General features: G+C 44.4%; 1 long non-coding RNA gene across 1 annotated transcript; it reads right to left on the bottom strand.

Moving 5' to 3' along the window:
• Positions 1 to 41463: 41463 nt before the first annotated feature.
• Positions 41464 to 42552, bottom strand: LOC134911705 (uncharacterized). The gene is made up of 3 exons (XR_010176781.1): positions 42505 to 42552; positions 42219 to 42431; positions 41464 to 41621 (listed from the first exon to the last, which is right to left on the bottom strand). It is a non-coding gene; the product is annotated as an uncharacterized LOC134911705 (long non-coding RNA).
• Positions 42553 to 72089: the final 29537 nt, after the last annotated feature.

Raw genomic sequence — 72089 nt, 5'->3', positions numbered from 1 at the left:
TAAATGCCGTGCAGCTGCCTTGCTGCACGGCCAGGAAACAGGTGCCCAATTAATTTAAATGGACCCAGCAACGGGGAACGCGGTCTGCCAGTGGCGTCCCCGTTGCTAGGGTCCGTGCGGCTCCGTGCGCCCGGCGTCTAGCGTTGCCAGGGAGCCGGCGGCTGTACGCGCACGGCGTCCCTGGTTGCTAGGCGCCGGGCCGCACCGACGAGCGGACCCCGGCGCCTAACATTACCCCCCCCTTGAGGAGGGGTCAAGGAACCCCTAAAGCCAGGTTTCCGAGGAAATTCCCGAAAAAATGCCCTCTTGAGCCTCGGGGCATGGAGATCCTTATCCAGGACCCAAGACCTTTCCTCTGGACCATAGCCCTTCCAGTGCACCAGAAAATAAAGCCGACCCCGGGACAATTTGGAATCGAGAACCTTCTCCACCAAGAACTCCTGATGTCCCTGTACATCTACTGGTGATTTCCCCTGAGAGATCTTCGGAGGAAATCTACTGGAAGAAACGTATGGTTTCAACAGGGAGCAATGGAACGTATTTCCGATTCGGAGAGCTCTTGGTAAACGTAACCGGAAAGCAACTGGATTGATTTTTTTAATAATATGAAATGGTCCAATAAATTTGGGGCCCAATCTAGCTGAGGTTTGTCGAAGTCTAATGTTACGAGTCGACAACCATACCCTGTCTCCCACCTTAAAAGTGCAAGGACGCCGGAGCCTGTCAGAAAACTTTTTCTCTCGAAATGCCGCTTTTCTGAGAGCAAGGTGCACTTTTTTCCAAATGACTCTGAGATGAGAGGTTAAGGTTAGCGAGGAAACAGAGGAATGTTGAAAAAAAGAATTAGCTCTGGGGTGAAAACCAAAAACTGAAAAGAATGGAGACACATTAGTGGAGGAATGACAAGAATTGTTGTAAGCAAACTCCGCCAAAGGAAGAAACTCGGACCAATCATTCTGGAGTTTGGCTGAGTACAAACGCAAATACTGTTTTAATGATTGATTAACTCGCTCGGTCTGCCCGTTGGATTGGGGATGATAGCCGGATGTTAAAGACAATTTCATCTTTAATGAGGCACAAAAAGACTTCCAGAATTGTGCAATGAATTGTGGACCCCGATCAGAAACAATATCAGTGGGCAACCCATGAAGTCTGAAAACATGGCGGAGAAACAAAACAACCAATCCCTGGGCAGATGGCAGTCGGGGAAGAGCAATGAAATGGGCCATCTTGCTAAAACGGTCCACTACCACCCATATGACTCGGAATCCGGCTGACAGAGGGAGGTCTACCACAAAATCCATGGAAATATGAGACCATGGCCTGAGAGGAACATTTAAGGGCATAAGTTGCCCGATAGGCAAGGAACGGGGAACCTTATGCTGTGCACAGACCTGACAAGAAAAAACAAACTCCTTAATGTCTTTAGAAAGACCAGGCCACCATACTGTGCGGGAGACTAATTCCAAAGTCTTAGAGATCCCCGGATGCCCGGCAACTTTGCTATCATGAAACTCAGTCAAAACAGTAGCTCTCAAAAACTCAGGGACGTAAAGACGACCAGCAGGAGTATTTCCAGGAGCTTGATGTTGAAGCTGCTTTAACTGGGTAAACAAATCTTGTGTGAGGCCTGCCCAAATGACTGAAGACGGAAGTATGGGAGTAACAGGACTGTTATTATGAACTGGAAGAAAACTGCGTGACAGGGCATCCGCCTTGGTATTCTTGGAACCTGGCCTAAAAGTGATAATAAACTTGAAACGAGTAAAAAATAAAGCCCAACGAGCCTGCCGGGCATTCAGCCGCTTAGCTGATTCGATGTACTGAAGATTTTTGTGGTCAGTCAATACTGAAATGGTATGTGTTGCTCCCTCAAGCCAATGCCTCCACTCCTCGAAAGCCCATTTAATAGCCAGTAACTCCCGGTTACCAACATCGTAGTTGGATTCAGCAGATGAGAATTTCCTGGATATAAAGGCACAAGGATGTAGTTCCAGAGAGTCCGGATCCTTCTGAGATAGGATAGCCCCCACTCCAACCTCCGAGGCATCAACCTCAACAATGAAGGGCAATTCTGGGTTGGGATGTCTGAGGACTGGAGCTGAGACAAAAGCTTGTTTCAAGGCCTGAAAGGATAACTCAGCTTCACGTGACCAGTTGGTAGGATCCGCTCCCTTCTTAGTCAGTGCCACAATGGGAGCAACCAGGTCGGAAAAAGAATGAATAAATCTTCTATAATAATTCGCAAACCCTAAAAAGCGCTGAATTGCTTTTAAGTTGGTGGGTTGCGCCCAACTAAGGATGGCTTGGAGCTTCTTAGGTTCCATACAGAATCCCCGAGGGGAAATAATGTACCCTAAAAAGGATACCTCCGTGACATGAAACTCACACTTCTCCAGCTTGGCATATAGGTGATTTTCACGTAATTTTTGAAGAACCTGACGCACCTGGGTAACATGTTGTTCAATTGAGTCAGAATAGATCAGGATGTCGTCTAAGTAAACGACCACGAATCTTCCTAGAAAATCACGGAGCACATCGTTAATGAGATCCTGGAAAACTGCCGGAGCGTTAGACAAGCCAAACGGCATCACCAGATACTCGTAGTGACCCGACTGAGTACTGAAAGCCGTCTTCTACTCATCTCCCGACTTGATTCGGATGAGGTTATACGCTCCCCTCAGGTCAATTTTAGAAAAAATCACAGCCGAACGCAGCTGATCAAAGAGGACAGAAATCAGCGGCAGAGGGTAAGTATTTTTAACTGAGATCTTATTCAGGGCTCTAAAGTCAATGCAAGGTCTGAGTGATCCATCTTTTTTCTCCACAAAGAAGAAGCCTGCACTTAAAGGGGATTTAGATGGCCTGATAAATCCTTTCCCTAGGCTCTCCTTAACATACTCATTCATGGCCGCAGTTTCTGGCCCGGATAATGCATATAACCTTCCCTTTGGCAATGTGGCACCAGGAATTAGCTCAATAGCACAATCATAAGGCCGATGGGGAGGCAGAATGTCCGCATTGCCCTTGGAAAACACATCAACAATGTCCTGGTATTCCACGGGAATGAGTTCGGGAATGGCAGCAGCTATTCTGACGGGAAACGTAATACATTCCTTATTACAGATGGTACCCCATTGTGAAATCTCCCCCGACTGCCAATCAATGATGGGATTATGAAAGGCCAGCCAAGGGTGACCCAGAACCACTGGAACTGCTGGGCAATGGGTAAGGAAAAACTCGATCTTTTCGGAATGAAGAGCTCCTGCCGTAAGTAGTATAGGGGGTGTACGGAGGGAAATAACCCCATTGGACAAGGGACTCCCATCTAAACCATGCATGGTGATACACCTACCCAAGGCTAACTGAGGAATACCTAAGGCTTTGGCCCACGTTAAGTCCATAAAGTTCCCTGCAGCTCCACTGTCAACAAAAGCCGACACCGAAGAACTGAGGCTGCCAAAGGAAACTTTAGCTGGGACTAAAAGGGAGTTATTCGAGGAGATAAGCTGCAGACCAAAGTGAACCCCCTCACAATTCACTTGGTCGAGGCGTTTCCCGACTTGTTCGGACAATTACGGGCAAAATGTCCCTTACCCCCACAGTACAAACAAAGACCAGAGTTTTGCCTTCTGGCTCTTTCTTCTGGAGACAGCCGGGAGAGACCCATCTGCATGGGCTCCTCTATGTCCTCAGGAATGGAAAATACACATGGAGTAGACCTGACAGGTGCTCCTTTTTCAGCCCTCCGCTCTCTGAGACGACGATCAATCTTAATAGAAAGCTCCATGAGTTTATCGAGAGTCTCAGGAGCGGGATACTGAAGGAGACTGTCTTTTATAGACTCAGATAAGCCGAGGCGAAACTGACTGCGCAGGGCTGGGTCATTCCAGCCACAGTCGTTCGACCAACGGCAAAATTCTGTACAATAAACCTCTGCAGGATTTCTACCCTGTCTGAGAGCGCGTAACTGACTCTCAGCGGATGCCTCTCTATCAGGGTCATCATACAAAAGCCCTAAAGACCCCAAAAAGGCGTCTACTGACAACAATGCCGGATCCTCTGCTTTTAAACCAAAAGCCCAGGTCTGAGGATCCCCCTGGAGCAAAGAAATAATAATTCCGACCCGCTGAGATTCAGTACCTGAGGAGATCGGTCTTAAACGAAAATAAAGTTTACAGGATTCTTTAAAATTAAAAAACTCCTTCCTATCACCAGAAAAACGGTCAGGCAAATGCATTTTTGGTTCAGGGACTACCCTCGGGGAAGTTCGTAAAAGATCTTCCTGCGACTTCACCCGAAGGGAAAGATCCTGAACCATCTGAGTAAGTTCTTGAATCTTGCTGACTAGGAGCTGGCCAGGATTTGGCCCTAAACCTGTGGGATTCATGAGGCCGATAACTCTTACAAAACTGAATAAGGAAAAAATCAAACCCTGTTTAATTTTTAAGTTTTGGTATGGCCGGTAATAATGTTATGATTCCAGTACTCCTGACCGGAGGAGATCTAATGACAATGGCCAGAGTACTGGAAGGGGAATGCTGGTTACGGGAGCTAGAAAGACTAGCTGCCCCTGGCGCCCTAACTCTATTGTATCACCCGTGCTATCGAAAATCCCTTGCGAGACTATGGTTTCTTGAGCCCCTGGCAGCCACGTTTGAAAGGCGGATTATGTCTGCCCAACTCCGGTGCCCCCCGGTCTTAGTGAGAGACAAAGGGAAATCCGAGGCAGGATGATGACAAGAGGACCTCTGACTGACAACAGGCCAGGGGCAACAAGCTAACTAACCAAACCAGAAGTATGCGCGGAAAAACCGCCAGATAAAAGGACAACCAAAATCCACTAGTCCATTACTCCTACCCAGCACCGCTGGATACCAGAGTGGATCTGTGGGAGCGGAATCCTCCGCAAAAGCTCCGAAACACAAATAATAAATAATAAGTAATAAAGCGGCCAAGCCGCAACACACGGCTACGCCGTGACTCACGAACACCACTGGATGTTTAAAGGTGCTCAGTCAGGACTCCAGGAACAGATGACGACTTCCGAGTACAGGACAACTGAGGACAGGAACGACCGGGTACAGCAGGACTGGAAACACTCTCAGCAAACAGATACAGCATGCAGGAAGCTATTACCGGCGTCTGTGAGAAGCCCTGGAAGTGTACTTAACAGGGAGTCCTCCAATCAGCTGTTCAGAGGCTGATTGGATTAAATGCCGTGCAGCTGCCTTGCTGCACGGCCAGGAAACAGGTGCCCAATTAATTTAAATGGACCCAGCAACGGGGAACGCGGTCCGCCAGTGGCGTCCCCGTTGCTAGGGTCCGTGCGGCTCCGTGCGCCCGGCGTCTAGCGTTGCCAGGGAGCCGGCGGCTGTACGCGCACGGCGTCCCTGGTTGCTAGGCGCACCGACGAGCGGACCCCGGCGCCTAACAAGCTGTTACTTTGGTGCTTCTATAAAAGCTTTTGGCATCATGCCCAGACTCCTTAGGATTTGGATACAAATTATGTGTCTCAATCTATAGTGATGTAATAAAATAATCCTGTGTGTCTCACGTATACTATAACCGACTCAAACGACCTATATTGGATGGATAGGTTTTAAATCTATTATATTTAATTCCAGATATAATGTTCCAAGATATCTTCCATTTTCAGTGTACAATATGATGTCTATGTGATTCACCTATCGCTGCAATATAATATATGATGCCTCCTTGAGCACAATACCCAGTACTTAACCTCTCACTTGTAGTGTCAGGTATCTAATATTATCAGAAACAATGTCAATCCACCTCTCACTTATAGTGTCAGGTGTTTAACTTATACAATAGGATCCTAAAATTACTTCCCAATATCATACAGTATCTGCACTGAACACCCGTGACATGTGGTATCGGATGTATTAGTACGTTGTCATCCACATGTAATATTTTGCTTAATTTTTAGATATCCCCAATAACCAGTATCGGGTATATAAAAATTCAACCTCTCACTTATAGTGTCAGGTTGCTGGTATATATGGGGAATGATCCTATAGTAGCTTATTTTTGCAGAATCAGATATGCTGTTTATTCACCTCTCACTTCTAGTGTCAGGTGTATGACTCCGCCACATATGTTGTTTTAATGGGCATTCCTGCAGTTGTATTTCCAATAGATAAAGTTATGTGCTCATGAGCATCTCTATATTATATGATTAATAAATCTCTCTAGTATTGGACCAATACATCTTATCTCTATCAAAGAGAGATGGATATGAATCTTAACATATGCGCTACTTCATTGGTGCATACACAGTGTAAGGTGCTAAAATATTATGGTATTAGTCTATAAGAGTATCTGAGACATACAGGATATAAATATATCATGTTATTAGTTGAGCACAATATGTCAATTGCTAGTATCCTATTATAGGCTGGTTAGGAGATCACTTTATTTAATTGAAATTTTTCTCTTATGGGAACTGTCCTGTTCAGTTCCACATCTGAATAATCTAGGTATTTGTGTATATACACTGTCAGTGGCCAGACTGACATAAATACTAGCATACACGTGCTGATATTGATAAATTCCTATTCTGGATCAACTTATATCACTATATGATCGAGTAGTGAGAAACCATCCTATACTATACTATTAATACAGGTCCTACGTACGTTTCGCATTGACCCTGACGAAGCTAATGCAAAACGTACCTGAGCGTCCTACGTGTCTGTTCCTTCTGTCATATTACAAAAAAAATTATTAATACACTGTGCTTACTATATTTAAAAACGGGCAGTTTAATGTGATACCGCTTGATTATATTACGGCTCAGAGAGAGTGTCAGCAATTTAGCCAATAAAATACTTTGTGTATAAGCTACAGCACGTAAAACCTTCTTGGCACCTGAGACGGGATGCCCGCTATAGTGTGATACAGAAGATCTATGTATATGAATATCTCTCACTATTTGACCATAGAATAGCTGTATCAGATTTGGATTAAAAGATCATTGGTATTTGCGTGCCCCTGATAGTGTCCGCATTAGTTCTACTACAGGCAATTTAATGCAATGTCTATGGGTGTTCAGTAAAATAAAATACAGCATACCCTCCAACATGACCCGCCCCACTAGGTACAAAATGCTCTGTTTCTGGACTTCCCTCTTAATTTATTATTGCCATCACCTGTGAAGAAACAGCTTTCTTATCATTTAACTAGTTCAACACAGGTGATGGAAATCATAAATTAAGAGGGAAGTCCAGAAACAGAGCATTTTGTACCTAGTGGGGCGGGTCATGTTGGAGGGTCTGATACAGACACTTTGAACAAATCATATAAATATTGATTATACGTGACACTTGAGACAGAGGGCGCAAGCGGATCCAATATAGGCAATCTGTATACACACCTGCCCTGTACAATCCGATTATAGTGCGGCTCCATTGGATTCCCAGTAAGGGATTAATAGTGAGGGTGTGTCCATATGCGGGTCTGCATAAGCGTGATCACAGGGAACCCGTGTATAGGATAGTTTCTCACTACTCGATCATATAGTGATATAAGTTGATCCCGAATAGGGATTTATCAATATCAGCACGTGTATGTTAGTATTTATGTCAGTCTGGCCACGGACAGTGTATATACACAAAGACCTAGATTATTTGGTTGTGGAACTGAACAGGACAGTTCCCATAAGAGATATAGTTTCAATTAGATAAAGTGATCTCCTGACCAGTCTATAATAGGATACTAGCAAATGACATCGTGCTCAACTAATAACATATAATATATTTATATCCTGTATGTCTAAGATACTCTTATAGGCTAATGCCATAATATTTTAGCACCTTACACTGTGTATGCACCAATGAAGTAGCGCATATGGTAAGATTCATAGCCATCTCTCTTTGATAGAGATAAGATGTATTGGGCCAATACTAGAGAGATTTATTAATCATATAATATAGAGATGCTCATGAGCACATAACTTTATCTATTGGAAATACAACTGCAGGAATGCCCATTAAAACAACATATGTGGCGGAGTCAGACACCTGACTCTAGAAGTTAGCAGTGAATAAACAGCATATCTGATTCTGCAAAAATAAGCTACTATAGGATCATTCCCCATATATACCAGCAACCTGACACTATAAGTGAGAGGTGGAATTATTATATACCTAATACTGGATATCGGGGACATCTAAAAATTAAGCAACATATTACATGTGGATGACAACGTACTAATACATCCGATACCACATGTCACGGGTGTTCTGTGCAGATACTGTGTGATATTGGGAAGTAATTTTAGGATCCTATTGTATAAGTTAAACACCTGACACTAAGTGAGAGGTGGATTGACATTGTTTCTGATAATGTTAGATACCTGACACTACAAGTGAGAGGTTAAGTATTGGGTATTGTGCTCAAGGAGGCATATATTATTTTGCAGAGATAGGTGAATCACATAGACATCATATTGTACACTGAATATGGAAGATATCTTGGAACATTATATCTGGAATTAAATATAATAGATTTAAAACCTATTCGTCCAAAATAGGTCGTTTGAGTCGGTTATTGTATATGTGAGACACACAGGATTATTTTATTACATCACTATAGATTGAGACACATAATTTGTATCCAAATCCGAAGGAGTCTGGGCATGATGCCAAAAGTTTTTATAGAAGCACCAAAGTAACAGCTCTAACTCAACTGTATCGATATACAATAGAGATTGTAACTTAACATAGAGCAACTGTTACTTATACTAAGACAGTGATTTATAAAGGACAGACACAAACAGACGCTCAGTTTTTAACCATTCTGTTTATTGTATTTTTTCTTTTTTGTACACAGTTCACAGTGTTGTTACATTTACACATATTTGTTATTTGTGTGTTTAATATTTTGCATACCAGTCTATCAGCAGGACATGCTAAAGTATAACGTGTCATTTATTTGAAACAAAATAATTAAAAGTTAAATTTTATATCTTTGTTTACCGAAGACAGATCCCTTTTTCCTTTTTTTCTTCTTCCTCCATCTTGTATCATGACATAATCTGTGGTAGCACTCCCTAACAAAATACAAACAATTAATGTTACATTCATATTAGGGGTACATCTTTTCATTTATTTTTTTTCCTGTGCAACTGAATCTCCCTTTCCCCTATTCCCTTTGCGACAGATAGTAGCATGAGCTGGAAGTCCAGCTTGTACATAAGCTTGTGCAATCACCATTCTAATCCATCTGGCCAAGGTCTGCTTATTTGCAGGCCAGCCACGTTTATGAAAAGAGAGAATCAGATCTCCTAAGAGAGAGGCGGGTTCTCTTCACATATATATGGAGAGCCCATACCACATCCAAAGACCGTTCTTTGGAGGACAAACCAGGAGAGATAAAGGCTGGAACCACAATCTCTTGGTTAAGGTGGAAGGACGACACCACCTTAGGCAGAAAACCAGGGCAAGTTCTAAGAACTGCATGGTCACGGTGAAAAATCAGAAAAGGTGATCGACAGGATAAGGCACCCAAGTCTGAAACCAGAGGCAATAGCCAGCAAAAATAAGACCTTAAGTTTTTTGCCATATAAGGACCACAGACTCAAGAGGTTCAAATGGAGACTCTTGTAGGGCATCCAGAACAACCGACAAATCCCAAGGAGCCACAGGAGGAACATAGGGAGGTTGAATCCGTAAAACACCCTGAGTGAAAGTATGAACGTCAGGCAGAGTTGCAATTTTTCTCTGAAACCATGCCGACAAGGCTGAAATATGAACCTTGAGGGAGGCCAGACGAAGGCCTAAGTCCAGGCCCTGATGCAGAAAAGCCAAAAGTTTGGCAATACTGAACTTGGACGCATCATAATTCTTAGCCGCACACTAGGTGAAGTAAGAATTCCAGGCCCTATAATAAATCCGAGCCGAAGCCGGTTTACGGGCTTTCAACATAGTTTGAATGACCGCCTCAGAAAATCCCTTGGCCCTCAGAACTGAAGCTTCAAGAGCCACGCTGTCAAAGCCAGTCGGGCCAGATCCTGGTAGACACAAGGGTCCTGAACAAGGAGGTCTGGGCATCGCGGAAGTAGAAGAGGACGCTCTATCGAGAGACCCTGCAGGTCTGAGAACCAATGCCGTCTGGGCCACGCAGGAGCCATTAGAAGTACTAATCCTCCTTCTTGCTTAAACTTCCTTATTATCCTGGGCAGGAGTGACGTTGGAGGGAACATGTATGGCAGCCGAAAGTTCCATGGAATTGCCAGTGTGTCCACGAACACTGCTTGAGTATCCTTTGTTCTTGCTCTGAAGACCGGAACCTTGTGATTGTGTCGAGACGCCATCAGGTCTACATCTTGTAGGCTCCTCTTGTCCACTAGGAGTTTAAAGACTTCCGGATGAAGGCTCCACTCTCTGGCATGTATGTCCTGATGACTGAGGAAGTCCGCTTCCCAGTTGAGGAGCCCCAGAATGAACACTGCCAATATGGCTGGCAGATGACATTCCACCCATAGAAGAATCTTAGACACTTCCTGCATCGCCATGCAGCTTCGAGTGCCACCTTGATGATTTCTGTATGCCACCATGGTGGCATTGTCCGACTGTACTTGAACAGGCCTGTTCTTTACCAGAGGCAGGGCCAGATTCAGAGCATTGAACACTGCCCGCAACTCCAGAATATTTATCGGGAGGAGAGATTCCTCCCTGGTCCACCGACCCTGGAGAGAGTGTTGCTCCAACACCGCGCCCCAATGCCACAAACCGGCATCTGTCATTAGGAGTACCCAGTTGGAAATCCAGAAGGGACGACCCGTGCTCAGTCGTTGGTCCTGGAGCCACCAGCTCAGAGACAGATGAACTTCCGAAGTCAAGGAAATCATGTGTGACCTGATCTGGTGAGCCAGGCCATCCCACTTGGAAAGGATTAACCACTGCAGAGGGCGAGAATGAAATTGAGCGTACTCTACCATGTCGAAAGCTGACACAAAGAGGCCTAGTTGATCGCCGAGTGTATCGACATATGAGGGTGAGAGAGGAAGCATGGTATCCTATCCTGAAGTTTCAGGATCTTCTCCGGAGACAAGAACAACCGTTGGTTGTGTGTGTCCACTAACGTCCCCAGGTGCACCATGCTCTGAGCAGGAACCAGTGAGGATTTCTTCCAGTTGATGAGCCACCCGTGGGCTTGCAGGAATTGGACCGTCAGTTCCAGAAAATGGAGGAGAACCTCTGGGGAGTTCACAAGGATCAACAAGTCGTCCAGATATGGCAGGATCCTGATACCCTGACAGCGGAGAAGGGCCGTCATGACCGCCATGACCTTGCTGAAGATTTGCGGAGGCATGGTCAGTCCAAAAGGCAAGGCATGGAATTAATAATGTAGATTGCCAATAGCAAATCACAGATATTGCTGATGCGACATGGCAATAGGTATATGTAGGTAAGCATCCTGTATGTCCAGGGATACCATATAGTCCTTGGGTTCCAAGGCCAGAACAATAGAGCGAAGAGTTTCCATACGGAATTTGGATACCTTCACAAACTTGTTCAAAGACTTGAAGTTGAGAATAGGCCGTGAGGATCCATTTGGTTTCAGAACTAGGAACAGCGTTGAATAGTAACCCCTGCCTCTCTGATCCAGAGGCAACGGCACTATCACTCCTGTGGGATTGTACCACCAAATATAGAGTTTTTGCTTTCAACGGATCCGAAGGGATATTTGTCGAGCAAAACTGGCGATGGCGTATCCGTGAGTGACAACTTCCCTCACCCAGGCATCTGAAGTGGTCTGTAACCATACCTGGGCAAACCGCAGAAGTCGACCTCCCACCCTGGGGTCCCCCAGGGTAAGTCCCGCCCCATCATGCAGCAGGCTTTTCTGGTTTGGAAGCAGGCTGACGGGCAGCCCAGCAACATTTAGGTTTGGGCATAGAGGTTTTTGAAGTGCGAGCCTGTTTCGGGTACGCCTGACCCTTTGCTTTACTTGGAGGTCGAAATGAACGAAAGGTGGTACTCTTAGCCTTAGGACCCGAAGGATTAGTTCTCGGCAGACATGCGGTTTTAGCAGACACTAAGTCAGCAACAATTTTCTTCAGATCTTCCCCAAAAAGGATGTTTCCCTTAAAAGGGATCACCTCCAAGGTCTTTTTAGAGTCCAGATCCACAGACCAGGACCGCAACCACAGAATCCGGTGAGCCAGATTGGACGTAGTAGATGCTTTGTCAGCCAGCTCACTGGCATCAGAGGCCGCCTCCTGAATGTAATGAGAGGCTGTGGTAATATATGAAAGACACTGTCTGGCATTATCAGAAAAATTAGAAGGTAGCTCCATTTCAACTTCTTGAACCCAGGCTTCAATAGCTTTTTGCATCGCAAGAAGCCGCTATAGTAGGTCTATGCACAGCACTCGCAAGAGTGTAAATAGACTTCAAGCAACCCTTCACACGCTTATCCGTGACGTGCGGTGGGGTGAGGCAGGTGAGGCAGAGCCTTTCCTGTCATAATAACGTTTGTGCAAGAGGTTTGACTGAATAAAGTATATGAAAAATACAAATAATCTGTTTGAAATATCTTTTTTTGCATTATTCTAATAATTTTTATAGCCGAAACTCTGGAGTAAAAAGTCTATGGCAGGTGAGGCAGTGCCTCACCTGGCTAACTTCTCCGCACATCTCTGATCAAAACGCAGCAAAATTTCCAGAAGTTTATACTGCTGCACCAGTGTATAATGCCCAGATGTACCCTTTGGCTCATATATTGCATGTAAATCTGGCTCTGGGGCTAGCCAGTGCCTCCTGAGCCATTTAGCTCACTGCACGTCCCTGCGGGTCAGTTCCTTCAGAGAGGTGAAGGTAGTGACAGGCAGAGTAGAAGACACCACCAGACGTCCAATATGTGAGTCCACCAGCGGTGGTGTTTCCCAATTTTTACTTAACTCTGCAGCGAGGTGATAATGAGCTAGCATCTTTTTAGATAGGGAGAATTTATTTACTGGAGACTCCCAGGATTCCTGACGTATGTCAACTAAATGGTCAGAATGTGGTAAAACTAATTTAGTAACCTTCTGACGTTTGAACTTATCAGGTTTCTTAGATGTATCTGGAGGTTCAGTTTCATCATCGATCTGAAGAATCAGTTTGAGGTCAGGAACATCCCCCTGTGTTGTAGATTCCCAATCAGAAGCATCTGCATCAGTGTCTGATGGGTCAGTATATACGCCATCATCATCGGATGAAGTATCCGAAACATGCATGGATTGTGAGGAAGAAATGGCCCATTTAGATGACCCTTTGGTCCTAGGAGGGCGAGGGTCAGGCTTTTGTTTAACCAAGGACTGATTTAACTACTGTAACTGAGTAGACAGAGAATCCACCCATAATGGATTAACAATAGGGACAATATGTGATTGTACAGGCACAGGAGGTCTCACTGGGGGTGCAAGTCTCATTACTTGCATAGTCAGTAAATTAGAAAAAGCAGCCCAAGGTGGGTCTTGGTGTACCACCGGTGCTGCAGGAAGATCCAAGGGGTACAGAACCCCCAATACCTAAACCCTCAGCTGGAATATTTTCCTTAGATAAATACGCGGCGTCAGCACTGCTTGACGCAGGATCAGCCACAGATCTCCCAACCTGTGACGCAGACATTATTAGATAATGTAGCCCAGGGCGTAACAGTACAATATAGCCAGACACAGTATAGGACCATGATGCACTTAGCCCCCCGTCAGGGTACAGAATATAGGGATAGCAATATGTGTGAGATACGTGGAATAGGAACCACACAGCAGCTATTGGCCCACACAGTCACATGTACAATGCAGAAATTATTACAAACAATAATAAAACTGCACTGGACTAGCAATACTAAGTAAAGCTATATATGTATACAGATATAACAATGCACAGTAAATACTGGATGTATATCACAAGATACTTGTACTAAATATCCCTGTAGTTATGCTCTTGTTCTTAACTAACACTGTCTTAACGACATGTAGAATACTTAAGTGTCCTGTAAATGCACAGCATTGATGAGACAGGTGGCTTTACAGAGGAGACAGTGCCCAGCAATCCCAGAATCAGCGCAGCTCTGTGTAATGGCGCCCAAATGATGACAGGGAGTGAGTGAGAGAGAGAGATGCAGCTCCAGGGTGGGAACATCTGCTGTAGATGGCCCCTGGGGCTGGGGGAGGGGCAACAGGTCAGAGCCTTATCCCCTCTGCTGAACTTCACCACCGGGTACTATGAAGCCTGTACTGAACGGATTTTAGTAAATCCGACTTGTGCTCCTTGTCCTGGTGTATATAGTGGGGTCCCAGCACAACCACAGTGTCCATGCTAGCGGCGCGGTCCATCTCGGGAGACCGCGACTGGATTGCGATTTCGGCGGGGCCCTCCTGGGGGACCCTCTTACCTTCTCCCTATTGTGCAGCCACGCGGTCCAGGAGAGCAGCGGCGGTATGTGTGCCTGATGAGACCGGAGCGCCTCCGCTGTAAGTACCCGGCAACCAGGGCATGGGAGTATACAGCGCCACTGGGGGAGGTGAGGGAGCCGCAGCACGATATGTCAGTATGACATATAGCACCAAGTGCTTATGCTGCAGCCCTTGAAGTCTTCTTTCTTGTCAGAAAAGCTCTTTTCAGGGCTGCCTAGCGCAGCCCTCCCTGTTAGCTGCCTGCACTGCAGGCACCAACTTACAAACTGAGCTCCAGTGCCTGGAGGTGGGGATATAGGCCCTCATTCCGAGTTGTTCGCTCGCTAGCTGCTTTTAGCAGCATTGCAAACGCTAGGCCGCCGCCCTCTGGGAGTGTATCTTAGCTTAGCAGAATAGCAAACGAAAGGTTAGCAGGACATCTACTAAATAATTCCTTGCAGTTTCTGAGTAGCTCCAGACCTACTCCTAGATTTCTATCACCTCAGTCCATTTAGTTCCTGGTGTGACGTCACAAACACGCCCTGCGTTCGGCCAGCCACTCCCCTGTTTCTTCAGCCACTCCTGCGTTTTTACCTGGCACGCCTGCGTTTTTTAGCACACTCCCTGAAAACGGCCAGTTTCCGCCCAGAAACACCCACTTCCTGTCAATCACACTACGATCACTCAAACGATGAAAAAACCTCGCTCGAGCTTGTGCAAATCTCCAAAGTTTTTTGTTAAAATACTGAACACATGCGCATGCGCATGTGCATTTTCCACCTAATTGCTCCGTTGCGAAAAACGGCAACGAGCGAACAACTCGGAAGGACCACCTTAGAGTAGGCTGTGCAGTGCATCCTGGGAACAGTCAAAGCTTTAGCCTGTTGGTGCCTCAGATAAAGATACAACTGTACACCACCAAGGTTATTCCTTATGGAATACCAGTGTACCCCGCTGCAGAAATGTGTATACAGTACAAGTAAATAAGATAATTAAAAAAAATGCTGCTAGGACAGTTAAAATTAGTGTACTTGCAAAATTATTTTTCTTTTCTTTTAACCGTTATACAAAAAACATACTGCACTGTCAGGTATATCCCAGGTGAGTATATGGGCTGGTTTCGACAATGGAAGCATAAGGCCAGAGAAAACATCTAGGTAGAGGCACAGCCAGAGACAATGACCTGCAATCATAACCCGCTTACTATACTCCTGTAAAACAGGTTTACTGCCAAAAAGTAGCTACAATGTCTCACAAACATATATTATATTCAACATTTAGTAGTGCAATGTCCCCTTTTCCAAAGATAATGACAGAAGTCTGTATCCAGTTTTTTTTCCAACCTCAATGAAAAAATGGTATCCTAAAGCTTGTATTATTACATGCTTGCACCTAAAGTTCAATCCAAAACCTCAATGAATTGATTTTGCATAGTCTGAACACACTTATTATGTTAGTATTATGTTAATATTGGATATGTTTTTGGTGCTTTGTTTTTAGTTAGTAAATACTAAATAAAAATCTACACTACTGTTTTATTTCTGAAATGTCATTAGTACATTAGTACCATAACAGTTTTATTTGAGAAGAGGCATGTTGGCACATTCACTACTAATTTTCCTTGATTAAACTATACAAGGGCGTAACTACCATAGGTGCAGGGAGTGCAGCTGCTATGGGCCCAAAAGCTGAGAGAGTCCCGCCTTCCCTGTCAAAGTTACATGTGCTGTATACATTTCATACTTGCCTACCTGACCCTCTCCATGAGGGAGAAAATGCTCTGTTCCTGGACTTTCCTGGTAATGTATGATTGCCATCACCTGTGGTGAAACACCTTTCTTATCAATTAACTAGCTCACCACAGGTGATGGCAATCATACATTACCAGGAAAGTCCAGGAACAGAGCATTTTCTCCCTCATGGAGAGGGTCAGGTAGGCAAGTATGATACATTTTCAACCATTGTGTGGTACATAGGGGCCCTTACAAACTTCTGTCTTTCATCCTACAATATATCTAGTTTCACCCCTGGACCTGCTCATTCTACTGTGGTATAAAATGAACTGGAGGGTATTATAATGTTACAAACAGTAATATGAACTGGGGCACTGCAATGTGGTCTATAAAATAAACATGGGCAGTTCTATGGGGGATAACATTAACTAAGGCACTACTATAGTTCAGTAAGTAAACAAGGGCACTATTATGGTGCACACAATGAAAACTGCTGCAGAGAGGTGTCTCTAGAAGCATTGGTACAAGGGCCCCTTCAAACTGTATATATATATATATATATATATATATATATATGAAACGAAATAGAGGAGATGGCGCCAAGGGAGTTATATCAACGCCCTACCTAAAAACGGACCCTTACAGTACTCTCCGGATAAATTACGTCAGATAACAAATACTAACATTAAAATTTATTAAAACAACATATAAACCCGACACAAATGTTCATAAGTATACAGAGTTGATACATTTACATTTGTCGCACAATTTGAACAATCAGTTTGTAGTGATGAGGAAAAAGCGTAGATATATCACTACGATTTCCTCCTTCTCCTTATTGTAGATTCGGAGGTAACATCAGATAATAGATAGATAAATAATTTCCAACGCGTTTCGTCTTGTTCCAAGACTTCATCAGGGGTAAAATTCTGGTGCGATGACTGAGCACTCAGATCCACAGACACTCACAGCAGACTTGGTAGGAATATATGGTGCCACTGGGCATGTGCAGCAGCTCAATTCCACCCTTTATACTTCACGTAGTGGCCACTAGCCAGGCTGTGGGAAGGAGGTCTTCCGGACAACCTCTTTTCTCCTATATAAATGAAATCTTATAAACATTGGTGTCCTACATAAGCTATTTTCAGCTTCCCCAGTGGTGTTAAATCAGTTCTCAACAGTGTAAACCAAAGGGAAGACTTTGTTCTGCGAAAGTGGGCAGTGAGAGTATGGCGCCACAGGTGAGTGTGGATAGAAATAGTTAAATAAATAAAATAAATTATTACTATACAGACACTCCCTTGTTCATATAGGGTGTCAGCTACCCCTAAGTTTTCAGCACGGGTAAGGTGCTTTTAATAACTTAAATGGGATGGGGGGGGATAGGGGTACCAGCGACTGACAGTGTCTGTTCAATTATATACAATTTATGAAGATAGGCAGGATACGAGGAGGTGGGATAAAAAGTAATACATTTATTTTACATAAAGATAAAAAATAGACTAAACATGAAAGGTAAAAGTACTCAAAAATACTTGGTAAAAATTAGCTAGAACCATAAAACATGAAAAGTATATAAATATGAATAAAAAATCTGAGACAAGAAAATGCTGCTTATCTTAATGTGGGGAGTCATATGGGACACACCCAACGCGTTTCGTCACTCTGACTTCATCAAGGAGTGAATGTGTACTGAGCAGTTCTCATTTATATAGCAAGTGTAGATAAGGGTCATGAGTTATGACATCATATCCTGTTGCAGCTACATACTAATTTTGGTATGTAAAAAAGATAAGTAAAATATCTAAACTGTGTGCAGATGATTATAGTATCTTAACAGTTTAAATTCATGCAAAAACGAGTTTCTAAAACCTCAGAAAACAGTAATTTTAGTGTTTAAGTCAATAAGTGGCATCACTTCCACCACACTTCCTGTGTCCTTAGCGCATCACTGTGCATGCGCTCTGTGCCACACTTCCGGTATGTGATATCAGTCTGGCTTGCCCCACTTCCGGCCGCGTCTGGCCCCCGTTCATGCCCCACTTCCGGTCGCGGTGCGGCGCGTCATTTCTCTGTCTTGAATCCTATATCCGGCCGCGTCTGGCCTCCATTCGTGCCCCACTTCCGGTCGCGGTGCGGCGCGTCATTTCTCTGTCTGGAATCCTATATAGGATAGTTGCGGCGGCCATCTTTTTGTAGACTAAGGATTGCAGACAGTTTAGTTGTGCTTTTCAGGGTTGGAGCAATTAATTTAAGGGAATAAGAGACTTTTAGTATTGATCTTAGAACTAGTAAATCGCGCCAGATATATGTATAATGCTACTGTTAGACTGGGACTTTATACATATTGTATTGTATTGTATTTAACATGAATAATGCTATTCTGATCAAGATGAAAGATACATATTAGAGGTAATAGCAGATCCTAAATAGTGATCTGTATCTAAGTTATAAGTTTAAACAAATAAAGATACAACTGTAAAGTTGTTTAAAAAAAAAAGGGGTATATTTTAATTAATATAGTCTAAAATGGTATAATTATTATTTAATGTTAGAGGGCAGAGCTTGTATAAACGTAGAGAGGGGAGGGGCCCCGTTTTAGGAGGGAGGTAGATAATGCCATAAGTGGCATCTAGTGGAGATAGGACATCAGTTCCTAGAGGAACATTGTGCAAAATTATTTTAATAAAATAAAGCTATGCGTGAAAAGTGGAAACGTGTATATATCAATTATATGGTAACTATATTAGTGGTGAGCTAGTAGTGAGGTATCCTTATAGGTTCATATATAGGAGTTGTTTAATTACATAAATATGGTGAGCTAGAATATAGTGATCAGTCACTTTCTGAGGTTAGTGCTGTGTAAGGTGATGCATTTAAAGTGCTCCTATATATGCACCTATAAGGATACTTAACTACTAGCTCACCACTAATATAGTTACCATATAATTGATATATACACGTTTCCACTTTTCACGCATAGCTATATTTTATTAAAATAATTTTGCACAATGTTCCTCTAGGAACTGATGTCCTATCTCCACTAGATGCCACTTATGGCATTATCTACCTCCCTCCTAAAATGAGGCCCCTCCCCCTCTACATTTATACAACGTCTGCCCTCTAACATTAAATAATAATTATACCATTTTAGACTATATTAATTAAAATATACCCCTTTTTTTTTTTAACTTAACAGTTGTATCTTTATTTGTTTAAACTTATAACTTATATACAGATCACTATTTAGGATCTGCTATTACCTCTAATATGTATCTTTAATCTTGATCAGAATAGCATTATTCATGTTAAATACAATACAATATGTATAAAGTCCCAGTCTAACAGTAGCATTACATATATCTGGCGCGATTTACTAGTTCTAAGATCAATACTAAAAGTCTCTTATTCCCCTCTACAGTATGAATTGCTCCAACCCTGAAAAGCACAACTAAACTGTCTGCAATCCTGAGTCTACAAAAAGATGGCCGCCACAACTATCCTGTATAGGATTCCAGACAGAGAAATGATGTGCCGCACCGCGACCGGAAGTGGGGCACGAATGGGGGGCCAGACGCGGCCGGAAGTGGGGCAAGCCAGACTGATATCACATACCAGAAGTGTGGCATAGAGCGCATGTGCAGTGATGCACTAAGGACCCAGGAAGTGTGGTGGAAGTGACGCCACTAATTGACTTTAACACTAAAATAACTGTTTTCTGAGGTTTTAGAAACTCGTTTTTGCATGAATTTAAACTGTTAAGATACTATAATCGTGGGCGTGGCCTGGAGGCTGAACTGTAAGGCAGCACAAACTGTGAGCTCCACAGTAACTGAGGAAATAAGTCCTCAATATTCACCCCCTGTCTCAGGAGACCCCTCCAAATTCGACCCCCCAGACTGAGGGAACCCTCCACTGTGGTGGGCCAGAGCTGCGGAATCGGGGAGCCGGTATACTGGCTCCCGCGGGTTGCGGCCTACCCACCAATCCGAAGCCGGGGCCTAAATTTTGGACACACATGCAGCGGGCCGTCCGGAGCATCAACCCCGGGGCCGTCCCCGGTGTACCTTTGATTGGGCCCCCTGGGATCGGACCCCCACCCCGGACCACTGCGACACTCCACACTGCGGGAGAGAGGAGGAACGGCCGGAGCGCAGACGCTGAGGACCCGGAGCTCCGGGGGCGGCGGCCATCTTGTGTCTCGGGACCCAAAGCGGAGAGACGGACGAGAGGCCCGACGACTCCTACCAACTACAGAGGTGAGCCGCTCCCCTGGCACATTCCCCCCCACTAACACCCGCACTAATCACCTGCGGACGGCCGCTGCTGGCAGCTTTGAGCTGAACGCCGGAGGGGACACAGCAACACAGCACAACTGCAAACCTCACCCTGAGGCTGGTCCTCGGTGTCCCTTCAGGGCTGGGAGGTGCTCGCGAACCCCCATATTACCTGAACCTCCCTAACCCACTAATTCTCGGAGGCGGTGTGGAGGCCCGGATACCACTGACACCTAGAGATCATCACTGGGAACCTGCTAATCAAACCATCTGCCCACCTGAAACCAAGGGGCTTATCTCAGCAACTAATAGCCCTCGGACAGGGATGGGAATTGCTGTTGGATCCCATACACATGATCTGCCCGTGCTGTACTAAGTTGTGATCTTTTCATTCACCTCCCCCTCATTACACCCACCGAAACGCACACAAACAGTGTGCAATAGATGACGGCAGCCATCTTGGGTCTCGCAGAAAGCGCTGACCCGGCTGCCTGAGGGATCCCTGGCACCTTGCAGCAACTCGCTGTACTCACCTGCCAGCCCCTTGGATCCCATGTTACCCCCCTCACCTCAACCCAACCTAACAAAACACAATTAAGTGTGACGGAACCCCTGCTTCCCAAGCCGAAATTCTAAACCATCTGGAACCTCTTACCCCCTTAGGGGACTTATTTCCCACCATGGAAAAATACGTGGCCAAAACACCCCGTACGAATACAAATTCTCAAAACAAAAATAAATCAATGGCCAAAGAGAGAGAACCCAGCCCTATCCTGCAGGGATCTCCGTCTTCACCAAACAGGCGAATCACTGACGACATGATACCTACCGACGTCCATGCCAGTCCATCCTCAATACAGAGGGCCAGAGAAATATCAGACATAATATCTCCTTTACTGGATGCAAAACTAGCACCCCTAATGGAAGCAATTACGTCAGCAGCAGCACAACTGACCCAACACACCCAACGCCTAGCTGAGGCAGAAGATCGAATATCTACCTTGGAAGATGATTATCAAACAATCCAATCCCAACAACAAACACACGATAATACCCTAGTGGCCATGTCCGACAAGATCGAAGATTTAAGAAAATCGAAATCGCCGGAACAACTTGCGCCTGATTGGCCTTCCAGAAACCGTCAGACAAGCAGATCTAATGGACTTGGTCACACAATGGCTCCCCACAACCCTTGACCTACCCTCTTCCCCCACCTCTTACTTAGTGGAACGAGCCCATCGCATTGGCCCTGACAGGCAATCTTCTCAATCCTCTTCGTCCCGCCCTAGACCAGTCATTTTCAAACTACTAAATTACCTTGACAAAGTGAAGATCATGGAAGCCTATCGCAAATGATCTGACCTACGATATAAGGAATCCAAACTCCTTCTATTCCAGGACTTCTCCTTTCAAGTTTCGACGCAACGACGGGAATTCTCCCCGGTATGCAAGGAACTCTATGCTAAAAACATCAGATTTGCCCTCCTATACCCGGCAAAACTGAGAATCCTCCATGATGGCTAACCTCATTTCTTCGACACGCCAGAAACAGCTCGGAATTTCCTCAAGTCCCTATCATCATCACAACCTAACCCTCGAATGGATGATGCTGATTGACTTTCCTAGACCTAAGTATCTTGTTATATTGTTATGTCTTTCCCTCTTGTCTAATGGATAACACATGGTTGAATGTTGTTATAAGGTTACTACACACAGGGTTGAGTGGGAATCCTGCACTCCTGCCACAGATACGGGCGCAGTGGAATTCCCTTACTCAATTTATTCAATTTCACTTTCCACCATTTTCCTCCTTCCCTTTTTCTAACCAAACTAAAGTTTCTGTTGCAGATAGACGGTTATTATTACTGTCTTCCTGGGTTCAAAAATTTAAAAAATGTTATGACTGGTGGCCTATATTATATCGGCTACCATTTTCTTTTTGCATTGCATTGATTAGTTACCGTATGTTTACCCTAACTCCGTTAGTTTGCCCGACACATCATTCTTGTCCTCCCCCTGCATGCTGGGACAGGGGAATGGACTTTCGCTTGTGGCTTCTCCTTCTGCGTTCCATTAGACTGGGTATTGGATAATGCCAGCCCCTGGAGACACTGAGGCCTCTACAGATGGCTCAAAGACGTCTCTTAAGTTAGTCTCGTGGAACGTAGAGGGCTTGAACACACCAATCAAGAGGAAAAAAATCTTGACTCACCTCAAAAAATTTCATCCTGATATAGTATTCCTACAGGAGACACACTGGCGTCTCCATGACCCCAATACACTTAGGGACACCTGGGTGGGAGACTTCAAAAGCGCTTCCTACACTGCTAAAACAAGGGGAGTACTTCTTCTGTTCCGCAGATCTTTGAACTATAAGATTAAAGATGACTGAGTAGACCCTGAGGGCAGGTTTTTGTTCCTAAAGATGGAGGTCGAGGGAGAACTTTTTACTCTAGCATGTATTTACGCCCCTACAGGATCGAATGCTTCCTTTTTCTCAGATATCTTCGTTAAATTACAGGATTGGATGGAGGGAGTCTTGATCATAGGGGGAGACCTTAATATTGTGATGGACCCGCTACTAGATGTGTCTGGTGGCCCCAGACAGCTGAATTACAATAGATCCATTCCACCATCCCTGTCACTAATGCAAGAATCTTTACAACTGCTAGACCCATGGAGATTCCTCCACCCTGATTCTAGGGAGTATTCCTTCTTCTCACACCCCCACAAAATATTCTCCAGATTGGATTACTGGCTAATACCCGCCTCCGCAATACATAGAATAATGGACTCCACCATAGCTAGTATACTCATATCCGATCACGCTCCCATCACCCTGACAATAAAGTTAGCCACACCCCGACAATACTCCTATACCTGGCGATTCCCTGAATACCTTGCCCACTCTGAGGACTTCAAACTCTTTCTGACACAATCCTATCTCAACTATGCACATGATAACACAGCACATGTCAATGACGTAAATCTTTTCTGGCAGGCTTCTAAACCCATCCTTAGAGGGCAGATTATTTCCTATGTCGCTGCCAAGAAAAGATAACTTCGGGAAAGGATGACAGAGGCGTCCCTCCAGGTTACCTCGGCTTATTCCCAATTGCTAGCCGACCCATCCGAGGCTAACAGGAAATTATATAAAGATACCAAATTGATTCATGACACCCTCTGTGCTGAACAGGCCAAGCTATTCCTCTTCTTCCAGTCCAACAGATACTTTCGCTGGGGTAATCGCCCAGGGAAATTATTAGCAAACATGGTAAAAACTCATGCAACACCAAAATATATCTCCTCAATTAGAGACACAGACGGACCCCCCTCAGTGACACAAGAACAGATTAGCGAAACTTTCCTAACCTTCTTTGAGAAATTATACACCGCACCACCCGATAACCCTACTGTAGGCATGGACTTTTTGACACAAGCAAATCTCCCCACGCTTTCTGAGAGCGATAGAGATTTCCTCACCAGCCCCGTTACTGCAGCAGAACTGGAATCAACCATCAAATCTCTAGCAAATGGGAAATCCCCAGGCCCCGGTGGTATGTCGGCGACCTATTACAAGCTACTTCTCCCACACTTAAGCGAGCACCTCAGGCAATTATATAATGCGCTTTTGCAGGGACACCCTGCCCCGACAGGCTTTAATACGGCTCGAGTCATAGTCCTCCTTAAACCTAATAAGGACCAAACTTTAGTCTCATCTTACCGACCAATTTCACTGTTAAACCAGGATTTTAAGATATTCACAAAGATTCTTGCCACCCGTCTCCAAATGGTTCTACCAAAACTGCTACATCCTGCCCAAACAGGATTCATGCGTAATAGACACTCAGTACATAATGTCCGCTCATTGCTGGCAGCTATGTATAAAACACACGATTCATTGGAACTAGACAATATGGTGTTGAGCTGTGACGCAGACAAAGCTTTTGACCGAGTGTCTTGGGCCCACATAGACAGATTACTTAGACTTCAAAACTTTGGTACTGACTTTATTAAGGTTTTCCACATCATTTACCAAACACCGCAAGCATTTTTGACGGTGAATGGCCACAACTCGAGACTATTTTCCTTATATCGCGGCACCAGACAAGGCTGCCCCCTATCCCCCCTCTTATTCAATTTGGCCTTGGACCCCCTTTTTCGCCATTTCTGTAGAGAAAACAGATGGCAGGGTATAAAACTGGCCAATCACGAAATCAAATTCTCAGCATTTGCAGATGATATTTTACTTTACTTTAGCAATCCCCGAAAAGCCATACCGCACTTACTTGACATTCTAGACTCATTTGAACTAGTCTCTGGCTTTAAAATTAATCACTCTAAAACAGAAGCCTTGGCTTTCTTTCCCTCAATAAAGACAGGCTGGGGAGAAACGTTCCCATTTCACTGGGCCACAAACAATTGCATTACTTACCTAGGAATTATATTCCCTGATCACCCATCCAAGCTATATTCGCTTAACCTCCCCCCACTATTTGCTAGGACATATGCAGACTTTGCCAGATGGTCCCACCTTCCCCTCACATACACTGGCAGAAGTCACTTATATAAAATGATAAGCTTTCCCCGCTTCCTTTATGTATTACAGATGCTCCCGCTGATCCCACCCAAACAAATGCTCGCTCAATTGGACAAAGCACTGTCCAAATTTATCTGGGCAAATAAACACCCTAGATTCTCTTTATTCAAATTACGCCAACCTCGTTCTCTTGGAGGCCTAAATTTACCATGCCTTCACTCCTATGCCTTGGCAGCCAACTACAGGATCACTTTAGACTGGATTGGCGGCCGAGACATATATGCCAACACGCAGCTGGAACAATCTTTTACTCCCTCTCAGACTTTGGTATCCTTGTTACACACTACCCCTGCCTCCACGCCACAACATGTGACGGACAATATACTTGTCTTCTCGACCTGTGTTGCCTGGAGACAGATTCGCTCTCGACTAAAAATATCACAATATACATCATTATTCCTACCTCTTTGGGGTAACCCAGATTTCAAACCTCACAATACCTCCCCTATATTCCAGACTTGGTACGATGGGGGTCTAAAATTCATTAATCATTTTTTACATACCGAAACTCTGACCTTACTTACACACTCCCAAATTATGGAATGTTTCCCGTCCTTACAAATCCCATTCTTTCCCTTCCTTCAAGCATGTAGTTATGTACAAAAGGTTGCATCCTCGTTATCCATACAGGATAGCTCCCATGCCCTGGACAGAACATTACGACTCACCCCAAATAGTAACTTTCCCACAGCACTCATATACACACATTCCCGCACCCTATTGGATGTGGAATCCGGCTCAACAGGCCTCCTAAAATGGAAACTGGAATTCCCAGATCTCACTATGAAACTGATCCTGGAGGCCAACACCTACCTAGACAAAACACTAGGCTCAGTCACATACTCAGAAATGCACCAAAAAATTCTACATAGAGCATATGTCCCCCCCAAGCTACGACACCTCATCGGAGCAGCCCCTTCCTCTCACTGTTTCAAGTGCACTGCTCCAGAAACAGATCTTGTACACTGTCTATGGTCGTGCCCCAAGGTACGTGCACTCTGGCAGGCGCTCCAATCATATATTACGACTGACTTACAGTTACAATTCACCATCACTAAGACATGGGGATTCTGGGGCATACTCCCGAAACAACCCACCCTCGATCTGTCCAAGGGACAACGCATTCTATTAATTAAACTGGCAGTAACTACAAAAAACCGATTCTCTCACAATGGATATCCACTGATCCTATCCCCATCTCACTATTACATCCTAGGATCTCTCATCTATTCCATCTAGACTGGACCAATACTGCCATACAGAAAGACAAACTGACCGAGAAATTCTTCCATATTTGGCTACCCTATGTCCAGACCCTCCCCCAGGTTACAAAGGAGGCTCTGCGGAAATGTTTCAAAGACACTAGGTGGTACTTGCTAGAGACCCTAGATTCCACAACCCCCCCTTTTGAGCCCAAGATTCTACATTGCTTATACATACCAGCTAACTCTCCCTTAATCTAGATACTGGTACACATCCTCTACTGTTTCAATACTATTGCTACCTAGGGCAGGTATGTCCAAACTGCGGCCCTCCAGCTGTTGAGAAACTACACATCCCAGCATGCCCTGACCCAGCTTTAGCATTCTCTGACAGCAAAACTGTGTCAGGGCATGCTGGAATATGTAGTTTCACAACAGCTGGAGGGCCACAGTTTGGACATGTCTGACCTAGGGCATACACGGAGTGTAATCATATTTATTGTTACTAAATGTCTATGCTACACTGATAATGTAATGCATACTGTAAATTTTGTTTTACTGTTACCTCACTGGTCAATAAAAAACTTTTGGAAAAAAAAAAGATACTATAATCATCTGCACACAGTTTAGATATTTTACTTATCTTTTTTACATTCCAAAATTAATATGTAGCTGCAACAGGATATGATGTCATAACTCATGACCCTTAACTACACTGATAATGTAATGCATACTGTAAATTTTGTTTTACTGTTACCTCACTGGTCAATAAAAAACTTTTGGGAAAAAAAAAGATACTATAATCATCTGCACACAGTTTAGATATTTTACTTATCTTTTTTACATTCCAAAATTAATATGTAGCTGCAACAGGATATGATGTCATAACTCATGACCCTTAACTACACTTGCTATATAAATGAGAACTGCTCAGTACACATTCACTCCTTGATGAAGTCAGAGTGACGACCCGCGTTGGATGTGTCCCATATGACTCTCCACATTAAGATAAGCAGCATTCTCTTGTCTCAGATTTTTTATTCATATTTATATACTTTTCATGTTTTATGGTTCTAGCTAATTTTTACCTAGTATTTTTGAGTACTTTTACCTTTCATGTTTAGTCTATTTTTTATCTTTATGTAAAATAAATGTATTACTCTTTATCCCACCTCCTCGTATCCTGCCTATCTTCATAAATTTTATATAATTGAACAGACACTGTTGGTCGCTGGTACCCCTATCCCCCCCCCATCCCATATATATATATATATTATAATATAATATGGGAATCCACTGCACTCGCCATTCCCAGGGGAGGGGTGCACTCGTACTCCCCACCCCTAGGTTGGGGTGCAGTGGGCTGCGACCACAGAGTTTAAATATGCATATACAGAGAACCCTTCACTCTCCTTAGCATTTCATTCACCTTAATGCTTTAATATACAACTAGATAAACAATGGGTTTTTGGTTTATGAATTGTACAATGCATGTAAGCTTGCAACCCATTCCACGGGACCCCATTTCACTGTAAGTCCTACTCTATCACATAAACTTTCACATAGATTTTTTAGAGACCTGGCAACTGCTCAGAGGCATTTCTAGAGAGGAGGGGACCTGTGTGCAGACTCCGTGTGTGGGCCCCCTCCTCTTCTGTAGCCGTCACCGCCACTGACAGCGCTCTAAACATGCGCAGGACTCTGGAAAAATGCATCTTTCCATTTTTCCAGAGTCCTGCGCATGCGCTGTTGACCCTGGCACTGTGCCAGAGTCTCTAGCCATCAGTGCGCTAGCAGCGGCGGTGACGGCTACGGGAGAGGAGGGGGCCCACACACAGTCACCGATGGATGCCGGAAAGGTGAGATATAGAAGATATGGGTGCGGTGTGGTCCCCCTCTGGACCAGGGGCCCATGTGCACCACACACACTGCACCCAATATAGATACGCCAGTGCAACTGCTGCTTCATAGGGAAAAAATGTGCTTACCTTGTTTAAAGCTTACCTGCCACACTTATGGCTTTTAAAAGGTAACACAGTCACCAACACAAAAACAAAATCTCTAAAAAAAATCTATGTGAAAGTTTATGTGATAAAGTAGGATTTGCAGTGGAATGATGTCCGGTGTATTTGTACTGTGTACATTTGAGAGAAGAGACGGAGAAAACAAAATCTACATACACTGGTGTGGAATTGTATATACTCTGGAGCTGGGAATCTGTACACTACTTTGCTGTGTTTATCCAGGAGAAAGAACCATTGGGGTTCATTGGGGTTCCTTTCCAACTATATGTACGGATAGTGCATTACTAGGATTAATTATATCCAGCATATACCTTGGCTATTAGCAGGGCCGGACTGGCTATCTGGCACTTCTGGCACATTTTGGCTCCGGTCCCTCAGAGAGCCGGGAAGGCAGCGCAGCCTGCGGCTCATTGCTTCAGCTGCCCCCACTGGTCTCCATGGAAATGGGGGCGTGCCGCGAGTCCACACCCTCGGACTCGTGGTGCGACCTGCCCCCAAGCAAGCGTATCCATGGTAACTGGGGCGTGCCATGAGTGCACGCCCCCATGACTCACAGCACGCCCCCGTACATTGTGGCGGCACACCCCTGTGACATGTGCGCTTGCCCTATGACGAGCGCGCAGCCCTAGTCTGTTGCTGGCTATAAGGCAGGGATGGGGAACCTTCGGTCCTCCAGCTGTAGTTGAACCACACATTCCTTCATGCCCTGCAACAGTTTTAGCATGGCCAAATAGCAAAACTGTGGCAAGACATGCTGGTATGTATAGTTCAACAACACCTGGAGGGCCAAAGGTTCCCCACCCCTGCTATAAGGTGTCGAAGGAGGTCACATTTCACCTAAAAATCTCACGGAGGTCATGTCCTGAATAATTTCGGATATTTTACACCCGGCTTATAAGTTTAAGATCTTTATGAATTACATATCTTAGGGTTCCAAATCTTTTTACTAGTAATCATTGGACAGAGTGTATTTGGAAATTACCTTTTATTCTTTTTCTGATTTTATAACATTAGATGTATAATGCCTTTATTGGACATTGGACAATTCTTATTCCTGGCAGAACTTATCCGGGACTCACCTTACAAGGGCCTCCTGTTAAGCTACTTACCCCTGAAGAAGTCCTCAGGATGAAACGAAATGCATAGGGTTTATCAGCATGCAGTGAAGGCCCTTCCCTGATCTCACATCTGGGTGTAATATGGGGGAACCCATCTCCCCCATATTACACCCAGCATATTACATTATACATATCATGAAGCGGACACTCACCGCCGCTGGTCCCGGGACCCATCTGTAGCCAGTGCGGCTGATTGTGGTACTGTGCGGCCGCATGGGGACGTCGCGCGGTCAGCGGCAGAGATGACACTGTTTCCAGGAGTCGGGAGTGAGGACCTAGTGGCCTGCAGTGCTCCTGTGTGTCTGCAACATAGGGGGTGGCCATGTTGGAGACCAAGTGTAGCACCAATGAGTGAATGAGCGTCTATGGGTGAGTGTCAGCCAATCCTGTTTCATTGCTGCCTATAAGTAGGCTGCAATTTTTACACTCTGTACCAGTGCTTTGTTGTAGTTACTCTGTACCCTAGTTCTGTGCTACCGCAGATTGTATCTGTGCATTTCCAGGTGTTCTGGTCCCATCTCAGCTCTCAGTGTTTGCCTGACATCTCTCACTGCAAAGAACCCGCCAGCCCTCCAGAGCGCGGTCACCTATAACCGTTCACCCGACGGTACCTTCGAATTTTCCAGAGCCCCGTGGTGATCCGCCAGCTTCCTCTAGTGACTTTCAGCCACATCTTCACATCATCCAGTGGACAATTCTTCAAAGTTCTTCATTCACATCTTCACATCATCCAGCAAACAATTGCTCACAGTTCTTCATTCACGTCTTCACATCATTCAGAGGACAAATTCTTCACAGTTCTTCATTCACGCCTTTGCATCATCCAGCAAACAATTCTTCACAGTTCTTCATCCATATCTTCACATCATCGAGTGAACAATTCCTCACAGTTCTTCGTTCATGTCTTCACATCTTTCAGCTGACAAATTCTTCACAGTTCTTCATTCACACATTCGCATCATCCAGCAATCAATTCTTCACAGTTCTTCATTCACGTCTTCACGTCATCCAGCAAACAATTCTTCACAGTTCTTCAGCCACGTCTTTTCATCACCCAGCAGACAATTCTTCTCTGTGTCTTTCAGCCTCATTCTTCAAGTGTCCAGTAACACTATTCTTTACAGTTCTTCAACCTAAAACTCAGTAGTCGGGAACCACTGGTCAGCTACATTAGGATCTGTTGTCTTTAATAAAGTATATGAAAAGGAACTATATTCGTCCTTGTTTCCTACATACAGGAGCATCTAATCCTTCGGTTGGTCTGAGTCCAATGGATTCAAAAAAACATCTAGGCCTTGACAGTAAGCACCGGCCCCATGGATCCGTCAGGCGACCAAGCCTCAGGAGGCGATGCTTCGGCCAATATTCTCTCTCGTCTGGATAATCAAGAGTCTACACAAACGCAAATAGTTCAATTCATGCAAACCATGTCTGATCGCTTGGATGCTCTCCATGCGGCCATTAGGTCATCACAGACTCCAGCTCCGGTAGTCTCCTCTTCTGCAGTGGTTCCTCCGGTGACGGTCCCAGTATCCCAACTGCAGCTACCCCACCCTGCAAGTCTGATGGAACTCAAACTCTGCAGGGGATTCTTTAATCAATACTAAATCCAGTTTGAGCTTCAATCTGCTAGTTTTCCATCTGCTCGTACAAAGATTGCGTACATTATCTCTCTCCTGACTGGTCATGCTTTGGAATTGGTATCCCCGCTTTGGGAGAGTGGAACTCCCATTCTTTCCAATTATACCGAATTTGTTCCATCATTCCGAAAGATCTTTGAGCCGGGTAGAACTACCTCAGCGTTGCTGGAAATACTTAGTCATCGGCAAGGTTCATGTCCTGTTAGTCAATATGTAGTCCAGTTTTGTACTTTGTCCTATGAATTAAATTGGAATGAGGAGGCCTTAGGTCGCTGCATTCTGGAACGGGCTTTCAGACAAGATTAAAGATGACTTGACTGTCCAGGATGTGCCAACGAAACTGGACGAACTGATTTCCATTTGTAACAAACTGGACTTACGGTATAGAGAACACTGTTTAGAAAAATCCAAGTTTGAGCGACCAAGTCTTTGCTTTTGATCTAGACCTCGGCAGGATCCCTCTCTGCTACAACTTCCCTTAGCAACTGAAGAGCCAGAGATCGGTCGCTCTCGGCTTACGGATGAGGAACGTTCTTGTCTCAGACAGGGGAACCTCTGTATGTACTGCAGTTCTTCTCACCACTTCGTCAAGTCTTGTAAACTCAGTCCGGAAAACTCCTGCTTCTAGCTTTCTCTAGAGAGGTTAAGCTAGGAGTTACTCTTGAATCATGTTCTAGGAAGGAGCCAACTCTACCCATTTGTTTAGAAGTTCCATTTTCTGCAGTCACTAATTCAGCTTTACTGGATTCTGGTACTGCTGAGAATTTCATTACGTCAGCTTTCGTTAAACAGTGCCTTTGGGATTAGCAGTTACCATTAACGGTGGTGGATGGAAGTCGAATTCCCGAAGGCATAATCACTCATCGTACTGTATCTCTCAGAATGAAAGTGGGTGTGCTACACTCCGAATATATCTCCTTTCTCATGATTCCCAAAGCCTCTCATGATGTGATTCTTGTATTACCATGGTTACAAAAACATATTCCACAACTCAGATGGCGAACCATGGAGATTCTTTCCTGGGGAGAATCCTGTTACAAAGATTGCTTAGCTTCTGTAAAGCCTCTCCGTTCAGTTCATCTTTCCTTATTACTTTCTGTTTATCAACCTTTCGTGGATGTCTTCAGCAAGCAAGGAGATGATTACTTGCCACCTCACTGAGAATGAGATTGTCCAATTGACTTAGTGCTGAGTAAAACACCTCCCAGGGGTCGAATTTACACGTTGTCCATTCCCGAAAACTCAGGCTATGTCGGATAATATACAAGAGAATTTAACCAAAGGCTTTATTTGACCATCTTCCTCTCCTGCAGGAGCTGGAATTTTTTCCATCAAAAAGAAAGACAGTGGCCTGCGACCGTGCATTGACTATCGTGGACTTAACAAAATCACAGTCAAGAATCGGTACACACTCCCGTTAATTCCAGAAATGTTCGATCGAGTGAAGGGGGCCGTAGTTTCTATGAAGTTAGATGTACGGGGAGCCTATAATTTCATTTGCATCCATTCAGGAGATGAATGGAAGATGGCTTTTAAAGTTTTAATACCCGTGATGGGCACTACAAATATCTGGTAATGCCGTTTGGTCTTTGTAATGCCCCTGCTCTCTTTCAAAGCTATGTGAATGAACCATTTCAAGATTTGCTTTATAAATGTTTTGTGGTCTATTTGGATGATATCCTTATAATCTCTAAGGAATCTGGAATCCCATTGCATCCAAGTTATGGAGGTATTTGACCGCCTGAGAAAGAATCGATTATATTGTAAATTGGAGAAATGCACATTTGAAGTGTCATCTATTTCGTTCCTCGGTTACATAATTTCTGGATCAGAGCTGCGGATGGATCCCGCTAAAGTCCAAGCCATTCGGGACTGGTCGGCTCCTTCGACTCTCGAAGAAATTCAGCGCTTCCTCGGCTTTGCCAATTTCTACAAGAAATTTATTAAGAGTTATTCCTCGATTGTTGCCCCCATCACAGCCCTAACACGTACTGGAGTGAATACTTCTAACTGGTCTTCCAAACCATCCAGAGCCTTCTCTGACTTGAAACAAGCCAATATGTAAGCTTCTATTCTCTGTCAGCCCGATTTAAATCATCATTCCGAAAAGAGGTGGATGCTTCCTCAGAAGCAGTTGGGGCAGTGCTGTCACAGGTCTACACTGATAAGAAAGTCCATCCATGTGGATACTTTTAACAGAGATTCCTACCTGCTGAACGAAACTATTCTATTGGGGAACAGGAATTGCTTGCCATTAAGTTGGCATTTGAAGAATGGAGGAGATTTCTTTTAGAGGGAGCTCAACATCCCATCATAGTGTACACTGATCATAAAAACCTTCTGTACCTCCAAACTGCTCAATGTCTTAATCCACAACAAGCAAGATGGGCTCTCTTCTTCACCCGATTCAATTTCAAGCTCACCTATCGCCCAGGATCCCAAAATAAGAAAGCGGATGCTCCTTCTCGGTCCTTCAGTTCTTCAGAGGCTACCGATCAAGCAAGTAAACAAGTCATTGTAAGTCCAATGTCCTTTTTAGCAACTGAAATTTCTCCAGCCCCAACACCTCCACCAGGTAAAACCTTTGTTGCTTCCGATCTCCAAAAACGATTACTTACTTGGGCTCATTCTTCATCTTTTATGGGCCATCCTGGAATTCTTAAGACACTTAAATTCATTTGACAGTCCTACTGGTGGCCTCGTCTTAGAACTGATCTTAAAGAATTTATTGCCACTTGCCCTAAATGCGCCCTACTCAAGAATCCTAAGGGTTCTTCACCAGGGTTACTACATCCAATATCCATACCCATGCTGCCTTGGACTCATATTTCAATGGATTTCGTGACTGATTTACCTCCATCAAAGGGACAGAAAACCATCTGGATTGTGGTGGGTCCTTTTTAAAAAATGGCGCATAGTGGCCCTCATTCCGAGTTGATCGCTCGCTAGCTGCTTTTAGCAGCAGTGCAAACGCTAGGCCGCCGCCCTCTGGGAAGTGTATCTTAGCTTAGCAGAAGTGTGACCGAAAGGTTAGCAGAACTGCTCGTAAAAATTTTCATGCAGTTTCTGAGCAGCTCCAAACCTACTTCTACCTTGCGATCACTTCAATCAGTTTAGTTCCTGCTTTGACGTCACAAACACGCCCTGTGTTCGGCCAGCCACTCTCCCGTTTCCCCAGGCATGGCTGCGTTTTTACCTGACACGCCTGCGTTTTTTAGCACACTCCCGGAAAACGGCCAGTTACCACCCAGAAACACCCACTTCCTGTCAATCACTCAACGATCAACAGAGCGACAGAAAAGCATCGCTGTGCTGCGAACAACGGCAGCTAGCAATCAACTCTGAATAAGGGCCATTATTCCTTTAACGGGACTACCTTCTGCTCCATTACTAGCTAGACTATTCATTTCAGAGATCTTCAGATTGCATGGCCTCCCTCAACAGATTATTTCTGATCGCGGACTGCAATTTGTTGCCAAGTTTTGGAAGTCGCTTTTTTCTTCTCTAAACATTAAGTTTAATTTTTCCTCTGCATATCACCCACAGACGGATGGATAAACTGAAAGAGTGACTCAAGATCTTGAAACTTTTCTTCATTTGTACATGTCTTCCTCACAAGATGATTGGCTGTACTTCCTTCTGTTGACAGAGTTCGCCCATAATAACCTCTTTCATTCATCTTCAGAATCCACAACATTCTACACCAATTTTGGTTTCCATCCTTGAGTGCCGGAATTTCAACCTCTTCCAGCTCAGGAGGTTCCAGTGGCAGACCTAGCTGGAATTGTCTAAGATTTGGAGTCAAGTGTGCAAGTCTTTAAATAAATCTTCCATACGATATAAATCTTTCGCAGATAGAAGACGGAAAGCAGTTCCTAACTACTAGGTGGGGGACCAAGTCTGTATATCTACTCGCAATCTCAAGTTCAAAGTTCCTTCCAAGAAGGTTGCGACCAAGTTTATTGGTCCTTTTCCTATAGATATGTTTCTCAACCCTCTGGCATATAAAGTTAAACTGCCATCCTTTTTCAAGATACCTAATGCCTTTCACACATCTCTTCCTAAACCCTTAATCCTCAACAAGTTCCGTGTTGCTTTGCCCAAACCTCCTAAAATTCACACCTTGCAGGGTGAAAAATTTGAGGTTAAGGAGATTTTAGACTCCCGTCATCATTATGGACGTCTTCAATACCTTCTTGATTGGAAAGGGTATGGTCCAGAGGAGAGGTCCTGGGTTTTCACTGAGGAGGTCTATGCTCCAAGATTGATTAAAAATTTCTACTCATAAAATCCTACTAAGGCTTGAAGGTGTTCTGGAGTCCACCCCCAAACGGCGGGATACTGTCATGAAGTGGACACTCACGGCCGCTGGTCCGGGTTCCGCCCGTTGCCAGTGCGGCTGATTGCTGTGCTGTGCGTCTGCTTGGGGAATGCGGTGCAGACAGCGGCGGAGATTATTCGGCTTCTGGGAATCGGGAGTGCGGACCTAGTGGCCTGCAGCGCTCCTGTGTGTCTGCAGCATAGGGGGCGGCCATGTTGGAGACAAAGTGCAGCACCAATGAGCGTCTATGGGTGAGTGTCAGCCAATACTGTTTCTTCGCTGCCTGTAAGTAGGCTAGGATATTTACACTCTGTGCCAGTGCTTTGTTGTAGTTACTCTGTACCCTAGTTCTGTGCTCCCGCAGATTGTATCTGTGCGTTTCCAGGTGTCCTGGTCCCATCTACGTTCTCAGTGTTTGCATGCTGTCTCTCGCTGCAAAGAACCCGCCAGCCCTCAAGAGCACGGTCACCTATAACCGTTCACCCGACGGTACCTTCGAATTTTCCGGAGCCCCGTGGTGGTCTACCAGCTTCCGCTAGTGACTTTCAGCCACATCTTCACATCATCCAGTGGACAATTCTTCACAGTTCTTCATTCACATCTTCACATCAACCAGCAAACAATTCCTCACAGTTCTTCATTCATGTCTTCACATCATCAAACAGACAATTCCTCAAAGGTTCTTCATTCACGTCGTCACATCATTCAGCAAACAATTCTTCACAGTTCTTCATTCAGGTCTTCGCATCATCCAGCAAACAATTCTTCACAGTTCTTTAGCCACGTCTTTTCATCACCAAGCAGACAATTCTTCTCTGTGTCCTTCAGCCTTGTTCTTCAAGTGTCCAGTAACACTTTTCTTTACAGTTATTCAACCTAAAATTCAGTAGTCACGGACCATTGGTCTGCTACATTAAGATCTGTTGTCTGTAATAAAGTATATGAAAAGGAACTATATTCGTCCTCCTTGTTTCCTACATACAGGAGCATCTACTACTTCCGTTGGTCTGAGTCCAACGGATTCACAAAATAGCCTGCCTTGACAATGCACAGCATACATACCCTCTTCCCTATATTACACCCTGTACCAGAGTACATACACAGCCCCTACCCCCCTATATTACACCCAGTGACACATCACATCCCCTCCCCACAATTATATTCTGCATCAACCTGGCTATGTTGCACCTACCTGTAAGGACTAGGAGCCGAACTCAGGACAGCACAGTGCAGGAACATCCAGTGAGAGCTAGGGATGGCCATTGACCATTGATGATTCAAAATCATTGATGGTTTATGGCCGATGTAGGCATCAATGGAAAGGCATAACCAATTTTTTTTTATAAGGTGCCGGGACACGTTGCATAGCTCTGCCCCCTGACATACAAATCCCCACCCCCATATTCTGGTTGGCCCATGTGCCAGTCAGTGAAAAACAGGAATGACTATCAATAGTGGGAACCATTGATGGTCATCCACTGCATAGTTGGCAGCCATCGATGGTTACTTACCATATCACCATTGATGGCAACCACACCGATGGCCATCCCTAGTGAGAGCCAAGGAGCAGAGAGAGGAAGCTACTGCTGCTGGATAGATACATGCTGCTGAGTGTGGTGGGAGGGGCAAGGCACAAAGAAGCAAAGACCTGCTTCAGACGACCTCTCAGTGTGCACAGCAAGAAAACTGCAGCTGCACACAAACCTGCGGTAGCTTCCCTGAAGTCTCCCGTTCAGGCCCTGCCACGGCCTCTCCGGACTTGCGCATGCGCCATCAAGATTTTCAATGAAGGACCCTTAAAATCCAGGAGGGCTAACAAGTTTTGCGAGGCAGCGGGAGGCTCTTTTAAAAATCAGGAGCCTACCACTGAACACGTGCAGGGGGGGGGGGAGTAGGCAAGTCTTCAGTAAGCTCCATGCTGTGTCACAGGCACATCTAAGCTAATCAGTGAGCCAGGCACAGTTGGAGATTAGCATTCTCATTGATTACACTACCTACTCCTGTGTCTTTACACTCTCTGTAAACGGCCATCTTCTTAGCCATCATGGATTTGCTGGCATTTAAATTTAAGGCATTGAGCACTTGAAACATCACTATCAGCAAATAAGGTGATATTCTGTAATATAAGAGGTCAATAGGATATAGGGGTCTATTTACTAACAGGAGACAAGGGCCAGTATTTACTAAAAGTCCAAGTTTGGTCGATTTGTGTTTTTTTTTCTAAGTCCCAATCCGGGAATTCACTAAGCACCAATCTCGGCAGTGTCTGGTCTATTCGTAATGGTTTGAATGACAACGTTCCGAAATACGAATGAATAGACCATCGGTCAAATGCGGCTGTTATTTCATAGAATACGGGAATTTACTATTCATTCGTATTTGGGTGTTAGTCTCTGAGGGCTCAAATGCGGTCATATTTTTTTGCGATTCGTTAAAAAAAGCGGCAAAAAAATAGACCTGCTTTTTTCAGTCGTGTTTACATGTGTTGCAAATAAAAAATCACTCACACCTGAATTAGGATGCCTATAAAAGGATGTTAGGCCCATTTCAATACACCTACACTCAGAAATGGCAGCAGGACTGTGGACCAGTGATCTTTTGTGTGCTGTGGGATTCCTCAGACTCAGACATCAGCCTGTAAGTACCCAGGGCCAAGAAACTGAACATGGTCAGCAGGTTGTACAGGTTCCGCGGAGGCTGCGCAGGCCTCGTTTTTTTAGGGGGCGTTTAAACTTGAACGCATTGTCCGATGATAAGGTCATACAGATGTTCCGTCTAAATCGTAACAACATTTTCCGTCTGTATGACCTTGTCAAACTGGGCCTAGACCCTGAGACAGCACGCTCTCGCCCTGTCTCAGGCCTGCACAAACTCCTGGCTGTGTTGCACTTTCTGGCTACTGGCAGCTTTCAGGCTGTGTCTGGGGATGTGATAGGAATCTCACAGCCCACATTTTCCAGAATCTTAACACAGGTGATGTATACCTAACAACCTCTTCTGTTTTGTGTTTGTTTTAATTTCTCGGTGGCCAGTTCTGTCCTAAAATCTCAAGTTTATTGTTCTTTAAAATGTTCACACAGGTTTTGGCTGTTTTGCAGCCACACATTGAGGCCTCAATCTGCTTCCCTACCCAGGAGTCTCAGTGGCATGCCGTCAGGGTAGATTTCTATGAGCTGGCTGGCATGCCCAATGTGATTGGAGTCATAGATTGCACACACATTCAGCTGAGACCACCTAGGGGCAGGCAGCACATATATACAAACCGCCATTTTGAACACTCCACAAATGTGCAGGTGGTTTGTGATGCAAATCTCAAAATAATGAGTGTTGTTGCTGGTTACCCTGGGGGCTGCCATGACTCCTTCATCCTCAGTCAGTCATCCCTCTTTGATAAGTTTGAGGATGGACAAATGCCAGATGGATGGCTGCTGGGTATGTAATTTGATATGTGTAGGCCTGCGTATACTTTGCCCAAATACAGGTGCAGATGTATTAACCTGTAGAAGGCATAAGGAAGTGAGAAACCAGTGATCTGTGCAAGGTGTTAAAGGCACCAGCCAATCTGCTCCAATATGTAAATGAACATTTAGGATCAGATTGTCTGCTGCCTTTATTACCTTGCACATATCACTGGTTTTTCACTTCCTTATGCCTTCTACAGGTTAATACATCTGCCCCACAGTGTGTTACTTATGCGTTGCTGTATCTTCACATGAATCACGTTACTATATCTGTCTTTTAGGTGATGGAGGATATGGCTGTTTCTCTTGGCTTCTAACTCCATTGTCCCGACCTGATACCCCTGCTGAACACAATTACAATAATGCACATAAGTCCACGCGGAATGTGATAGAAAGATGTTTTGGTGTGCTGAAATCTTGGTTTCGGTGTCTGGATAAGTCTGGTGGCCTTTTGTTGTATAGTCCCTCCAAGGTGACTCAAATTGTGTTCTGCTGCTGCTTTCTTCATAACATGTGTTTGCAACAACATCTGCCACATGTTGAGGAGGAGGAAGAAAGCAGCCAGCAAGCAGAGGAATTAGAGACATCTGGTGATACTTGGAGTACTGATGTAGGGAGGCAGGTTAGGCAACAGATCATCAATAGCTATTTCTAAGGTAAGCTTGGTTTGCTTATTTCATTTGTTGTGTCTTCATAAATAGATGTTTTGTTTTTTTGGTCAAAATCCAGTACTCAGAATGTGTCTGTCTCCTTGACACATACAAACATACCCTCGCTATATGGTCAACAAATGTTGCATGTGTATTGTGTGTCTTTTTAATATCAAAACAACAGATTATGAGTGGCATGCATTAAGTCTGGATAAGTGTTCGAAATCTTACAGTGCTAATTTCTTACAAGCCCACATCATCCATTTAGTATTTCACTTTATCATTGTGTGTAATGTCCTAATGCACAGGTTCACAAACTCGGCCCCCAGGACCACACACAGTGCATGTTTTTCTCGTAACCCAGTAGAAGCACAGGTGTATGAATTACTCACAGACATATGTAAAAAGGTTCACAGGTGGAGCTAATTATGTCACTTGTGATTCTGTGAGTAGACCTGCAAAACATGCACTGTGTGGGTTCCTGATGGCCGAGTTTGAGAACCTGTGTTCCCAAAAAACTCTCCTCAACATATAATATGTTTGCCTTGAGGAATACATGTGTCCCTATGTGTGACGCAACATCATATTTAAGACTCACAAACTTACTGTAATCAGGAATAATTTATTTCCTAATGTTTGATGCTGTAAACTTGATGATGTGTAAGTAAATACACAGTTTGCCACACATATACATTATTATAAACAGATTTATTTTTGAAAAAGTACATATTTGTTTGTTTCAGCATCATGTGTAAAAACATGCTTAATATTTTTTAGCGCACACAAACCTGTCCCAACAATACTGACATTCATTTGGACAATGTTTTACAAACAAAACAAAGGCAATATATTGCAAGCTTTTTACGCCACTCAATTGTGTTAATCTTGTAATGTTGTATAGATAAGATAGCTAAGATATGTATCACTAACATTGTAATTTGGATTGTCTGCAGGCAAAGAGAATGATTGGAATCTAGAAAGAGTAATGATTAGAAAAAATCAAGTGGTCAGTTTACTTCCTGCTAAAGACATTCTGCCTGGCTGGCAATTATTGTATCTGCAGGCAAAGAGAATGATTGGAATCTAGAAAGAGTAATGATTAGAAAAAAATCAAGTGGTCAGTTTACTTCCTGCTAAAGACATTCTGCCTGGCTGGCAATTATTGTATCTGCAGGCAAAGAGAATGATTGGAATCTAGAAAGAGTAATGATTAGAAAAAAATCAAGTGGTCAGTTTACTTCCTGCTAACATGTATGTGTGGCTCCATCAACATTTTCCTCCTCCAATACCCCAAAAAAATGAAAAGGAATAAATGTGCGTACTATTTTTAACAATTAATTTGGTGCACTTATAATTAATGATGTTTAAAAAAGGGGCAAGGAGCTAAGTGTGATATTTTGTAAAGCATCAAAAACACTTGCTAACTTTACTTATCACAAATGTCTAACTTTTTTTTTTTACGTTTTTTTTGGTGGCTGCTTGTCCTGCCCTTTGCCTTTAGCACTGTAATGTTGGCGTGCTCTGGTGGACCGTCTTGGTGGTGATGAGACTGGCGTGATATTTGGAGTAGTCGTACCAGAACTGCTGGTTGTTTGCTGTTGGTGCATGCATCTGAGTGTTTCATTCAGGTTAGTGAGGGTGGCATTGAGTTCACGTGTAGCAGCATTTTGATTGTCTACTATTCTGAATATGCTTTCATTAATCTTTTGACTGTTTTGAAAAATGCTCATATAACTTTGCTGTTGTCTGTGCTGTTCTTCCATTAGTCTGTGCTGTTCTTCCATTATGCGCTGTAAGTTGCCCATGACCTGTGTAATGTCTGTACGCATGAGTTCCATGGTATTGCCTATTCTGGTTGTTTGCTCATTTTGTCGACTCAGATTTCTTGAGATTCTTCTGAGGTGAGATGGTAGGCCTGCAAACATTTGTGTCTGCTTACGCAGGCAATCTTCATTAGTGGCCTGCTGTCTAGCCCAAATAGTCCAAAACACCTGATCAGGGCCTTGTTTTCCTGGAGTTGTTGGGCTGTGTTGTGGTGGGGGTGGTGTGCTTTGCTGTGGTGGTGTACTCACAGGTGCTGGGGGGCTCATTCCTTGCATTAATGGCTGCATTTCTAAGATGTTTGTCTCCTCCATGTCACTGTGTTGGTGTTGTTGCGGAGGGATGCTGTTCCCAGGACTCGAAGCTGAAATGTTAAACATATCTACGTTAGCTATCCATATGGTTGTGAAATGGAAAAAAAAACACTACACATGGAACACATGTCATTCACTGTTGCTTTAAACTATTCTGCCTAGCAACATCATCACTCATAGCTTAAATACATACATATGCCTGCTCGTGGCAAATGTGTCTGGTTACTTAATTGTGAAAGCAAACACTTTAGATTTATTGTAGCTCACACATACTCCAGCATAAAAAAAACATTGTAATACATAATGTGTTACCTTTATAGCTTTGTTCAAACAAACATAGTAATGTTTTGGTTGGTATTTTGCAATGTTACCTTAAGCACACATGAGATTTTTTGAAAAACAAACTTACTTTTAACAAACAAACCAACATGCTTTTTTGTTGCAGCATCTTACACCCAATGTCATACTGTATGACTCAAGTGGACATACATATCTTTACTGGATGTGGACAAGGCCATTTAGTTTGGATTCCATTTCAGCTTTTACTTACTGCGGTAAGTATTTTTGTTTTGGATGTGTTTGGACTTAATGACTGATTATGATTATGTTCTGACATTTTACACTTTTTTTTCCAGTTTGATACTCACAATCAAGATGAGGGCAGTGTGGATGACGTCTTGGAGGTGTGTCCAAAATTTGGAGTGGGGGGACAGAACATACGGACGATAATCTTCGTGGCGGGGTAGCCTGCTGTGTTTGTGGCGGGACAGACGACCTTGCTTTCTTTTCGGCCACAGGTTTCTTGTGGTGATGTCTAACAGAAGAGCCACTTCTGCTGCTCCATACTTCTTTTGATGGACCTTTTAATGATAGTGCAATTTTGTTATGGCCATTCCTTTACAAGCATACCCTATACTACAATGGACACTTTACCTGCTTCCGCAGCGTCATCATCATCAGATGTGTTAGGATTTACTGGCCGACGAGTAGTACTGTTTTTTTCAGACACTGTATAAAAAGAGATATATTCATAAATCATGCTATTGTGTATACATCCACCCATTATGCTTATAAACATTTATACCTTTAGAAATGCTTGGTTTTTATTTTAAAAAAACATAAGGACCAGATATACCAAAAAAATTAATTAAAAATTAAAAAATATGCACTATGGCAACATCAAGACAGGCAAACATGTACAGGACACTGACATAGGCCACAAGTTAAAGGAATGGGTTTAAAAAAAAAAAAACACAAATTAATTTTGTATTGTTTTTAAAAATATTACAGATGCAATATCTAATTGGCTCTGTGATGTGGCACTCCAAATACACATTACCACTATATGACCACACAAAAAAACCAGCAAATGTTAAGTTTTTAAAAAATGCAGTATGGTGTCACGGAACAAATACAAGCAAAAAAAAAATATTTTTAAAACTTATAAAAAAAAAACCTTCAGTAAAGATGACATTACACATGTAAGTGGTTTACAAACCACTTTCCAGTACTCCAGCCTCTAACATGACAACGACTTATTTTAATTAAAAAAAACATGGATCACTTATATATAAAACATAGTCATAATTTTTAACGGAAAAAACGCCCAAAAGGAAAACATTATTGCAGGACAAATCAGAGACACAACAAGTCCAAACTACATATGCTAAATATCTGTGTGAAAAAAACATGACATACAATAAAGTAAGATGTTACATTAGCTTTTAGCTAACACATGACCCAAAACAATGTATTTGCAAACACACACTTGAAGATGGGAGTAATATGCTACGTCACATGACACAGTTTACAAAATACAACTTATAAAAAAAAAAAAAACACATGCTCACCATTCTTCCTTGGCCTATCTGAATCCCGGACATGGGTTGCAGAGACAACTTCAGGAGGTATGACACTCCGCATGGGCTCCTCATACTCCAGATATCTTGCAATATAGGGCTGCCCACCACCGGTTTGCCGAGCCGACTTGGCCTCCTTGGCCATTTTGGACTTGACACGTCACTTTATGTCATAGTACCGTTTGCGGCATGTGTCCTCCGTCCGCTTGACCACCCCCTCACTATTGACAGCAGCAACTACTTTCGCCCACAACACCGTCTTCCTCCGTGTTGGCACCTTGGCGGACTCAGGCCCAAATAGCTGCCTCTGATACTTCATCAGCTCACGCACCAATGCCACATTTTCAGCAAAACTAAACTTAACATTCCGCCCAGTCTTAGTAGTGGTGCGTGGCTGCGGAGCACTCTGACTGTCACTGTCACTTGAGGCTGCTGCAGCAACCTCACCCACCTCACTAACCTCACTAACACTCACCTTCTCCACCTGACCGACCTCCTCCCCCTCACTCACACCCTCCACCTCTGAGTCACACATAATTGTGTGTCTACACAGTTAACACAGGGTAAAAAAAGACAAACAACACACACCTCCACTACCACTACACAACTCACACACACACACACCCACACACACACACACACACACACACACACACAAACACTGACAAGGGACTATAAAGAACAATAACTTGGACTAAAAATGAGACAAAACCACAAAATACAAGACAACAAGAATGACAAGATGACTTTCAAACACAATACCACACTCAGAAATCGCTACCAACACTCCTCTTCAAACCACAAAATCACCTACCTCCACAGCACAACCTCCCTCCTCCTCACCACTAACTAAACCCACGAGGTGCGGACGGTTTGGGGCGTATTTATATGGTTGCGCACAGACACTCCTACCATCTGAAACACAACCAATCACGAACGGGGATGAAAATCGAAACTGAAAGTGAAAATGCGGCCGCGGGGGGAAAAAACCCTGCCGCGTTTAACTTAGTGAAAAAACCAGCAAATCCAACAAAAACACGTACGCAAACGACAATGACGGCCGTAAATGTGGCTAAAAAAACCGACTGGCATCGACATCGGAAAACACGAAAACAATAAACTCAAATGCTTAGTAACTTTGCGTATATGGGCCCTCATTCCGAGTCGTTCGCTCTGTATTTTTCATCGCATCGCAGTGAAATTCCGCTTAGTACGCATGCGCAATATTCGCACTGCGACTGCGCCAAGTAATTTTACAATGGAGATAGTATTTTTACTCACTGCTTTTTCATCGCTCCGGCGATCGTAGTGTGATTGACAGGAAATGGGTGTTACTGGGCGGAAACAGGCCGTTTTATGGGCGTGCGGGAAAAAACGCTACAGTTTCCGGAAAAAACGCAGGAGTGGCCGGGGAAACGGAGGAGTGTCTGGGCGAACGCTGGGTGTGTTTGTGACGTCAAACCAGGAACGACAAGCACTGAACTGATCGCAGATGCCGAGTAAGTGTGGAGCTACTCTGAAACTGCTAAGTAGTTTGTAATCGCAATATTGCGAATACATCGTTCGCAATTTTAAGATGCTAAGATACACTCCCAGTAGGCGGCGGCTTAGCGTGAGCAACTCTGCTAAAATCGCCTTGCGAACGATCAACTCGGAATGAGGGCCATGGGCCCTCATTCCGAGTTGTTCGCTCGGTAAAAATCTTCGCATCGCAGCGATTTTCCGCTTAATGAGCATGCGCAATGTCCGCACTGCGACTGCGCCAAGTAAATTTGCTATGTAGTTAGGATTTTTACTCACGGCTTTTTCATCGTTCTGGCGGTCGTAATGTGATTGACAGGAAATGGGTGTTACTGGGCGGAAACAGGCCGTTTTATGGGCGTGTGGGAAAAAACGCTACCGTTTCCGGAAAAAACGCAGGAGTGGCCGGAGAAACGGGGGAGTGTCTGGGCGAACGCTGGGTGTGTTTGTGACGTCAAACCAGGAACGACAAGCACTGAACTGATCGCAGATGCCGAGTAAGTCTGAAGCTACTCAGAAACTGCTACGAGGTGTGTAATCGCAATATTGCGAATACATCGTTCGCAATTTTAAGATGCTAAGATTCACTCCCAGTAGGCGGCGGCTTAGCATGAGCAAATCTGCTAAAATTCACTTGCGAGCGAACAACTCGGAATGAGGGCCATGGATTCAAAAAGTTGCATGAAAATGCACCCGATACAAAACGAGTTTAAACACTACACAAACCGACTCAAACACGAATATTAGTAAATATTGACCAAGGGGTCTAAACAGTAGATGCAGGGATTTTCTCTGTCTGCTACATGCTATCACAAAGTGTAGGCATGGATATTACTCTGCGCCTAGGTCACTTAGCACTGCCATAGGCACAAAGTGTCCTAAGTAATACTAATACCCCTTTCAGACAGAAACTGAAGCAGTTCTACCATGTAATATCATGAAAAACCCTGGTCATTTTTCTGTGTGATAGGTTAAACCCGGGTTGAAATTCCCGGAACTTCGACCCTGGAATTTACCATCGTCGGAGACCTGGGAATTTTGACCCGTGTTGACCCTTTCACACAGACAAAATACCCGTATTGATCCGCATAATTCTCAACCCGGTAATTTGCTTGTCTGTATGAAAGGGGGTGACAAACAGAGCCCGGCAACACGACCCGGCACTGAAATGCCAGGGGAATTGCAAGGTTTTCTGTCTGAAAGTGGTATAACAGGAAAGGTCACTTATCATCAGCTGTCTGTCCCAGCAGCGGCATTGTTATCTGTAGCTGCCGGAAGCTGCTTCTACTTACTGGAGAAGCAGGAAGTGACCTCTTGTTCATTTTGCTGGATGTCAGTAGAGTTTGTTGAAGAAAAAAAGTCACTGCTGCAGCTGCATGCAGGGAGACAGGAGGGGCCCAAATATATTAAGCCTTAAAAAGTGATAAGGTGGAGACGGATAAAGAGTGATAAATGACCAGCTTTCTGCCATGTCACGGGCTGTGTTTGAAAAATGACAGGAGCTGGTTGGCTGGTCATTTTTCATCCTCTACTTTATCACTTTTTAAAGCTTAATACATTTGGGCCAGGGTGAGCTCCACACACAGGAGCCAAGGACAGGGCTGTCAGTGCAGAAAGGGGTCTTAGCTGTTACAGCTGTGGAAGTGACTTAACGTTCTGTTTTTAGTCATATTTGTGGAAGGCGCCCCCACTTCGCAGCGGTAGCAGGATCTATCTCCATTCTAAGTAGTGTCTTAGTAAATAGACCCCTTAAATATATTACCAGGCTTATATGCAAGATAAAGCTACCTAATGGGGTGACATTTTATTTTCAGTGAGTAGCATGTATAGTGGATTTTATCATGATAAGGAGGGTGTGGTGGATGTTACACTGATAATTGGTTGTGTAAAATGGATATTATAACGTACTGGGGCACTGCATATCTGAATTTAGGGCACTGTAATGCTGCACAATATGAACTGGGGGTTCTACGGTGTGGCATAATATGAACTAGGAACACTACAGTGTGGAATAATGTGAATTAGGGCACTACATTGTGACATAATAGGAACTGGAGGTACTCTAATGTGGCATCAAATGTATTAGTGACACTATGCAACATAATGTAAGGTGGGCACTTTGTGTACTGCCAGTACTCCAATGTGGCATGTTGTGTACTGAATATTACAATATGGCATAATATGAACTGGTGGTCACTACTATAGAGCATTAGATGAACTGTGGCACAACTACGGGGTATAAGATTAACTAGCGCACTCCTATGGGACATAAAATGAACAACCCTTTCAGAAATCACACCCAGAGCTTGTCAATTAGAGCGCTATTTTATCTCCTGATAATTGTTAAATAACTGTTATCAGATGTTGGGGGTCATTCCGAGTTGATCGCTCGCTAGCTAGTTTTAGCCGCCATGCAAACGCTATGCCGCCGCCCACTGGGGAGTGTATTTTAGCTTCGCAGAAGTGCGAACGCATGTGCAGCCGAGCTCTACAAAAACAGTTTGTGCAGTTTCAGAGTAGCTCTGAACCTACTCAGCGCTTGCGATCACTTCAGCTTATTCGTGTCTGGATTTGACGTCATACACCCACCCAGCGAATGCCCAGCCAAGCCTATGTTTTTTCAGACACGCCTGCATTTTTACAAACACTCCCTGAAAATGGTCAGTTGACACCCAGTAACGCCTCCTTCCTGTCACTCTTATTGCGGCCACCAGTGCGAAGGAAAACTTTGCTAGAACCTGAGCACAACCACAAAGAGTTTTGTACATGTACGTCACGCGTGCGCATTGCGGGGCATACGCAGAAATGCAGTTTTTTTCACCTGATCACTGCGCTGCGAAAATCGGCAGCGAGCGATCAACACGGAATGGGCCCCCGTTAAAACAAAGATTGCAAGATAAATTCCCGAGCCCATGTATTAACGTGGTTCATGGGGGGGTGCATTTAAGATCCCAGCTGTCGGGATTCTGGCTGTCAGAATGCCAACACCGGAGTCCAAGCAATGTCAGGAGAATGATGCCAGCATACTGACTGTAGGTATAGGGGGGGGTTGGAGTTAAGGCCGGGGGGAGGTTAGGTTTCAGCACTACCCTGGGGGGTTAGGTTAGGCATCACCGGGGGGAAGTTTGGAACTAATGGGGGAGATTAGGGTTTGGCAACGGGAATGTAATGTTAGGGGTAGGGAGAGGGGATAACATATTTCCCTCTCCCCAGTCGGGATTTCAAACATCGGGATTCCGGCATTGGTATTGTGACCGCTGGTATCCCATCTGCCAAGCAAACATACTGAACCCGGTTCAAGTACCCAATAACAACTTATCTATAGTATCTGGATTTCTTTTCAGACCCTGAAAAAGAAATCACCATTAATTGCAGCCAGCAGCTGCCTTTTTGGGACTGAATGAATAGCCCAGGGGGATCAATTAGCTCATGGTAAACTACCGTGGCAAATTGAATTCCCCCTTAGTGTTGTAATTTCTCTGCATTCAAACACAAAAACAGATAACACTGAGTTCCAAGGGATTTGGAGGAGAAGGTAATAGCCTGAGAAGTGCGAGACTTTGTGTGAGTTCTCCCATGCTTTTTTAAAGCAGCAATCCTGTACATGTCAAAATCAACCTGCTGCAAAGTCTTGTACCTCCTGCTTCTATTTCATGTCGTCGTCCCGTCCCCCCCCCTCCCTTGGTTGGGTGACATTGCTTCAGTTTTTTCTACAGGACTGTAGCTTTAGATCATGTCTGAAATTTAGCTAACACTTCTCATGGAATAATTACTTACATACTGACACTTTAAGTCTGATTTACTTTTGTAACAACTGAAAAGAGTGGAAACCAATATACCACCACACTGTTTAGTTTATAAGGTTAGCAATTCCCTTAAAACTGTTATATCCATTAAATAGATAATAATATCTGTATATGAATGAAAGCAATAGATTTTATATCATTATTGTAAAACAAAAAAAAACTTTACAAAAATGTAGATTTATGGGAATTGTAATATCTAGATTGCATAAATAAAAGAAAAGTTGTGCTACAGAAATCTTGCATTCTCATTTAAGATACTTACAAAAAGAGAAAGAATTGACTGCTGCACTAATTCTTAACCCTAAACAGGATTAGTAGACCCCAAATAAAAGATTGTTATTCTAATATATATGTAATACTATGTGGGTGCAGCCTTATGACAACCAACTAGAATTATGTAATTAAAAATAAACAAAGAAGGTAAAAGAAGTTGTCATCACTATGGCGCACAAATATTAAAACAATATATAATTTATAGTATCTATATATAGATTGTATGTTTAGGGATTTTGTTCAGGAATATTTTATCTGCATCAAAAAAAAACAAGAAAGCATAATTTTTTTTATCAGTCACAGCAACGGGTCAGGTTACAGATCTGCCTGTTTTCTTTGGCTTACCTCTGCAAAAAATTAACACACAAGGATCAGTTATTTTCCTATTCTCCCTGGAGGATGGTAAAAGGGAGGTTAGGTTAGACCCCTAGATTGTCATTGTGACTGAGTCACAGTTTTGTTGCGTACAGTGTGGGTAATTCAGACTGCATCACTGCAGTGGCAGTGATCGCAGTCAGAATTACATTGCGCAGTGCGCTCGCATGGCAGGCAGTACGCCCGTGCAGCCACTGGTGCGATCGCCTCTGCCTTATTGACAGGCAGAGGTGGTCGTGTGGCGGGATGGGCCATGCATATGGCATTAGAATGCCATTGGCAGGGCATTTTCTGGACAAAGATGCCGTGTCCTGACCATTGGGTGGGGCAGGCTGTGACGTCACACGAAGCCGCTGCGACCCGGACTACTTGTCAGGTACAAAAGCATCGCCGCCGTGCAATGCTTTTGCACCTGTGCGGGGGGGGGGGGGCAGGGCATAGCAGGAAGGGCGGACTAGCCTTGTGCTGGGAGTCCCCCTGTATGTAAGAGTAAATGATCATAGATGTGCTAAATTTCAACTCTGAATTACCCCCAGTGATATAAGCAGCAAAGCAGAGATTTTGGAGTTGCTTCCCTTGTTTGTTAACATGGGCTTTGCTAAATGCTGCATTTTAACCCTCCGACAGGTGCACGTCTGGGACTCCCGGGTTCAGGCGCAGTGTGCCTGACAGGCATCTGTTAGAAAATCATTAGCACCTAATTAACTCAATTCTAACGCTCTTAAAGTGATCAGTGACCTTCATTAGGACGTACAAAGAGAGAAATCGTAGGTTTTATGGGCCATTTCAGCAGAAAATCTGAAATTAAAAAGAGAACACACGAACATGAGTATAAGTTTGAGAGCAGTATGCCTGAGAGGCCACCCTGGACAAACCCACATATTTCCACAACCTTTGTAATTTTCATTCATAAAATGAGCAAAATAAACAATTAATAGATGAAAGGGAAAAATGAACCTTCAAAAGTCGGAGGAGTTTGGGGGCAGTATGCCCGAGAGGCCAGGAGGGTCACTACTGCACTCCATGCAGGTGGCGGGAAAACTGAATAGGGGGGCTTTGAACAGCACCTAGAGATAGGAAGGTAGTAGGAGGGACAGACCTCTGAGCCCCCTTGGGGTGGAGAGGGGAGCGAGAACAGCTTTGCGGCGCCTGTCAGGCCTGTTGCGCCTGACTGAGGGTTAAATGAATTGACAGTGCAATGGTGGTTGTAAACTTGTAGGAAGAAATGTAGGGGGTAAGAAATGACGCTTTAAAATAACATCTAATAAAATATTACAAAGGACAGGAATGCGACCAACACAGCTGCTGAAGGTGCAAGACCAAGGGAGCACCACGGTTGCCGCCCGACGGCACCCTTTTGAGTGCTCATCACACATCTTCCTGCTCCCTCCACTTGTCTTTGTCTTGTTCGCCAGGACATTGGCTGCCATTCTAGCCACCTCTGCTCCCTGCTTCAGTAATACTGAGTAGATCTGCTGTGTAAGTCATGAATAAAAATGTACACTTTGTAATATGGAATATCTGCCTAGGTGTGAACATTATTCTAACAGGTGTATCATTTTCTAAATAGTGTAGCAACATGGTAGTAGTAGGTGTGTGCAGCCACTGATGAAGGGGACTTTCACAGAGGTGACCTATGGTATGCACCAGGGATATATAATCTCGCATACATGTGACCAGATGGAACCATAGTCCTAGAGCATATTTTTCTCCAATTTATCTTCAGAGAGAGGGAGTAAACTTTCTGTTCTACCTAGTAACAAGGATTTACCAAAACTTTTTCTGGATATTTAATCAAAATCTTAAACAGAGTAAAATGTAGTTCAGTTGCTACAAGTTACTTTGTTCATCTATGGTGAGAGGGAGATGAGCAAAGTAAAATGAGCCCTGTTTTTAATAAGAACTGTGAGTGAGATGACAGGCATTACAACCCATTACAATTCCAAGGCTGCATCGCTAGGACTGAAATATCAGTTACTGTGTAATCTCTGTTGTGACTAGAATTAAATAGATATTCAGCTCTATCTGAAAACAAAAGATGAGTTAGTAACATATCACTTTAATTTGCTCATTCATTAATACATTCATGGTTCTGCCTTATAAAACTGTTTATGCACCATTTTCAGAAAGTGGCAGTATTTAAAATCCTCAAAAAATGTTTGGTAGTCAAATAATGTTTTCTTTTTTTTCTTTTTTGCAATAAAATTAACCTCTGAAACTGCTTAATAGCTAGAATTCCTCATGAATGACTGTTGAACACCATATTAACAATGACACAGTTAACTTATTTGATCTACAATCCTTGTAAAGTCTATGGTGGATTTTTAAAACTTTAATTTCATTATTATTTGATGAGTCTTTGAAACTATGGCCCAATGGTTTGTGTACTACTCTGATGTTAGATAATTGGTGCATGCACAGGATCTATACTGTGCATGTGCCGGTCTTCTACTGTGAGAAGTCTTGCAGATCCCCAAAGTTGCAGCCTGATTGACAGATTGGAGCCATTTGGAGGTGGGCCAGGGACTGGGATGGCCAGCGAGCTGCGACTGACAATCTAAGTATCCTCTGATGGCTGACTTTTTCCCAGAGAGATCCGATGCAGCATCTTAGGATGCAGCACCAGATCACAGAAACAGACAGGATGCCTCCTGCTGCATTGGCATATTTTCACATTGCTGCTGTCTGTAACACCCCAGGGATGGCATGTATGTCTAAGTGGTTGGAAGAGGTATCACACATGTTAGGTGGCTATGTGGCAGACCTTTTCCCTAAAGTGTCCTTCCCCATACCTTGTCTGTAGTACCTTGCTAAAGGAGGTAGGGTAGATTGATACACAACAGGAAGAGAGCAATTCCAACAGGATGTCTTTTTATTGAGCCACAATAAACTCTGGATTAAAGATGATCGGCTATTTGGCAAAAATTAGACAATCACAAGAATAAATTGGCATCAAAGAAGATTGGTAAATCACAGTTGACTTTAGCTAACGACATGCAGGAACATTTAGTAATTCAATAGGACAACCAATCTAATCACAGATATATGCTTATTTCAATATAACACAATAATAATGAGGGTGATGAGAAGAGTGATGAAAAATACAAATCTCAATGACGGTTTCTATATTCCTAGCTTTCCCTGACAAAAATGTTTCAATTTTCACAGGTAAATAACGTTGGAGCGCTTTATTTTTATTTTTTTATAGTGCCACAGTTTTTCAATGGGGGTGATGGCATATGTAAGCACGACGAATCCTGGGTTAAAAAGAATGTCACTATAACTCAGTCTATGTAGAGAGGATGAAACTAGTGAAGGTATATTAGTGTCGCTCAACAAATACAGCTTACTCAGTAGTAAGGGTTCCTTTGGTAATTAAACTCAGTCCTATCTATGTAAAGTAACTTCATTTCACTTGTACAAATGAGTCAGTCTCTTTCTCCTTAAAGATCACTAAATATGTCTTTTAGTTGTTCTTGAACAGAGAGTATTTGTCTTAATAGCTGTATTCATGCAGGGACTGGTTTGTAAGATGTTGCTTTGAAGGATTGAATTACACTGCTTTTTCCATTTAAATGTGCAGCGTGCGACAAATGGACACTTGGACTTAGCACTTTGTTAGCTTGTTGTGCACAAAACTAACAGTCTCTGTGTACTCACTCAGAATTCCTGTGATAGGTGTACAGGGCTTTAACGCAAGCTCTGTCCCAGCACCCGAATTTTAATGAACTCATGTGATAAATGGCATTACCGCATTGCAATTTTTAACAATATTTACACTTGCTAACCACAATTAAATAGCAAATTTTGATAAATCTGCCCTAAGCATCTTGGCCAGTTGGGGTGTGTCCCTGATATTTACACTAGACAAGCAGTTCTTCCCTGGGAGTAACCAGCACCATGACAAAAGAATTCAAGGGCCAAATAGGCATGAAGAATAAATAAGCGTCCTGGTTTTTTAAGGAAGGAAGCCTAGGCCTGGGATTGGGAGAAGGGGGGATGGGAGAGAGAAGGGGAGTGTGGCGCAGAGAGATAGCAAAGAGCATCCTGTAGGAAAAAGGGGAGGAGAGCTACCTGTGATGGTACAAAAGGTCCGGAAGGGCAGGCAGGCTTCCTCGTTCACTCTGGACAAGGATCTAAGAAGGCACCAGGAATCCAAGGAAGGAATAAGTATCTTTTTTACTTCAACCCCTCTCTCCAACCCTCCTCACACACGCAGGGCAGCCTTGTACCCAAGGGCCCATGGTACCTCTCTCCCCCCACCTCGGACCTCTGCCGCTGGTCAGCTCCACATCCAACGGCACAGGGTACACACGCCAGCGGTGTCCCTGCTGCAGCATGCCCAGGCTAATAAGCCAGGCCCCCCCCACGCACCTTATCCAAGCTGATGTCCCCCCTTTCTCGCCCACCCGCCTTACAAGCAACCCCTGCAGGCTGAATGCGGCGGCAGCAGCGGGCGGCCCGGGCCTCGGTTCCCTCCGGCAGCCATGGCTATCCCCCCCGGCGCGAGACGTCCGTGCACTCCCCCGGCCCCGGCGGGAGTGTTCCCCCCGCCTGGTTACATGCCATGTCCGCCCCGAATGCCCCCGTCCGCACGGCAGCAGGTGGGACGAATATGCGCTCCCCCCATGCAATTCTTACACTCAAGCTGCCTGGCGGGCCAGAGGCTATGTCCGGCACACCGGTAGCTGGCCCCCATGACGTTGCGCACCCCCCCACCCTTTCCGTCACCGAGGGACCACGTCACGCACAGCGCCGGCCAACGGCAGGCACATACCCGGGCTCTGGTGGGACTGCCCCTCCCCCCGCCGGAGCTCGTGCACCTGCTCCCCATGCCGCCTAGCACGGCGGCAATTAAGCCTGCCCTTTCCCCCGCAGCTTACCCGCAGCAGCCTTTCCCCCCCCCACACACACAGACAGCACAGGCTGCATTTATGCGGCATCCATTCCCATCAGCACCCCAGGCGGGGTGGGGGCAGCAGCCGCAGCGCATCCCCCCCTGGGTGGGAGGCAGGGCAGCACCTCGCCCCAGCCCATTCACTCGCAATGGGCGAACTGCAGGCCCCCCGCTGCCCACCCACCGCTGGGATCCAGCAGCCAACATACGCCCAATGCCATGCCGGCGCTAGCCAACACCCGTACGCGACGGGCAGCACCCTCCACAGCCCACAATTTACAAGGTGCAAATTACTGGCCCCCTCTGCGCACCTTCCCCCCGGTACCAGCATACAGGATACATTATTTATTAATTTATTTTAATTTAATTTAATTTCTTTTATTATATTTTGTTTTCTTCTCCGTTTAAATTTTTTCCGTCATGTTACTTTATATGCTGTACTTTCCCCTTCACTTACTGTATTTACTACAGACGATCAGACTACAGGTCACATTCTAATGATTCCGTAGGAAGCACACAGAGGGGCCACCCAAGATAAGTATTATGTATTTACATTCTATGTGTCTTGCTTCTGCGATCATTCATCACTCGGTCCACTGGTATAGTTGGGACGTTATTGCAGAACTTTACTATACGCTCTCCAGTAAACTGCAGATAAAATATATGTGGAAGCCTAAGATAATCACTCCAGCCTTGGAGTTTGTTTTAAAAGACAAACGCATGGGAAGCAGGTCATATAATAGCAGGACGGGACATTCAGCTGCTGCAGGGAGAGCAAACCCCACATCTACGCGGTTCCGGTATGAATGGTCGACCATGTTATGGTCGACAGTCATTAGGTCGACAACTATTGGTCGACATGGACACATGGTCGACGCATGAAAATGGTCGACACATGAAAGGTCGACATATGAAAAGGTCGACATGAGTTTTTTAACTTTTTTTGGTGTCTTTTTTTGCGTAAAGTGACTGGGAACCCCAATTAGTGCACCGCATCCCCTCGCATGGTGCCTTCGCTCCGATACCGCTTCGCTCGGCACACTTTACCGTTCCAATCGTAGTCCATGTGGATCGTAAAGTATGGAAAAGTTCCCCAAAAGAAAAAAAAGTAAAAAAACTCATGTCGACCTTTTAATGTGTCGACCTTTCATGTGTCGACCATTTTCATGTGTCGACCATGTGTCCATGTCAACCATGTCAATGTCGACCAATAGTGGTCGACCTAATGACTGTCAACCATAACATGGTCGACCATGTGAACGGATACCCATCTACGCGGCCCTCCCATTCCCTGTTGCTTCCCTCATAAAATCTTTGCTCTCACAGTAATACACTAGCTTCCCCTCTTCTTAATTACGGACAACATGTCCAGCAGACGCTTCCTGGCTGGGGGTTATCTCCCCTCCTCCAACAATGTTGGTGGTTCCCTTTCATCTTGTCCCTTGCACATAACCCCTCCCAGCAGTGTGACCAGTGTACTGTATACGAGGGAGGGGGTGTAAAAATAAAAAAATAAAAATAAATAAAATAAAAGGGCAGGGGGTGCTGGGTAGAATTACAGGGCTGTGGGGGTTATTGCAGCGCATAGAGTGTAATAGTGTCATAGTAGACAGTATAATATGGGTCAGTGGTTACATTGCTGAGTCAGTATTAAATTACAGCGTATAAGGTATGATAGGGTTATAGTATGCGATTGATGCAGACCAAGGATCACAAAAGTGCAACGGCATGTATATATTGCAGGGTAGAATATGTACTAGTAATATAATATCCAATATAATACAAATCAGTGATGTCATTGCCGCATGGGTATATTACAGTGTATGGGTCGTACTAGGTATACAGCGTAATGATTACTGGGGGCATTAGCATATTTCAGCATTATAGGTATACTAGCGGGCTAATATAAAGTATAATACCAGATCTAATGGCCGGGGGTATATCGCAGATTATAGAGGGGAATAGCGATAAATTATACAATATAAGGCAGAACAGTCATCACATTGCCGTGAACATGTATTATTGCATTGGTAGTAGGTATACAACGAACAGTATAAAAATACAGATCAGTGTTTTCAGAGCTGGCCGAAAATAGGCTGCAGTCTAGGAGGTATGTTAGCAATATGTATTAATAAAGGAGCATGGTGACAGTGACGCACCATAACTTTCATATTAGCAAATTTTTCTGTATTACCCATTGCCTTAGCATGATTATTATTGTGTTGCATTTAGGGGGAAGGCGTCACAAGCGATTTCCAATGCCTTGCACAGTGCATACATTAGAAAAATGCTGGGTACACAGAGCATAACGATGCAGTAACAAAAGCCCAAAAAAAAGAATACAGGTAACAATAAGCACCATGATTCGCATAGCACGGTACAGCCCAGCACTACACAGTACAACTTCCACTGTGCTAAACGCATGGTTTAATCCCCTGGCATTGCATTATGCGGTATATAGTTATACTGATAACCGCTTAGTACAAATTAGCTTGTTCTATAACCTGAGTGTCATACAAAATGCAGGCCTGGGAGGCAAAGCAAGTAGCGATAGCGCTCACAGTATAAAAACCATCAAAGCTGCTTTAGGGAAAGTGCAGTATTATGTTCACTTAGGTAGCATAACAGCATAAACGCACCATTTATGGTGCAATGGTTAGCATTACTGCCTCACAGCACTGAGGTCATGGGTCAATTCCAGTTCTTAATTCATATTACTAGCTATGTCTTCAAGCACTGAATAAGTTTGTTCTATAACCAGACTGTCATACAAAATACAAGGCAAAGCAAGTAGCGGTAGCTATCACAGTAAAAAACCATCAAAGCTACTTTAGTGAACTTGCAATATGATGGTCACTTATGGTATCATAATAAGGTAGACAGGACAGAAGGAGAAGGAAAGCCAAAGGTCCAGGCGCAAAGCAAGGTATTTAAGGGCTGAATAGTACCTTGTCTCTGCATAAAGTAGGGGTCAAGGCTGCATGTGCCTTAGCGGTATACGGGATAACCACGTAGGACAACTATAGTCTGGCGCAAGGCGTGAACAACAATTCAGAGGAAACGCACCAGTTATGGGGCAATGGTTAGCATTACGGCCTCACAGCACTGAGGTCATGGGTTTGATTCCAGTTAAGAGCATTCTTTCTGGAGTTTGTATGCTCTCTCGGGTGTCTTAATTCATATGATAGTTGCTAGGTATAGATCATAGTGCGCTATATGATGAGTATACCTAACCGGATTGAACCATACCATAAATACATAGTGTAACATCTCTTTACCGATATGCCGTGAGTACCGATTTCGGATAAGGGGGGATCAACCCATTGGGGAATAGGGAAGGATACTTCAGTTGGAGACTCAACATGGTATTAGCAAGCCAACCTTATATACATTTAACACGAGTTGTAAATAAAGACAACTTCTCTGGTTCGCAAGGTCGCAGGTAACTCAAAGTTGCAGTGGGCGACAGCAGGCCAGAAAAATGCCAGGAATGCCCGCGGTTGTCCAGGCAATCGACAGGCGCCTGGGAATTAACAATGTTATGCGTTTGGAAAAAAGCCCAAGCATGTTCTGGTAGGCGCTGAGCAATATATATATATATATATATATGGGCAAGTGTAAGTAAATTAATCTTCACGAATGAAAACCAGTCAGAGCAGCAGCCCAGTCCCAGGATGAGAGGGTAAGGCTGCGGAGAGGGCTCGCAGTAAGTGTATGTGCATGGCCACAGGGCATCGTAGGTAGCTGCGGCCAGGCAATGATCCCGAGGATACTTAAAAAGCGTTCGTATAAGCACCTACAGAGTGCAAACTAACATTGATTTTCTACTTCACAGGGTAATCTCTATCAGCAGATTTCCACTAGACAGCCACAAGATCCTCATAGAGCTAAAGAGTTTGTCAGGATTGCCCAAGGAGGAGCCAGGTAAGCCTTTCGGCAACAGGCTGGGAGTTTTTAAGTCCCAGTGATAAAAGTCATTTAAACAGTCCCACTGGGTCGGAATTACAAGAGAGATTATGTGCAGGGAGCCTACATTCACCCGAGTCTGATTGCGACACCTTTACTGGTGAAGTAAGCTCCCTGAGTGTCTTTTGGGAAACCCAAGGCATTATGCTGCCCGCCGCTTTGGGGGAATGAAGGACTTTCCAATTTTGCCCTCAAAGAGGTTTTGTGGTTTTCACCTTCATATGGGTCACCCAAAAGCACTGTTCATGCTAGGCCATGCGGGTGCGGTTGGCAGGTCACTCCGATAGCTAGCGGGCAGCAGGCATAGGGCAGCTGGTAAACGTCTGGGCAGGCATGGGAGACAGAAGCAGTGGCCCCCAGGGGCCCTCAGTTTATCAAGCAGTGCTCCTCAGTGCAATAGGAATTGTTTTATTTTTGGAGAAACTTAGTGGGCAAAAGGCTCTATTTGTCTTAGTCTGATGGAGACGGACAGCAGTGTTTATAGATGGTCGCAGCGGGTGGCGGGCCTTGGTTCCAGGAACCAGGCTTTGGCGGCAAGCAGTGCTCCTCAGCGGTCTGTAGTAGCACAACATCGGTTGGCCGGCACTTCCCCAAGATACTCGGCGAGTTTGTCGTGGCCTCAAGGGCCGGCACGGTCGTCATCTTAAGGGTGGACCGGTGCAATGCCAATGGTGGGAAGTGGTACCGCTCAGCTAATTTGTGCAAGGGCGGGACTTCGGTTCCGCCCCATTGTTTAATTGAGGAGAAACTTAATATTGAGACTGTAGCCGGGGGCACGCACTGCTTTCTCGCCACCCACTTATAGAGTACCAATTCTAATTCGATCAATAAATTTGGCTGTGACCTTTTAAATCGCAATTCAGTTGTCCGAGTGATTATTGGGGGAAAAGGTGGTGGGTGGTGAGGGGCAAGTGTATTAATAAAACCAATGGACGGCTTAAAGAATTCAAGGGCCAAATAGGCCTGAAGAATAAATAAGCGTCCTGGTTTTTTAAGGAAGGAAGCCTAGGCCTGGGATTGGGAGAAGGGGGGATGGGAGAGAGAAGGGGAGTGTGGAGCAGAGAGATATCAAAGAGCATCCTGTAGGAAAAAGGGGAGGAGAGCTACCTGTGAGGGTACAAAAGGTCAGGAAGGGCAGGCAGGCTTCCTCTTTCACTCTGTACAAGGATCTAAGAAGGCACCCACCCTCCCGCCCATGTGGTATGGCTTTTTTGGCACGTAGGCAGTGCAAAGTTGGCTAACTGGAATTTATGATTTTTTTATTTTCGGTGGAGGCACCATCATGCCATTTCGAAGCGTAATTATCACCTGACAAGACATGGCAGTATTGGCACGTAAGCAGTGCAAAGTTGGATAACTGGAATGTAGAATTTTTTTATTTATTTTTTATTTTCGGTGGAGGCACCGTCAGGCCATTTCGAAGTGTAATTATCAACTGACAAGACATGGCAGTATTGGCACATAGGCAGTGCAAAGTTGGATAACTGGAATGTAGAATTTTTTTATTTATTTTTTATTTTCGGTGGAGGCACCGTCAGGCCATTTCGAAGTGTAATTATCAACTGACAAGACATGGCAGTATTGGCACGTAAGCAGTGCAAAAGTTGGATAACTGGAATGTAGGAATTTTTTATTTTCGATGGAGGCACCGTCAGGCCATTTCGAAGTGTAATTATCACCTGACAAGAGAGGTCCAGCAGGCGCGGCAAGCAGTGCTCCTCGGCGGTCTGTAGTAGCGCAACATCGGTTGGCCGGCACTTCCCCCAGATACTCGGCGAGTTTGTCGTGGCCTCAAGGGCTGACACGGTCGTCATCTTAAGGGTGGACCGGTGCTATGCCAATGGTGGGAAGTGGTACCGCCCAGCTAATTTGCGCAAGGGCGGGACTTCGGTTCCGCCCCATTGTTTAATTGAGGAGAAACTTAATATTGAGACTGTAGCCGGGGGCACGCACTGCTTTCTCGCCACCCACTTATAGAGTACCAATTCTAATTCGATCAATAAATTTTGCTGTGACCTTTTAAATCGCAATTCAGTTGTCCGAGTGATTATTGGGGGAAAAGGTGGTAGGTGGTGAGGGGCAAGTGTATTAATAAAACCAATGGACGGCTTAAAGCCTGTCGCTCCTTATCTCTAGGTATCATGCAAACATGTTGTCCACAAACTCTTTTTATTACTCCACCTTTGGTAACAATCCAACATTTAGTAGAAGAACATATTTTGCATTAACAGGAATACTGAAAGCTATGTCTCCTTACTGGTATCCGTTCACATGGTTAACCATGTTATGGTCGACAGTCATTAGGTCGACCACTATTGGTCGACATTGACATGGTCGACATGGACACATGGTCGACACATGAAAATGGTCTACACATGAAAGGTCGACACATGAAAAGGTCGACATGAGTTTTTTTAACTTTTTTTTCTTTTGGGGAACTTTTCCATACTTTCCGATCCACGTGGACTACGATTGGAACGGTAATCTGTGCCGAGCGAAGCGGTAGCGGAGCGAAGGCACCATGCCCGAAGCATGACGAGCGAAGCGAGCCATGCGAGGGGACGCGGTGCACTAATTGGGGTTCCCAGTCACATTACGCAAAAAACGACACCAAAAAAGTAAAAAAAAACTCATGTTGACCTTTTCATGTGTCGACCTTTCATCTGTCGACCATTTTCATGTGTCGATCATGTGCCCATGTCGACCATGTCAATGTCAACCAATAGTGGTCGACCTAATGACTGTCGACCATAACATGGTCGACCATTCATACCGGAACCCTCCTTACTACACCACTGTCCTCAATTACAATTTACTAAATAGACAGTTTTTCTTTGCAGAGATCTCTGCCACTGTAAATCTGCACCATTAAAATGTTCACTTTTACAATTTAAAAGCAATGTTCTCTAGAAAAGTGTTAAAGGTCTAAACAAGTGTTTATGAATTGCAATAAACATTCATGTAGAAAGAAAAACATTTGGAATTCGGATATTATTATACTGTATATTGTAGAATTTAAATGCATTGATCATTAGATCATCCTAAAAAAAAAAGTATGTAATATAATTTTTTTGCTTGCTATTTTTCAACGCAAATCGAAGACCTTGGGGACTCCTTGGGATCTATTTATAACTGACACCCTCTGGAAAAATAAATTGCTCTCTATTCATAGATCAACCCTCTCATTGGCACTTGTCACATCTCATCCATATGTTAGAATGACTCTGCTAACACTGCAATATTAAAACTCCAAACATACTGTATTAAACTTTCCAAGACAGATGGAATAGACATCTGATTAATGTCTGAATTTGAGCTTATGCTAATTCACGTACTTAGTTTCTTAAAGCCATCAAATAAAATTGGAAGGCAATGTTTATTTAAAATTGCAGTTAAAATTTGCTATCTAAATGTCAAATTGAAATTTCTTGGCTATTGCTACTGTACTCTGCTGGGGCAATTATTTTTGAAGTACTCTTCCATGATTGTGTACCTAAGTCCTTTCCACTTATGTGGTTTCAGTGTTCATGTTTAAGGACATCTTTGGCAGTGTACCAGAAAATGGGCCACAGCAATTTTGGAACTCTTTTCATATTGTTTAACTGATCTTGTAGAGGAATGAGGAAGGAAAAGTAGTTTCTAGGAAGTCTGTGTATGTTTTTGGATATAATGAGTGTGTTTCCCAAGTACAGACTGGATGTGCGCTTAGGCATACCTCCCAACTTTGTGTTTCTTCAAAGAGGGACACACGCGCGGTGCGCGCTCCCGGAAAATGAGCGTGACCTAAGAAAAGGGGGGGTGGCTTCGCAGGAGGACCCGCGATCGCGAGCCACACCCCCGTTTTTGTCACTGAGGGGGCATGCCCAGCGCTCTGTGAGCTGCTGGCATGCCCCCTCTCCCTCTGACTCCCCTGAATAGACGCTGTGCGCATGCGCACAGCGTCTATTCAACGCTGCTCTGCTAAGCAGGGCAGCGACAGACAGAGCCTCCCAACTGCCCCCCCCCCCCCCACCGCGGGACACTGCGGCCCGCGGGTGGGACAGCGGGACAGTCCCCAAAAAACGGGACTGTCCCGCGAAAATCGGGACAGTTAGGAAGTATGGCTTAGGCTTCTCTATACCATAAATACTGTATATAATATATCTCCTATATAATAGCCCAGATCTGTGACTCTCTGCCTGTGTGTCTAATGCTGGGCGTGGCTAGGAGCTCTCATTGGGTTAGCAGCAGGTCTATCATACCATGTCCACAGATGATTGGGCGAGAAATGCCCTCCCACATAGGTTACATCCAATAGGAGTCTCTGCCCTTTTGCGGCTGTGTGTTCCCAGAGCAGGATTAACAATGGGGCTGATGGAGCTGCAGCTCCAGGTCCGTACTCCAAAACAGACCCACTGCATCTGCAGCAACATACCCTCCAACAATTTACACACAAAAAAACGGTACAAATTCGAAAAGAGGGCATGGCCACGGGTAAAGTGGCATGACTACGCCCCTTTTCCTATACTTTCAACGGATGTTTGGAGAGCCAAAAATCGGTACAGACCATAAAAAAAGCTACTGTAACTGCCAAAAAGGTCTCTGGGCTGTAGATATGGAAAACAAAAAATCCTTTTACTGCAGCATCCTATGTCCTGCTGCCAGTCCGCCTGCCCCCTCCGGCATCAACAATCCCCACTCTCTAGCCGCGGCACAGGTGGAACAACAGCTGCTGCGGCCACCGGCATAGATGTGTATGAAAGCACTGCAGCGGAAAGCTTTCATAGTTCTCCCTGTGCCGTATACTCTCTGAGCCCCGGAGCATCCTGTGCGCATGATGTCACAGAAGTACCTCCACGCCACAGCCGCGCCCAGATCCCCAGAGGGCCTGACTACGCAACATAGCACCTTGGCTATGCAATTGTTTTGTTGGAATAAATTGCGCTAGTGTGAATACAGCAGCCCACACCCAGTGAAAAGATATCACCCAATATCTCAAAAAACTTTTACCAAACAATAACACTGAATATGACAGGCGCTAAACACAAATATTATAAATATGAAAATCACATATGTATATGTGATTTTCATATGTATAATATTTGTGTTTAGCGCCTGGCATATTCAGTGTTATTGTTTGGTAATAGCACCTGGGCTGCCGGCCTGAAAGCCACGAGATGGCTAATGTAACAGATAGAGTGGGTGATATCGAGGAGGGTAATGTCTGGACGCTGAATCAATGGGGGTTATTCTGACCTAAACGCATGCTGCCATTCATCGCAGCACAGTGATCGGGTCAGAAGTGCGCATGCACCGGCATTGCAGTGCGCCGATCCATGGCTGACAGTCGACGGCTGTCATTGCCTAGTGATCGCCTCTGCCTGATTGACAAGCAGAGGCATTCGCTGGGTGGGAGGGGGTGGCACAGCGGCGTTTGGCCGCTGTTTTGTGGGTGAAGTCCGGCCAACTCAGGCGTGGCTGGACCATGCAGGGGTGGGCCGCAGCACCTGTGTGACATCACACACAGCCGCTACGACCCGGGCAGTGACGAGTATCTCCTGGCCAGCACTCAAAAGCTGCACTGGCTGGGAGCTATTCCTGAAGTGCAAAATCATTGCCGCTCTGCGACTAGCCCTGAGCTGGGCGTCCCCCCGCATGTCAGTGTGCCTGATCGTAGCCCTGCTAAATTTTCCAAGGCTACAATCAGGTCTGAATTAGGCCCAATGTAAAAGGTAACAGAGCTGTGCTGTGCAGTAGGTGTGCAGTGTCACTAACACTGCACAGCACTCTCACCTTTTACATTGATTCAGCGAGTCAGACAGTTCTGCCAGTCAGTCACTATTGTTAGCGCCGGTGTACCAATGCCCCACATTAAGGGGAAGTAGACGCACTAAATAAACTACAGCTCCCAGCATCCCTTAGCTCAGAAGCATTCAGGCGCTAGGGCCTGCTGGGAGCCGTAGTTTATTGAGTGCATCTTCTTCCCTGTAATGCGACACTTTGGGACACTGGCGCTAACAATAGTGACTGACTGCTTGGCTGCTGTGCAAGTCTCCGGGAGAGCTATTGCCAAAGGGAGAATAGTACGTAAAGCTAGGTGATATTATATATATATATATATATATATACACATCCTGATGACAATATAAATAAATATTGAAACGTTGATCTACATTTGGGAGTCCACACCCGCCTTTGCTTCTTAAGGTGAACTAGAGTGCCGCATCCCCGGGAGTGTATCTATTTTCTACATGAAGGCACCGGTGCAGGTGATATTATTCGTTAAGGGGAGTGCCAGACCGATAGGAGTTTTATATATATATATATATATATATATATAATACATATTTTATATATATATATATACATATATATATATATATATATATATATATGTATAGTCAAATGGGCACTCTGCTATATACAGTATATGTAATAGTAATTTGCAGAATGGACTTCAATACATTGCTAATCCATGCTGTGATTACAGCAATTGTTGTTCTAACGTTTCGGAATTTTATTCCTTCAGATTCTCTGAAGATGGAATAAAATTCAGAAATGTTAGAACACATTTGCTGTAATCACAGTATGGATTATTAATTTATTGAAGCCAGTTTAAATGCCGGCTCCCTACATATTATCACTGCTTCCAGGAGGAGAAGCATTACCCGCCTCTCCCCCACTCACAGTACCTCGGGCCCCCTCCCCCATCAACGGTACTCCCACACCCGCCCCTCCCCCACCTGCTGCACCACCGTAGCCGCCCTTCCCCCCTGCTCCTCCCCCACCCATGGCACCACCACACCCGCCCCTCCCTCACCTGCAGCACCCCCGCAACTGCCCCTCCCCCACCCATGGCACCCCCGGACCCCCTCCCCCATTTGCATCTCCCCTGCACCCGCCACTTTCCCAACCACAGCACCTACTATATGAATCATCAAGCCCTGCGTGCGCTGTTCACGTCGTTGTAAGGGGCTACGGCCCCTTAACCATCTGTAAAGCGCTGCGGAATATGTGTACGCTATATAAATAACTGATAATAAATAATAATAAGACAGAATTATGGAGTCCGATTGAAGAGTGAGAAAGAGTTGGTAGAATGGATGGTAGACATTGTTGAAGTTGGTAGACAGAGCAAGAAGGATGACGAAAAATAAGTAATTTTTGGATCTGGCTGTGAGAAGGTCTGGAAAGGCAGGAGGAGACTGAAAAGAGGAGATAATGCTGCAGATGCCTTTAATTTTATTAATAAATTGGGTGAAGTCAAGAAATTATATTATAGTGATAAAATATTATCTGTGCAATACGGCTGTGTCCCTCCACACCTTGGCTAAAAAAGGCAGCATGGCATTGCCGCCGTGCAGTGATGTGCATTGTTACCATCCTTTTGTTTTGCTAATACTCATGGGTGCATACATATGCACGCATCTGCGAATTCCGCTGCGCAAAAACACATGTAACAACGGGTAGTGGGAGCATATCATCCCGCTACTCGTGCCCATATAGTACCGCCGATGCCCGCTCCGTGTGCATGTAATTGCAGGCTCCCTTATTCCCGCTGGCTGCTTACTTTAGCACCGTGATCACCATCTTGTGCCAGGATTCTTTGCAGGCAAAGATGTATGAGGACATATCTGTTTATGCTTGCCAATGGGAGTATATCTGTATATGATATGCCACACCCTGTACACTTCTTATAGGGTTACTTGAGTTTAGGCAGGTTACTTTCAAACTTACATTTTGGGTGATGGTCATAAACAGAAGTTATTCCTTTGTCAAACTTTTTCACTTCCTCTTTATTTGCACCAAGACAGAGAGGCAAAGAATCACTAAATTTCTCATACACAGTAACCTCCAATCAAATCTTCAATATCATAGTTTACTAAATATAAGTTTGTTAATAATGGCAAAAATACTTTGTTTCTTACTTACTTAATATGAATGTTAATGCATTTCTGAAGAACAGCAATATAATCATTAGAGTCAACATACATACGGGAGCAACATAGAAATGCAATTTTTAGATTATCTTTATAGCAGACATAAAAGTAATACCCACAACTGAATTACTTATTAGTTGTATGGGTTAAGTAATCCACCAAGTTATCATTAGTAGAAGGAACAATGGGTTAATTCAAACCTGATCGCTAGGCAGTGTTTTTGTACAGCCTGCGATCAGGTCTAAACTGCACAGGCGTATGCACCACAATGCGCAGGCGCATCTCACGGGTACAAAGCGTATCGCCGCTCAGTGATGGGTTTGTGCGAAAAATCCATTTGCACGGCCGATCACAAGGAGATTTATGGGTGGCAACTGACCATTTTCTGGGAGTGGTTGGAAAAACTCAGGTGTGTCCAAGCGTTTGCAGGGAGGGTTTTTTACGTCAATTCCGGTCCTGAACAGGCTGATGTGATCGCAGTGGCTAAGTAAGTCCTGGGCTACTCAGAAACTGCACAAGATCTGTTTGTACAGCTCTGCTACACATGCGTTTGCACACTTGCACAGCTAAAATACATTCCCCCTATAGGCAGCGACTATCTGATTGCAGCAGTGCAAAAATCGCCTGCTAGCAAACATGTCTGAATTAGGCCCAATATACAGATCATTTACTGAAACCTAAACAATATTAAAGTTTGCATGCAATGTATGGCCAGTATATCATTAATGTGCATAATACAAATAACATTGATATTGGACCTGGAAACTACAGTATTTGGAGAATTGTGAGCCAGTGAGAATGGGAGTCTAATTCTCAATGATCAGAACACTCGGGTGGTTTTGGAATAAATAATAAAATAAGTGTTCATGGTACTGTCACTAGTGGAATTATAGTCATTCTATTTTGGTCAGGCTATCACAATACACTTTAAGAATGTTATCTCTATCTTTATGTATAAGAGAGCAGCTAAAGGAGACTGGTATAATATTTAGGCAGTATGAATTCTGACAGTTTCTTTAGTTTATCAGTTTTGCTAATTGTATGACACCTCCATGGAGCCTGGAAACAGGCAAATTACAGTACAGACTCATGCAGGGAGGGCTCTATCTCCCTGCCTCTAAGAAGTGTTCTCCCCCTTGTCACATGGCTCCCTCAGTTTACCCATGTTTAACCACTTTGCCACATGAGGCACCTTCTCCCATAAACATCGTGAGGGCTTGTCATCAAGACAGCAGAATAGGCTCAGACCTGTTACAGTAGTAACTGCCAGGCACCCTTCCATCCACCTTGCCCTAGATGGAGTATCATGTATATAGAGCAATCAGTAGGGAATATATCTGTGGTGTATGGCTAACAATTGTGGGAGTAGAATGTATGACTGGCACTGGTATATGCCCCCTGAATTAGCTAAGGAATAAACCTCACATTTATAGACAGGGAATATAATCATTAGAGATGAGCGGGTTCGGTTCCTCGGAATCCGAACCCGCCCGAACTTCAGGTTTTTTTACACGGGTCCGAGCGACTCGGATCTTCCCGCCTTGCTCGGTTAACCCGAGCGCGCCCGAACGTCATCATCCCGCTGTCGGATTCTCGCGAGGCTCGGATTCTATCGTGAGACTCGGATTCTATATAAGGAGCCGCGCGTCGCCGCCATTTTCCCACGTGCATTGAGATTGATAGGGAGAGGACGTGGCTGGCGTCCTCTCCGTTTAGAGTGACTAGAGTACTAGAGAGAGACACAAATTTTGGGGAGCATATAGGAGGAGTACTACTTGCTGCTGATAGTGTGACCAGTGACCAGTGCCACCAGTTTAATTAATCCGTTCTCTGCCTGAAAAAAAACGATACACAGTGTGACACAGTCACACATACCATATCTGTGCTCAGCCCAGTGTGCTGCATCATATACTGTATATCATTATCTGACTGCTGATTGCTCAGTGCTCACTGCTCACACAGCTTAATTGTGGGGGAGACTGGGGAGCAGTTATAGCAGGAGTACATTTAAGTACAGTGCACACTTTTGCTTCCAGAGTGCCACTGCCAGTGTGACTGACCAGTGACCACTGACCACCAGTATTGTGATTGTCTGCTGACCACCAGTATATTGTGATTGTCTGCCTGAAAAAGTTGAACACTCGTCGTGTGGTGTTTTTATAAACGCATTCTGCAGACAGTGTCCAGCAGGTCCGTCATTACATATATTTATATACCTGTCCGGCTGCAGTACTAGTGTGATATATATATATATTTTATTATCTCATTATCATCCAGTCTATATTAGCAGCAGACACAGTACGGTAATCCACGGCTGTAGCTACCTCTGTGTCGGCAGTCGCTGGTCCATCCATAATTGTATACCACCTACCTGTGGTTTTTTTTTCTATCTTCTTGATACTAGTAGCTTACTTTAGGAGTCTGCAGTGCTGACAGACAGTGTCCAGCAGGTCCGTCATTACATAATATATATATATACCTGTCCGGCTGCAGTACTAGTGTGATATATATATATATTTTTTTTAATTTTATCTCATTATCATCCAGTCTATATTAGCAGCAGACACAGTACGGTAGTCCACGGCTGTAGCTACCTCTGTGTCGGCAGTCGCTGGTCCATCCATAATTGTATACCACCTACCCGTGGTTTTTTTTTCTATCTTCTTGATACTAGTAGCTTACTTTAGGAGTCTGCAGTGCTGACAGACAGTGTCCAGCAGGTCCGTCATTACATAATATATATATACCTGTCCGGCTGCAGTACTAGTGTGATAGATATATATATATATATATATATATATATTAATTTTATCTCATTATCATCCAGTCTATATTAGCAGCAGACACAGTACGGTAGTCCACGGCTGTAGCTACCTCTGTGTCGGCAGTCGCTGGTCCATCCATAATTGTATACCACCTACCCGTGGTTATTTTTTCTATCTTCTTGATACTAGTAGCTTACTTTAGGAGTCTGCAGTGCTGACAGACAGTGTCCAGCAGGTCCGTCATTACATAATATATATATACCTGTCCGGCTGCAGTACTAGTGTGATATATATATATATTTTATTTTTATCTCATTATCATCCAGTCTATATTAGCAGCAGACACAGTACGGTAGTCCACGGCTGTAGCTACCTCTGTGTCGGCAGTCGCTGGCCCATCCATAATTGTATACCACCTACCCATGGTTTTTTTTTCTATCTTCTTGATACTAGTAGCTTGCTTTAGGAGTCTGCAGTGCTGACAGACAGTGTCCAGCAGGTCCGTCATTACATAATATATATATACCTGTCCGGCTGCAGTACTAGTGTGATATATATATATATATATATATATTTATTTTTTTTTTTTTTATCTCATTATCATCCAGTCTATATTAGCAGCAGACACAGTACGGTAGTCCACGGCTGTAGCTACCTCTGTGTCGGCAGTCGCTGGTCCATCCATAATTGTATACCACCTACCCGTGGTTTTTTTTTCTATCTTCTTGATACTAGTAGCTTACTTTAGGAGTCTGCAGTGCTGACAGACAGTGTCCAGCAGGTCCGTCATTACATAATATATATATACCTGTCCGGCTGCAGTACTAGTGTGATATATATATATATATTTTAATTTTATCTCATTATCATCCAGTCTATATTAGCAGCAGACACAGTACGGTAGTCCACGGCTGTAGCTACCTCTGTGTCGGCAGTCGCTGGTCCATCCATAATTGTATACCACCTAACCGTGGTTTTTTTTTCTATCTTCTTGATACTAGTAGCTTACTTTAGGAGTCTGCAGTGCTGACAGACAGTGTCCAGCAGGTCCGTCATTACATAATATATATATATACCTGTCCGGCTGCAGTACTAGTGTGATATATATATATATATATTTTAATTTTATCTCATTATCATCCAGTCTATATTAGCAGCAGACACAGTACGGTAGTCCACGGCTGTAGCTACCTCTGTGTCGGCAGTCGGTGGTCCATCCATAATTGTATACCACCTACCCGTGGTTTTTTTTTTCTATCTTCTTGATACTAGTAGCTTACTTTAGGAGTCTGCAGTGCTGACAGACAGTGTCCAGCAGGTCCGTCATTACATAATATATACCTGTCCGGCTGCAGTACTAGTGTGATATATATATATATATATTTTAATTTTATCTCATTATCATCCAGTCTATATTAGCAGCAGACACAGTACGGTAGTCCACGGCTGTAGCTACCTCTGTGTCAGCAGTCGCTCGTCATCCATAAGTATACTAGTATCCATCCATCTCCATTGTTTACCTGAGGTGCCTTTTAGTTGTGCCTATTAAAATATGGAGAACAAAAATGTTGAGGTTCCAAAAATAGGGAAAGATCAAGATCCACTTCCACCTCGTGCTGAAGCTGCTGCCACTAGTCATGGCCGAGACGATGAAATGCCAGCAACGTCGTCTGCCAAGGCCGATGCCCAATGTCATAGTACAGAGCATGTAAAATCCAAAACACCAAATATCAGTAAAAAAAGGACTCAAAAATCTAAAATAAAATCGTCGGAGGAGAAGCGTAAACTTGCCAATATGCCATTTACCACACGGAGTGGCAAGGAACGGCTGAGGCCCTGGCCTATGTTCATGGCTAGTGGTTCAGCTTCACATCAGGATGGAAGCACTCAGCCTCTCGCTAGAAAAATGAAAAGACTCAAGCTGGCAAAAGCACAGCAAAGAACTGTGCGTTCTTCGAAATCCCAAATCCACAAGGAGAGTCCAATTGTGTCGGTTGCGATGCCTGACCTTCCCAACACTGGACGTGAAGAGCATGCGCCTTACACCATTTGCACGCCCCCTGCAAGTGCTGGAAGGAGCACCCGCAGTCCAGTTCCTGATAGTCAGATTGAAGATGTCAGTGTTGAAGTACACCAGGACGAGGAGGATATGGGTGTTGCTGGCGCTGGGGAGGAAATTGACAAGGAGGATTCTGATGGTGAGGTGGTTTGTTTAAGTCAGGCACCCGGGGAGACACCTGTTGTCCGTGGGAGGAATATGGCCGTTGACATGCCTGGTCAAAATACCAAAAAAATCAGCTCTTCGGTGTGGAAGTATTTCAACAGAAATGCGGACAACATTTGTCAAGCCGTGTGTTGCCTTTGTCAAGCTGTAATAAGTAGGGGTAAGGACGTTAACCACCTCGGTACATCCTCCCTTATACGTCACCTGCAGCGCATTCATAATAAGTCAGTGACAAGTTCAAAAACTTTGGGCGACAGCGGAAGCAGTCCACTGACCAGTAAATCCCTTCCTCTTGTAACCAAGCTCACGCAAACCACCCCAGCAACTCCCTCAGTGTCAATTTCCTCCTTCCCCAGGAATGCCAATAGTCCTGCAGGCCATGTCACTGGCAATTCTGACGAGTCCTCTCCTGCCTGGGATTCCTCCGATGCATCCTTGCGTGTAACGCCTACTGCTGCTGGCGCTGCTGTTGTTGCTGCTGGGAGTCGATGGTCATCCCAGAGGGGAAGTCGGAAGACCACTTGTACTACTTCCAGTAAGCAATTGACTGTCCAACAGTCCTTTGCGAGGAAGATGAAATATCACAGCAGTCATCCTGTTGCAAAGCGGATAACTGAGGCCTTGACAACTATGTTGGTGTTAGACGTGCGTCCGGTATCCGCCGTTAGTTCACAGGGAACTAGACAATTTCTTGAGGTAGTGTGAACCCGTTACCAAATACCATCTAGGTTCCACTTCTATAGGCAGGCGATACCGAGAATGTACACGGACGTCAGAAAAAGACTCACCAGTGTCCTAAAAAATGCAGTTGTACCCAATGTTCACTTAACCACGGACATGTGGACAAGTGGAGCAGGGCAGGGTCAGGACTATATGACTGTGACAGCCCACTGGGTAGATGTATGGACTCCCG

The sequence above is a fragment of the Pseudophryne corroboree genome, chromosome 4 (genome assembly GCF_028390025.1).
Source record: "Pseudophryne corroboree isolate aPseCor3 chromosome 4, aPseCor3.hap2, whole genome shotgun sequence".
Taxonomy (NCBI): domain Eukaryota; kingdom Metazoa; phylum Chordata; class Amphibia; order Anura; family Myobatrachidae; genus Pseudophryne; species Pseudophryne corroboree.
The sequence above is the reverse complement of the archived record's forward strand: the minus strand, read 5'-3'. Positions and strand labels throughout refer to the sequence as shown.